We start from the raw sequence: 72,089 nt of genomic DNA, 5'->3' as shown, positions 1-72,089 counted from the left end.
TTAAGTTGTTTCACCATGTCACCTGATCACATTAAGTTGTTTCACCATGTCACCTGATCACATTAAGTTGTTTCACCATGTCACCTGATCACATTAAGTTGTTTCACCATGTCACCTGATCACATTAAGTTGTTTCACCATGTCACCTGATCACATTAAGTTGTTTCACCATGTCACCTGATCACATTAAGTTGTTTCACCATGTCACCTGATCACATTAAGTTGTTTCACCATGTCACCTGATCACATTAAGTTGTTTCACCATGTCACCTGATCACATTAAGTTGTTTTGAGACTGGCTGCCTGTTGGCTGGACTTCACTGTCTCTTCAAGTCCCCCTTCTGAGACTGGCTGCCTGTTGGCTGGACTTCGCTGTCTCTTCAAGTCCCCCTTCTGAGACTGGCTGCCTGTTGGCTGGACTTCACTGTCTCTTCAAGTCCCCCTTCTGAGACTGGCTGCCTGTTGGCTGGACTTCACTGTCTCTTCAAGTCCCCCTTCTGAGACTGGCTGCCTGTTGGCTGGACTTCACTGTCTCTTCAAGTCCCCCTTCTGAGACTGGCTGCCTGTTGGCTGGACTTCACTGTCTCTTCAAGTCCCCCTTCTGAGACTGGCTGCCTGTTGGCTGGACTTCACTGTCTCTTCAAGTTCCCCTTCTGAGACTGGCTGCCTGTTGAGAACAAGTGACAGGCTGAACCTCCCTCCCACACAGCACAGCCCGTCTGAGACTGGCTGCCTGTTGAGAACAAGTGACAGGCTGAACCTCCCTCCCACACAGCACAGCCCGTCTGAGACTGGCTGCCTGTTGAGAACAAGTGACAGGCTGAACCTCCCTCCCACACAGCACAGCCCTTCTGAGGCTGGCTGCCTGTTGAGAACAAGTGACAGGCTGAACCTCCCTCCCACACAGCACAGCCCTTCTGAGACTGGCTGCCTGTTGAGAACAAGTGGCAGGCTGAACCTCCCTCCCACACAGCACAGCCCTTCTGAGACTGGCTGCCTGTTGAGAACAAGTGACAGGCTGAACCTCCCTCCCACACAGCACAGCCCTTCTGAGACTGGCTGCCTGTTGAGAACAAGTGACAGGCTGAACCTCCCTCCCACACAGCACAGCCCTTCTGAGACTGGCTGCCTGTTGAGAACAAGTGACAGGCTGAACCTCCCTCCCACACAGCACAGCCCTTCTGAGACTGGCTGCCTGTTGAGAACAAGTGACAGGCTGAACCTCCCTCCCACACAGCACAGACCTTCTGAGACTGGCTGCCTGTTGAGAACAAGTGACAGGCTGAACCTCCCTCCCACACAGCACAGCCCGTCTGAGACTGGCTGCCTGTTGAGAACAAGTGACAGGCTGAACCTCCCTCCCACACAGCACAGACCTTCTGAGACTGGCTGCCTGTTGAGAACAAGTGACAGGCTGAACCTCCCTCCCACACAGCACAGACCTTCTGAGACTGGCTGCCTGTTGAGAATAAGTGACAGGCTGAACCTCCCTCCCACACAGGACAGACCTTCTGAGACTGGCTGCCTGTTGAGAACAAGTGACAGGCTGAACCTCCCTCCCACACAGGACAGACCTTCTGAGACTGGCTGCCTGTTGAGAATAAGTGACAGGCTGAACCTCCCTCCCACACAGGACAGACCTTCTGAGACTGGCTGCCTGTTGAGAACAAGTGACAGGCTGAACCTCCCTCCCACACAGCACAGACCTTCTGAGACTGGCTGCCTGTTGAGAATAAGTGACAGGCTGAACCTCCCTCCCACACAGGACAGACCTCTCTATTCCCACACCAGAATTCACTATTTCATTCTGATTACCATGTGAATGTAAAAAAAAAAAAAATATGGAAATTAAATGAATGACACAACTGTACCAAAAACAGTCAGTTTATGTATTAAAATGTGAAATATTGTCGGGTTGGTTTTCCACAGCTGTTTCACACACGGTTCATTGTGAGTTGTCCTTGGTTTTCCACAGCTGTTTCACACACGGTTCATTGTGAGTTGTCCTTGGTTTTCCACAGCTGTTTCACACACGGTTCATTGTGAGTTGTCCTTGGTTTTCCACAGCTGTTTCACACGGTTCATTATGAGTTGTCCTTGGTTTTCCACAGCTGTTTCACACACGGTTCATTGTGAGTTGTCCTTGGTTTTCCACAGCTGTTTCACACACGGTTCATTGTGAGTTGTCCTTGGTTTTCCACAGCTGTTTCACACACGGTTCATTGTGAGTTGTCCTTGGTTTTCCACAGCTGTTTCACACACGGTTCATTGTGAGTTGTCCTTGGTTTTCCACAGCTGTTTCACACACGGTTCATTGTGAGTTGTCCTTGGTTTTCCACAGCTGTTTCACACACGGTTCATTGTGAGTTGTCCTTGGTTTTCCACAGCTGTTTCACACACGGTTCATTGTGAGTTGTCCTTGGTTTTCCACAGCTGTTTCACACGGTTCATTGTGAGTTGTCCTTTGGTTTTCCACAGCTGTTTCACACACGGTTCATTGTGAGTTGTCCTTTGGTTTTCCACAGCTGTTTCACACACGGTTCATTGTGAGTTGTCCTTGGTTTTCCACAGCTGTTTCACACACGGTTCATTGTGAGTTGTCCTTGGTTTTCCACAGCTGTTTCACACACGGTTCATTGTGAGTTGTCCTTGGTTTTCCACAGCTGTTTCACACACGGTTCATTGTGAGTTGTCCTTGGTTTTCCACAGCTGTTTCACACGGTTCATTGTGAGTTGTCCTTGGTTTTCCACAGCTGTTTCACACGGTTCATTGTGAGTTGTCCTTGGTTTTCCACAGCTGTTTCACACGGTTCATTGTGAGTTGTCCTTGGTTTTCCACAGCTGTTTCACACACGGTTCATTGTGAGTTGTCCTTGGTTTTCCACAGCTGTTTCACACGGTTCATTGTGAGTTGTCCTTGGTTTTCCACAGCTGTTTCACACACGGTTCATTGTGAGTTGTCCTTGGTTTTCCACAGCTGTTTCACACACGGTTCATTGTGAGTTGTCCTTGGTTTTCCACAGCTGTTTCACACACGGTTCATTGTGAGTTGTCCTTGGTTTTCCACAGCTGTTTCACACACGGTTCATTGTGAGTTGTCCTTGGTTTTCCACAGCTGTTTCACACACGGTTCATTGTGAGTTGTCCTTGGTTTTCCACAGCTGTTTCACACACGGTTCATTGTGAGTTGTCCTTGGTTTTCCACAGCTGTTTCACACACGGTTCATTGTGAGTTGTCCTTGGTTTTCCACAGCTGTTTCACACACGGTTCATTGTGAGTTGTCCTTTGGTTTTCCACAGCTGTTTCACACGGTTCATTGTGAGTTGTCCTTGGTTTTCCACAGCTGTTTCACACACGGTTCATTGTGAGTTGTCCTTGGTTTTCCTTTGTTCCATATGTTCCATTGTTATAATCTAGGACCAACAACAGATACATATATATTCAACCACAGGGGGGCGCTACCGAGCTGCGTGAGAAAGGGGGCGCTACCGAGCTGCGTGAGAAAGGGGGCGCTACCGTGCTGCGTGAGAAAGGGGGCGCTACTAAGGGGGCGCTACCGAGCTGCGTGAGAAAGGGGGCGCTACTAAGGGGGCGCTACCGAGCTGCGTGAGAAAGGGGGCGCTACTAAGGGGGCGCTACCGAGCTGCGTGAGAAAGGGGGCGCTACTAAGGGGGCGCTACCGAGCTGCGTGAGAAAGGGGGCGCTACTAAGGGGGCGCTACCGAGCTGCGTGAGAAAGGGGGCGCTACTAAGGGGGCGCTACCGAGCTGCGTGAGAAAGGGGGCGCTACTAAGGGGGCGCTACCGAGCTGCGTGAGAAAGGGGGCGCTACTAAGGGGGCGCTACCGAGCTGCGTGAGAAAGGGGGCGCTACTAAGGGGGCGCTACCGAGCTGCGTGAGAAAGGGGGCGCTACTAAGGGGGCGCTACTAAGGGGGCGCTACCGAGCTGCGTGAGAAAGGGGGCGCTACTAAGGGGGCGCTACCGAGCTGCGTGAGAAAGGGGGCGCTACTAAGGGGGCGCTACCGAGCTGCGTGAGAAAGGGGGCGCTACTAAGGGGGCGCTACCGAGCTGCGTGAGAAAGGGGGCGCTACTAAGGGGGCGCTACCGAGCTGCGTGAGAAAGGGGGCGCTACTAAGGGGGCGCTACCGAGCTGCGTGAGAAAGGGGGCGCTACTAAGGGGGCGCTACCGAGCTGCGTGAGAAAGGGGGCGCTACTAAGGGGGCGCTACCGAGCTGCGTGAGAAAGGGGGCGCTACTAAGGGGGCGCTACTAAGGGGGCGCTACCGAGCTGCGTGAGAAAGGGGGCGCTACTAAGGGGGCGCTACCGAGCTGCGTGAGAAAGGGGGCGCTACTAAGGGGGCGCTACCGAGCTGCGTGAGAAAGGGGGCGCTACTAAGGGGGCGCTACCGAGCTGCGTGAGAAAGGGGGCGCTACTAAGGGGGCGCTACCGAGCTGCGTGAGAAAGGGGGCGCTACCGAGCTGCGTGAGAAAGGGGGCGCTACCGAGCTGCGTGAGAAAGGGGGCGCTACTAAGGGGGCGCTACCGAGCTGCGTGAGAAAGGGGGCGCTACCGAGCTGCGTGAGAAAGGGGGCGATACCGAGCTGCGTGAGAAAGGGGGCGCTACCGAGCTGCGTGAGAAAGGGGGCGCTACCGAGCTGCGTGAGAAAGGGGGCGCTACTAAGGGGGCGCTACCGAGCTGCGTGAGAAAGGGGGCGCTACTAAGGGGGCGCTACCGAGCTGCGTGAGAAAGGGGGCGCTACTAAGGGGGCGCTACTAAGGGGGCGCTACCGAGCTGCGTGAGAAAGGGGGCGCTACTAAGGGGGCGCTACCGAGCTGCGTGAGAAAGGGGGCGCTACTAAGGGGGCGCTACCGAGCTGCGTGAGAAAGGGGGCGCTACTAAGGGGGCGCTACCGAGCTGCGTGAGAAAGGGGGCGCTACTAAGGGGGCGCTACCGAGCTGCGTGAGAAAGGGGGCGCTACCGAGCTGCGTGAGAAAGGGGGCGCTACCGAGCTGCGTGAGAAAGGGGGCGCTACTAAGGGGGCGCTACCGAGCTGCGTGAGAAAGGGGGCGCTACCGAGCTGCGTGAGAAAGGGGGCGATACCGAGCTGCGTGAGAAAGGGGGCGCTACCGAGCTGCGTGAGAAAGGGGGCGATACCGAGCTGCGTGAGAAAGGGGGCGCTACCGAGCTGCGTGAGAAAGGGGGCGCTACCGAGCTGCGTGAGAAAGAACAACCATAATAGACGACTGAATTAATATATTATTTCCGTGTCGATGAGGGACGGGCAGGTTGACAATAAAAACATGACAGACAAGCCAGTGTATGAATCAAACGGATTTACATATGAATGGAGTGGAAATTAGCTGACTTCGTGATCTATGAGGTCAGTAACTAATGTGTCAAGCAGATGACGTGTTGTCTTGACCATTTCCTGAAACGTGGCAACGTTTAAGATTTAAACACGTTAACATGAATTCTGACTACTTTTTTGTTTTCATTTTATTAGCTAAACAGCACTTGTTTAAACAGAGAAATTGTCGCGGAAATCAGCCTCGTTTGCATAGCGATGATGAAAATAACATCATTTAGGCTGTAATGATCTCCAAAACTAATCGTTATGTCATCACACCGTTGATATAGCAACGGAGCTAATAGTTTATCGAATCCCATTGTGACGTAGAGCCTTATTATTATTCGACCATGCTGGTCATTTATGAACATTTGAACATCTTGGCCATGTTCTGTTATAATCTCCACCCGGCACAGCCAGAAGAGGACTGGCCATCCCACATATGCTCTCTCTAATTCTCTCTTTCTTTCTCTCTCTCGGAGGACCTGAGCCCTAGGACCATGCCCCAGGAATACCTGACATGATGACTCCTTGCTGTCCCCAGTCCACCTGACTGTGCTGCTGCTCCAGTTTCAACTGTTCTGCCTTATTATTATTCGACCATGCTGATCATTTATGAACATTTGAACATCTTGACCATGTTTTGTTATAATCTCCACCCGGCACAGCCAGAAGAGGACTGGCCACCCCACATAGCCTGGTTCCTCTCTAGGTTTCTTCCTAGGTTTTGGCCTTTCTAGGGAGTTTTTCCTAGCCACCGTGCCTCTACACCTGCATTGCTTGCTGTTTGGGGTTTTAGGCTGGGTTTCTGTACAGCACTTTGAGATATCAGCTGATGTACGAAGGGCTAAATAAATAAATTTGATTTGATTTGTAGAGGGGGACATTATTTGGCATGACGGGCCATAGGACTCTACATAGGGAACAGAGTGCCTATTTGGCATGAGGGGGCCATCGGACTCTACATAGGGAACAGAGTGCCTATTTGGCATGAGGGGGCCATAGGACTCTACATAGGGAACAGAGTGCCTATTTGGAACAAACATGACCCCTTATGAGCGATCAATGACCCTGATGTGTAGTCCCCACCACCTCTTATGAGGGTCAATGACCCTGATGTGTAGTCCCCACCACACCTCTTATGAGGGTCTATGACCCTGATGTGTAGTCCCCACCACACCTCTTATGAGGGTCAATGACCCTGATGTGTAGTCCCCACCACACCTCTTATGAGGGTCAATGACCCTGATGTGTAGTCCCCACCACACCTCTTATGAGGGTCGATGACCCTGTGTAGTCCCCACCACACCTCTTATGAGGGTCTATGACCCTGATGTGTAGTCCCCACCACACCTCTTATGAGGGTCAATGACCCTGATGTGTAGTCCCCACCACACCACTTATGAGGGTCGATGACCCCGATGTGTAGTCCCCACCACCACACCTCTTATAAGGGTCTATGACCCTGATGTGTAGTCACCACCACCACACCTCTTATGAGGGTCTATGACCCTGATGTGTAGTCACCACCTCTTATGAGGGTCTATGACCCCGATGTGTAGTCCCCACCACCACACCTCTTATGAGGGTCTATGACCCTGATGTGTAGTCCCCACCACCTCTTATGAGGGTCAATGACCCTGATGTGTAGTCCCCACCACCTCTTATGAGGGTCAATGACCCTGATGTGTAGTCCCCACCACCTCTTATGAGGGTCTATGACCCTGATGTGTAGTCCCCACCACCTCTTATGAGGGTCTATGACCCTGATGTGTAGTCCCCACCACACCTCTTATGAGGGTCTATGACCCTGATGTGTAGTCACCACCACACCTCTTATTAGGGTCAATGACCCTGATGTGTAGTCCCCACCACACCTCTTATGAGGGTCTATGGCCCTGATGTGTAGTCCCCACCACCTATGAGCGATCAATGACCCTGATGTGTAGTCCCCACCACACCTCTTATGAGGGTCTATGACCCTGATGTGTAGTCCCCACCACACCTCTCATGAGGGTCTATGACCCCGATGTGTAGTCCCCACCACGCCTCTTATGAGGGTCTATGACCCTGATGTGTAGTCCCCACCACACCTCTTATGAGGGTCTATGACCCCGATGTGTAGTCCCCACCACACCTCTTATGAGGGTCTATGACCCTGATGTGTAGTCCCCACCACACCTCTTATGAGGGTCTATGACCCTGATGTGTAGTCCCCACCACACCTCTTATAAGGGTCTATGACCCTGATGTGTAGTCCCCACCACACCTCTTATGACAGGACTGAGGAGCAGATGGGGTTTCTCCTGTATTCATCTCTGTGTGATCGCGCCCCAACAGATGGAGTTTCTCCTGTATTCATCTCTGTGTGATCGCGCTCCAACAGATGGGGTTTCTCCTGTATTCATCTCTGTGTGATCGCGCTCCAACAGATGGGGTTTCTCCTGTATTCATCTCTGTGTGATCGCGCTCCAACAGATGGGGTTTCTCCTGTATTCATCTCTGTGTGATCGCGCTCCAACAGATGGGGTTTCTCCTGTATTCATCTCTGTGTGATCACGCTCCAACAGATGGGGTTTCACCTGTATTCATCTCTGTGTGATCGCGCTCCAACAGATGGGGTTTCTCCTGTATTCATCTCTGTGTGATCGAGCTCCAACAGATGGGGTTTCTCCTGTATTCATCTCTGTGTGATCGCGCCCCAACAGATGGGGTTTCACCTGTATTCATCTCTGTGTGATCGCGCTCCAACAGATGGAGTTTCTCCAGTATTCATCTCTGTGTGATCACGCTCCAACAGATGGGGTTTCTCCTGTATTCATCTCTGTGTGATCGCGCTCCAACAGATGGGGTTTCTCCTGTATTCATCTCTGTGTGATCGCGCTCCAACAGATGGGGTTTCTCCTGTATTCATCTCTGTGTGATCGCGCTCCAACAGATGGGGTTTCTCCTGTATTCATCTCTGTGTGATCACGCTCCAACAGATGGGGTTTCACCTGTATTCATCTCTGTGTGATCGCGCTCCAACAGATGGGGTTTCTCCTGTATTCATCTCTGTGTGATCGAGCTCCAACAGATGGGGTTTCTCCTGTATTCATCTCTGTGTGATCGCGCCCCAACAGATGGGGTTTCACCTGTATTCATCTCTGTGTGATCGCGCTCCAACAGATGGAGTTTCTCCTGTATTCATCTCTGTGTGATCACGCTCCAACAGATGGGGTTTCTCCTGTATTCATCTCTGTGTGATCGCGCTCCAACAGATGGGGTTTCTCCTGTATTCATCTCTGTGTGATCGCGCTCCAACAGATGGGGTTTCTCCTGTATTCATCTCTGTGTGATCGCGCCCCAACAGATGGGGTTTCTCCTGTATTCATCTCTGTGTGATCGCGCCCCAACAGATGGAGTTTCTCCTGTATTCATCTCTGTGTGATCGCGCTCCAACAGATGGGGTTTCTCCTGTATTCATCTCTGTGTGATCGCGCCCCAACAGATGGAGTTTCTCCTGTATTCATCTCTGTGTGATCGCGCTCCAACAAATGGGGTTTCTCCTGTATTCATCTCTGTGTGATCGCGCTCCAACAGATGGGGTTTCTCCTGTATTCATCTCTGTGTGATCCCGCTCCAACAGATGGGGTTTCTCCTGTATTCATCTCTGTGTGATCGCGCTCCAACAGATGGGGTTTCTCCTGTATTCATCTCTATGTGATCGCGCTCCAACAGATGGGGTTTCTCCTGTATTCATCTCTGTGTGATCGCGCTCCAACAGATGGGGTTTCTCCTGTATTCTTCTCTGTGTGATCGCGCTCCAACAGATGGGGTTTCTCCTGTATTCATCTCTATGTGATCGCGCTCCAACAGATGGGGTTTCTCCTGTATTCATCTCTGTGTGATCGCGCTCCAACAGATGGGGTTTCTCCTGTATTCATCTCTGTGTGATCGCGCTCCAACGGATGGGGTTTCTCCTGTATTCATCTCTGTGTGATCGCGCTCCAACAGATGGAGTTTCTCCTGTATTCATCTCTGTGTGATCGCGCTCCAACAGATGGGGTTTCTCCTGTATTCATCTCTGTGTGATCGCGCTCCAACAGATGGGGTTTCTCCTGTATTCATCTCTATGTGATCGCGCTCCAACAGATGGGGTTTCTCCTGTATTCATCTCTGTGTGATCGCGCTCCAACAGATGGGGTTTCTCCTGTATTCTTCTCTGTGTGATCGCGCTCCAACAGATGGGGTTTCTCCTGTATTCATCTCTATGTGATCGCGCTCCAACAGATGGGGTTTCTCCTGTATTCATCTCTGTGTGATCGCGCTCCAACAGATGGGGTTTCTCCTGTATTCATCTCTGTGTGATCGCGCTCCAACGGATGGGGTTTCTCCTGTATTCATCTCTGTGTGATCGCGCTCCAACAGATGGGGTTTCACCTGTATTCATCTCTGTGTGATCGCGCTCCAACAGATGGGGTTTCTCCTGTATTCATCTCTGTGTGATCGCGCTCCAACAGATGGGGTTTCTCCTGTATTCATCTCTGTGTGATCGCGCTCCAACAGATGGGGTTTCACCTGTATTCATCTCTGTGTGATCGCGCTCCAACAGATGGGGTTTCTCCTGTATTCATCTCTGTGTGATCGCGCTCCAACAGATGGGGTTTCTCCTGTATTCATCTCTGTGTGATCACGCTCCAACAGATGGGGTTTCACCTGTATTCATCTCTGTGTGATCGCGCTCCAACAGATGGGGTTTCTCCTGTATTCATCTCTGTGTGATCGCGCTCCAACAGATGGGGTTTCTCCTGTATTCATCTCTGTGTGATCGCGCTCCAACAGATGGGGTTTCTCCTGTATTCATCTCTGTGTGATCGCGCTCCAACAGATGGGGTTTCTCCTGTATTCATCTCTGTGTGATCGCGCTCCAACAGATGGGGTTTCTCCTGTATTCATCTCTGTGTGATCGCGCTCCAACAGATGGGGTTTCTCCATCATTCACCTGTATTCATCTCTGTGTGATCGCGCTCCAACAGATGGGGTTTCTCCTGTATTCATCTCTATGTGATCGCGCTCCAACAGATGGGGTTTCTCTGAGCCTGTGAGCCAATCAGAGAGGAAACTCTGAACCTGTGAGCCAATCAGAGAGGAAACTCACTTCATTTGTTCAAACAAAAGACAGTAATCATTTTGGGTTATTTCAAATAAGAAATCATATTTACGGACAGTAGGATTTTATTTTAAAAGAGCAACAACTATAATCTGAGTCTGTGAGCCATTTTAATATTTATACCAGATGGGCAACAGAGATGAGGATGAATAAAACCCTGTTAACAAAACAGGAAGTAAAATAATACCCTGTTAACAAAACAGGAAGTTAAAAAGGTCTGCAGACTAAATGAAACTAAAGGCAACAACAGAGAGCGCATCCCAAATGACCCCCTATCCCCCTCATAGTGCACTACAGCAACACAGAGAGCGCATCCCAAATGACCCCCTATCCCCCTCATAGTGCACTACAGCAACACAGAGAGCGCATCCCAAATGACCCCCTATCCCCTTCATAGTGCACTACAGCAACACAGAGAGCGCATCCCAAATGACCCCCTATCCCCCTCATAGTGCACTACAGCAACACAGAGAGCGCATCCCAAATGACCCCCTATTCCCTTCATAGTGCACTACAGCAACACAGAGAGCGCATCCCAAATGACCCCCTATCCCCCTCATAGTGCACTACAGCAACACAGAGAGCACATCCCAAATGACCCCCTATTCCCTTCATAGTGCACTACAGCAACACAGAGGGCACATCCCAAATGACCCCCTATCCCCCTCATAGTGCACTACAGCAACACAGAGGGCACATCCCAAATGACCCCCTATCCCCCTCATAGTGCACTACAGCAACAAAGACAACACATCCCAAATGACCCCCTCTCCCCCTCTGGGCTCTGGTCAGAAGTAGTGCACCATGGGTAGAGCACGAGAAAGGAAATAGGGAGGCATTTTGGGACAGTGTAGAAGTAATAACTACTAACTGGTAATACAACGTTGATTCCTGAAGGACATTTCCCCTCTTTAGTCTCTAACAGAAGTTGCCAGCTTGGAGAAGAGGCCAGAAGAGAGATAACTCATTTATAATAATACACATTACAGACTCAGACTATTTACAGCATGAAACACACATGTATATACACAGGAATTATATACCACTGGCCAGATGAGGGAACATTCTCCTTTCTCTGCAGCGTCTAGACTGGTGGGGTAAGGTAGGGGTCAGGGGTCTAGACTGTAGACTGGTGGGGTCAGGTAGGGGTCAGCGGTCTAGACTGTAGACTGGTGGGGTCAGTTAGGGGTCAGGCGTCTAGACTGTAGACGGGTGGGGTCAGGTAGGGGTCAAGGGTCTAGTCTGTAGACTGGTGGGGTCAGGTAGGGGTCAGGGGTCTAGACTGTAGACTGGTGGGGTCAGTTAGGGGTCAGGGGTCTAGACTGTAGATGTGTGGGGTCAGGTAGGGGTCAGGGGTCTAGACTGTAGACTGGTGGGGTCAGGGGTCTAGACTGTAGACTGGTGGGGTCAGGTGTCTAGACTGTAGACTGGTGGGGTCAGGTAGGGGTCAGGTGTCTAGACTGTAGACTGGTGGGGTCAGGGGTCTAGACTGTAGACTGGTGGGGTCAGGGGTCTAGACTGTAGACTGGTGGGGTCAGGTAGGCGTCAGGGTCGAGATAGCGGATTGAGGTGGGGGATCAGGGTCTACATAGTGGATTGAGGTGGGGGTCAGGTAGGGGTCAGGGTCTAGATAGTGGATTGAGGTGGGGGTCAGGGTCTAGATAGTGGATTGAGGTGGGGGTCAGGTAGGGGTCAGGGTCTAGATAGTGGATTGAGGTGGGGGTCAGGTAGGGGTCAGGGTCTAGATAGTGGATTGAGGTGGGGGTCAGGGTCTAGATAGTGGATTGAGGTGGGGGGTCAGGGTCGAGATAGAGGATTGAGGTGGGGGGGTCAGGGTCGAGATAGCGGATTGAGGTGGGGGGTCAGGGTCGAGATAGCGGATTGAGGTGGGGGTCAGGGTCTAGATAGTGGATTGAGGTGGGGGTCAGGGTCTAGATAGTGGATTGAGGTGGGGGTCAGGGTTTAGATAGTGGATTGAGGTGGGGGTCAGGGTCTAGATAGTGGATTGAGGTGGGGGGGTCAGGGTCTAGATAGTGGATTGAGGTGGGGGTCAGGTAGGGGTCAGGGTCTAGATAGTGGATTGAGGTGGAGGTCAGGTAGGGGTCAGGGTCTAGATAGTGGATTGAGGTGGGGGTCAGGGTTTAGATAGTGGATTGAGGTGGGGGTCAGGTAGGGGTCAGGGTCTAGATCAGGGCTCTCCAACAGGTCGATCACCAGCTACCAGTAGCTATTTGTAGCTCGCAAAATATTCTGAAAGTATCAGAGACACCGCAAGCTCCCAGCTACTATCTAATCAAGGCAACATCGACATTATGCCACCCCTGGTTAGCCAAGTATCAGAGACACGGCAAGCTCCCAGATACTATCTAATCAAGGCAACATCGACATTATCCCACCCCTGGTTAGCCAAGTATCAGAGACACGGCAAGCTCCCAGATACTATCTAATCAAGGCAACATCGACATTATCCCACCCCTGGTTAGCCAAGTATCAGAGACACGGCAAGCTCCCAGCTACTATCTAATCAAGGCAACATTGACATTATCCCACCCCTGGTTAGCCAAGTATCAGAGACACGGCAAGCTCCCAGCTACTATCTAATCAAGGCAACATTGACATTATCCCATCCCTGGTTAGCCAAGTATCAGAGACACGGCAAGCTCCCAGCTACTATCTAATCAAGGCAACATTGACATTATCCCACCCCTGGTTAGCCAAGTATCAGAGACACGGCAAGCTCCCAGATACTATCTAATCAAGGCAACATCGACATTATCCCACCCCTGGTTAGCTAAGTATCAGAGACACGGCAAGCTCCCAGCTACTATCTAATCAAGGCAACATTGACATTATCCCACCCCTGGTTAGCCAAGTATCAGAGACACGGCAAGCTCCCAGATACTATCTAATCAAGGCAACATCGACATTATCCCACCCCTGGTTAGCTAAGTATCAGAGACACGGCAAGCTCCCAGATACTATCTAATCAAGGCAACATCGACATTATCCCACCCCTGGTTAGCTAAGTATCAGAGACACGGCAAGCTCCCAGCTACTATCTAATCAAGGCAACATTGACATTATCCCACCCCTGGTTAGCCAAGTATCAGAGACACGGCAAGCTCCCAGATACTATCTAATCAAGGCAACATCGACATTATCCCACCCCTGGTTAGCCAAGTATCAGAGACACGGCAAGCTCCCAGATACTATCTAATCAAGGCAACATCGACATTATCCCACCCCTGGTTAGCTAAGTATCAGAGACACGGCAAGCTCCCAGCTACTATCTAATCAAGGCAACATCGACATTATCCCACCCCTGGTTAGCCACTATTGGATTAAAAAGCCAAACCTAACACATTATCTGCCAATTCATTTTCAGCAATATGGCGTCCGTCCGTCCGGTGTTTGTCTGTCATTCAGTGTAACGCCAGTTGATGTGATTAACTGTCTTGTAGATTGACAGAAATACTTTCCCCCAAAACCATATTAAATGTTAACTGTAAAGTAGGCTTATCTAGAAGAAGTACATCATTTGTATCTACCGTTTGTTTGTTGGTAAACTATGCCATGAAATCAGCAGCAGCAGTACTGAACCACCACAGACCGGCACATTAAAACGGCACATTCCTGCACAATTAAAAGGGAATTGCACTCCAAAAATCTAAACGTGTTCGTTTTCTTCCAAACCTAAAAATAGTTTCTTCTGATGTGATTTAAACATTGACACGGACTCAGAACATGCCGTTTTGAGAGTAAAAACTAAATACATCAACTGAGAAAACAGAATATAGGAAAACAGAAAACAGAAGGATCTGGGAGAAAAAAATACATCAGATTTTATAGGGCCCCCTTTAATGTTTATTAACCATTGTTTTACCAGGTATATCGACAGAAAACATAGTGTCTCTTGTACACTAAGGACCCAGGGAAAACATAGTGTCTCTTGTACACTAAGGACCCAGGGAAAACATAGTGTCTCTTGTACACTAAGGACCCGGGGAAAACATAGTGTCTCTTGTACACTAAGGACCCGGGGAAGAGTTGCAGGGAGAGGAGAACAACGGGTCTATTTGAAGGTAGCTCTCATGCTTGAAAAGGTTGGAGACCCCTGGTCTAGAAAGTGGATTGAGGTGGGGATTTAGGGTGGGTGAGTCGAGGGGTGAGGGTTTAGGGTGGGTGAGAGTCGACGAGTGAGGGTTTAGGGTGGGTGAGAGTCGACGAGTGAGGGTTTAGGGTGGGTGAGAGTTGACGAGTGAGGGTTTAGGGTGGGTTGAGAGTCAGGGGGGAGGGTTTAGGGTGGGTATGGAGGTTGGGTGAAGGTGTAGGGTGGGTATGGAATTTGGGTGAAGGTGTAGGGTGGGTATGGAGGTTGGGTGAAGGTGTAGGGTGGGTATGGAGGTTGGGTGAAGGTGTAGGGTGGGTATGGAGGTTGGGTGAAGGTGTAGGGTGGGTAGGGAGGTTGGGTGAAGGTGTAGGGTGGGTATGGAATTTGGGTGAAGGTGTAGGGTGGGTATGGAGGTTGGGTGAAGGTGTAGGGTGGGTATGGAGGTTGGGTGAAGGTGTAGGGTGGGTATGGAGGTTGGGTGAAGGTGTAGGGTGAGTATGGAGGTTGGGTGAAGGTGTAGGGTGTAGCGAGGGGCCACATGGTCTCAGATACGGTCCACACTTCTCATTCCTCCATCCAATGTCAAAGAGCCAAACCTGGAAAACAGCAACATCAGACAATATTATATCAATAGATAGATCAGCTTCTATTTATGTCCATGCACTAACAGGAAGGACCAAACAGCTGATCTGATCTAACAGGAAGGACCAAACAGCTGATCTAACAGGAAGGACCAAACAGCTGATCTAACAGGAAGGACCAAACAGCTGATCTAACAGGAAGGACCAGACAGCTGATCTAACAGGAAGGACCAAACAGCTGATCTGACAGGAAGGACCAAACAGCTGATCTAACAGGAAGGACCAGACAGCTGATCTAACAGGAAGGACCAAACAGCTGATCTAACAGGAAGGACCAAACAGCTGATCTAACAGGAAGGACCAGACAGCTGATCTAACAGGAAGGACCAAACAGCTGATCTGACAGGAAGGAGGCCTTCATATGTCTTATCAGGGTTATTGACCATGTTTTGAATTGCTGGCCTCGGTCTGTTATAAAGTAAACATACGGCCATCACAGGGAGCTCTGTGTAGCCAGACAAGTCCTCACCTCTCCAGGAAGTGGTTGTTCTCCGCCAACTCCTTTACTACCCCCTCCATCTCTTCCTTCAGCTTCTTCATCCTGGAAATCACAGAAAGGATAGAGAGAGTTAACACTGGACACTGTCACTGAGATGGTAGAATATCGTCCTACTGGTTAACACTGGACACTGAGAAGGTGGAATATAGTCCTACTGGTTAACACTGGACACTGAGAAGGTGGAATATCGTCCTACTGGTTAACACTGGACACTGTCACTGAGATGGTAGAATATAGTCCTACTGGTTAACACTGGACACTGTCACTGAGATGCTAGAATATCGTCCTACTGGTTAACACTGGACACTGAGAAGGTGGAATATCGTCCTACTGGTTAACACTGGACACTGAGAAGGTGGAATATAGTCCTACTGGTTAACACTGGACACTGAGAAGGTGGAATATCGTCCTACTGGTTAACACTGGACACTGGACACTGAGATGGTAGAATATAGTCCTACTGGTTAACACTGGACACTGTCACTGAGATGGTAGAATATAGTCCTACTGGTTAACACTGGACACTGAGAAGGTGGAATATCGTCCTACTGGTTAACACTGGACACTGAGAAGGTGGAATATAGTCCTACTGGTTAACACTGGACACTGAGAAGGTGGAATATCATCCTACTGGTTAACACTGGACACTGAGAAGGTGGAATATCGTCCTACTGGTTAACACTGGACACTGAGATGGTGGAATATAGTCCTACTGGTTAACACTGGACACTGAGAAGGTGGAATATCATCCTACTGGTTAACACTGGACACTGAGAAGGTGGAATATCGTCCTACTGGTTAACACTGGACACTGAGATGGTGGAATATAGTCCTACTGGTTAACACTGGACACTGAGAAGGTGGAATATCGTCCCACTGGTTAACACTGGACACTGGACACTGAGATGGTAGAATATCATCCTACTGGTTAACACTGGACACTGAGAAGGTGGAATATAGTCCTACTGGTTAACACTGGACACTGAGAAGGTGGAATATCGTCCCACTGGTTAACACTGGACACTGGACACTGAGATGGTAGAATATCATCCTACTGGTTAACACTGGACACTGAGAAGGTGGAATATCGTCCTACTGGTTAACACTGGACACTGTCACTGAGATGGTAGAATATCGTCCTACTGGTTAACACTGGACACTGAGAAGGTAGAATATCGTCCTACTGGTTAACACTGGACACTGAGAAGGTGGAATATCATCCTACTGGTTCACACTGGACACTGAGAAGGTGGAATATTGTCCCACTGGTTAACACTGGACACTGGACACTGAGAAGGTAGAATATCGTCCTACTGGTTAACACTGGACACTGAGATGGTAGAATATCATCCCACTGGTTAACACTGGACACTGAGAAGGTGGAATATTGTCCCACTGGTTAACACTGGACACTGGACACTGAGAAGGTGGACTATCGTCCTACTGGTTATAGATCATCCCTCAAGTCAACAAACATGTCCTCAGATGTAACAACATGATAGTGAGACTTACCCAGGGGCATCTCTACCAGGGTGATCTGACTGATGTAGGGTCAGGGAGAGTAACTCACCCCAGGGTCATCTCTACCAGGGTGATCTGACTGATGTAGGGTCAGGGAGAGTAACTCACCTAGGGTAATCTCTACCAGGGTGATCTGGCTAAAGGTAAGGTCAGGGGTTAACGGTTAGGGGTCAGGGACAGTAGCTTACCCCAGGGTAATCTCTACCAGGGTGATCTGGCTGATGTAGGGTCAGGGACAGTAGCTTACCCCAGGGTCATCTCTACCAGGGTGATCTAACTGATGTAGGGTCAGGGAGAGTAACTCACCCCAGGGTCATCTCTACCAGGGTGATCTGACTGATGTAGGGTCAGGGAGAGTAACTCACCTAGGGTAATCTCTACCAGGGTGATCTGGCTGAGGTAAGGTCAGGGGTTAACGGTTAGGGGTCAGGGACAGTAGCTTACCCCAGGGTAATCTCTACCAGGGTGATCTGGCTGATGTAGGGTCAGGGACAGTAGCTTACCCCAGGGTCATCTCTACCAGGGTGATCTAACTGATGTAGGGTCAGGGAGAGTAACTCACCCCAGGGTCATCTCTACCAGGGTGATCTGACTGATGTAGGGTCAGGGAGAGTAACTCACCTAGGGTAATCTCTACCAGGGTGATCTGGCTGAGGTAAGGTCAGGGGTTAACGGTTAGGGGTCAGGGACAGTAACTCACCCCAGGGTCATCTCTACCAAGGTGCTCTGGCTGAGGTAAGGTCAGGGGTTAACGGTTAGGGACAGTAACTCACCCCAGGGTCATCTCTACCAAGATGCTCTGGCTGATGTAAGGTCAGGGGTTAAGGGTTAACGGTTAGTGGTCAGGAACAGTAACTCACCCCAGGGTCATCTCTAGCATGGCCCTCTGGCTGAGGTAAGGTCAGGGACAGTAACTCACCCCAGGGTCATCTCTACCAAGGTGCTCTGGCTGAGGTAAGGTCAGGGGTTAAGGGTTAACGGTTAGTGGTCAGGAACAGTAACTCACCCCAGGGTCATCTCTAGCATGGCCCTCTGGCTGAGGTAAGGTCAGGGGTTAAGGGTTAACGGTCAGGGACAGTAACTCACCCCAGGGTCATCTCTACCAAGGTACTCTGGCTGAGGTAAGGTCAGGGACAGTAACTCACCCCAGGGTCATCTCTACCAAGGTGCTCTGGCTGAGGTAAGGTCAGGGGTTAAGGGTTAACGGTTAGAGGTCAGGAACAGTAACTCACCCCAGGGTCATCTCTACCAAGGTGCTCTGGCTAAGGTAAGGTCAGGGGTTAATGGTTAGGGACAGTAACTCACCCCAGGGTCATCTCTACCAAGGTGCTCTGGCTGAGGTAAGGTCAGGGGTTAAGGGTTAACGGTTAGGGACAGTAACTCACCCCAGGGTCATCTCTACCAAGATGCTCTGGCTGAGGTAAGGTCAGGGGTTAAGGGTTAACGGTTAGTGGTCAGGAACAGTAACTCACCCCAGGGTCATCTCTAGCATGGCCCTCTGGCTGAGGTAAGGTCAGGGACAGTAACACACCCCAGGGTCATCTCTACCAAGGTGCTCTGGCTGAGGTAAGGTCAGGGGTTAAGGGTTAACGGTTAGTGGTCAGGAACAGTAACTCACCCCAGGGTCATCTCTAGCATGGCCCTCTGGCTGAGGTAAGGTCAGGGGTTAAGGGTTAACGGTCAGGGACAGTAACTCACCCCAGGGTCATCTCTACCAAGGTACTCTGGCTGAGGTAAGGTCAGGGACAGTAACTCACCTAGGGTAATCTCTACCAGGGTGATCTGGCTGAGGTAAGGTCAGGGGTTAACGGTTAGGGGTCAGGGACAGTAGCTTACCCCAGGGTAATCTCTACCAGGGTGATCTGGCTGATGTAGGGTCAGGGACAGTAGCTTACCCCAGGGTCATCTCTACCAGGGTGATCTAACTGATGTAGGGTCAGGGAGAGTAACTCACCCCAGGGTCATCTCTACCAGGGTGATCTGACTGATGTAGGGTCAGGGAGAGTAACTCACCTAGGGTAATCTCTACCAGGGTGATCTGGCTGAGGTAAGGTCAGGGGTTAACGGTTAGGGGTCAGGGACAGTAACTCACCCCAGGGTCATCTCTACCAAGGTGCTCTGGCTGAGGTAAGGTCAGGGGTTAACGGTTAGGGACAGTAACTCACCCCAGGGTCATCTCTACCAAGATGCTCTGGCTGATGTAAGGTCAGGGGTTAAGGGTTAACGGTTAGTGGTCAGGAACAGTAACTCACCCCAGGGTCATCTCTAGCATGGCCCTCTGGCTGAGGTAAGGTCAGGGACAGTAACTCACCCCAGGGTCATCTCTACCAAGGTGCTCTGGCTGAGGTAAGGTCAGGGGTTAAGGGTTAACGGTTAGTGGTCAGGAACAGTAACTCACCCCAGGGTCATCTCTAGCATGGCCCTCTGGCTGAGGTAAGGTCAGGGGTTAAGGGTTAACGGTCAGGGACAGTAACTCACCCCAGGGTCATCTCTACCAAGGTACTCTGGCTGAGGTAAGGTCAGGGACAGTAACTCACCCCAGGGTCATCTCTACCAAGGTGCTCTGGCTGAGGTAAGGTCAGGGGTTAAGGGTTAACGGTTAGAGGTCAGGAACAGTAACTCACCCCAGGGTCATCTCTACCAAGGTGCTCTGGCTAAGGTAAGGTCAGGGGTTAATGGTTAGGGACAGTAACTCACCCCAGGGTCATCTCTACCAAGGTGCTCTGGCTGAGGTAAGGTCAGGGGTTAAGGGTTAACGGTTAGGGACAGTAACTCACCCCAGGGTCATCTCTACCAAGATGCTCTGGCTGAGGTAAGGTCAGGGGTTAAGGGTTAACGGTTAGTGGTCAGGAACAGTAACTCACCCCAGGGTCATCTCTAGCATGGCCCTCTGGCTGAGGTAAGGTCAGGGACAGTAACACACCCCAGGGTCATCTCTACCAAGGTGCTCTGGCTGAGGTAAGGTCAGGGGTTAAGGGTTAACGGTTAGAGGTCAGGAACAGTAACTCACCCCAGGGTCATCTCTACCAAGGTGCTCTGGCTGAGGTAAGGTCAGGGGTTAATGGTTAGGGACAGTAACTCACCCCAGGGTCATCTCTACCAAGGTGCTCTGGCTGAAGTAAGGTCAGGGGTTAAGGGTTAACGGTTAGGGACAGTAACTCACCCCAGGGTCATCTCTACCAAGGTGCTCTGGCTGAGGTAAGGTCAGGGGTTAAGGGTTAACGGTTAGGGACAGTAACTCACCCCAGGGTCATCTCTACCAAGGTGCTCTGGCTGAGGTAGGCTTGAGGCTTCACCATACCACTGGATGCCAGAGGTAGCACCTTACCAGGTAACTGCTCCTGTAGCTACAACACACAAACATGGATATTAACAACTAAATTCATGCACCACAATGTCTACTCCTCCCATGCAGAGCGGTCATCAAGGCAAAACGTGGCTACTTTGAAGAATCTCAAATATATTTTGATTTGTTTAACACTTTTCTGGTTACTACATGAGATTCCATATGTGTTATTTAATAGTTTTGATGTCTTCACTATTATTGTACAATGTAGAACATAGTAAACAGAGAAAACCCCTTGAATGAGGAGGTGTGTCCAAACGTTGACTGGTACTCTATTTAGCTGCTTCTGTTACGCAGAACCGAGTTGTTGGTCCTGGTTTTATAACTCTGAATCCATGTTAGCATGGTCAGAAATGCTACTAAACGGTAGTTATTGGTCCTGGTTTTATAACTCTGAATCCATGTTAGCATGGTCAGAAATGCTACAAAACGGTAGTTGTTGGTCCTGGTTTTATAACTCTGAAACCATGTTAGTATGTCAGGGTCTGGGTGTTATCTCACTCCTGTTGTCTTGTTCTCCCACTCCTAGATATTGAGTTGGGTCAGGGTCTGATCCCACTCCTAGATATTGAGCTAGGTCAGGGTCTGAGTGTTATGCCACTCCTAGATATTGAGCTAGGTCAGGATCTCTGTTATCCCACTCCTAGATATAGAGCTAGGTCAGGGTCTGAGTGTTATCCCACTCCTAGATATTGAGCTAGGTCAGGGTCTCTGTTATCCCACTACTAGATATTGAGCTAGGTCAGGGTCTCTGTTATCCCACTCCTAGATATAGAGCTAGGTCAGGGTCTGAGTGTTATCCCACTCCTAGATATAGAGCTAGGTCAGGGTCTCTGTTATCCCACTCCTAGAAATAGAGCTAGGTCAGGGTCTGAGTGTTATCCCACTCCTAGATATAGAGCTAGGTCAGGGTCTCTGTTATCCCACTCCTAGATATAGAGCTAGGTCAGGGTCTCTGTTATCCCACTCCTAGATATTGAGCTAGGTCAGGGTCTCTGTTATCCCACTCCTAGATATAGAGCTAGGTCAGGGTCTGATCCCGCTCCTAGATATTGAGCTAGGTCAGGGTCTCTGTTATCCCACTCCTAGATATAGAGCTAGGTCAGGGTCTGATCCCACTCCTAGATATAGAGCTAGGTCAGGGTCTCTGTTATCCCACTCCTAGATATTGAGCTAGGTCAGGGTCTGAGTGTTATCCCACTCCTAGATATTGAGATAGGTCAGGGTCTGAGTGTTATCCCACTCCTAGATATAGAGCTAGGTCAGGGTCTGAGTGTTATCCCACTCCTAGATATAGAGCTAGGTCAGGGTCTCTGTTATCCCACTCCTAGATATAGAGCTAGGTCAGGGTCTGAGTGTTATCCCACTCCTAGATATAGAGCTAGGTCAGGGTCTCTGTTATCCCACTCCTAGATATAGAGCTAGGTCAGGGTCTCTGTTATCCCACTCCTAGATATTGAGCTAGGTCAGGGTCTCTGTTATCCCACTCCTAGATATAGAGCTAGGTCAGGGTCTGATCCCACTCCTAGATATTGAGCTAGGTCAGGGTCTCTGTTATCCCACTCCTAGATATTGAGCTAGGTCAGGGTTTCTGTTATCCCACTCCTAGATATTGAGCTAGGTCAGGGTCTGAGTGTTATCCCACTCCTAGATATAGAGCTAGGTCTGGGTCTCTGTTATCCCACTCCTAGATATAGAGCTAGATCAGGGTCTGGGTCTCTGTTATCCCACTCCTAGATATAGAGCTAGATCAGGGTCTGGGTCTCTGTTATCCCACTCCTAGATATAGAGCTAGATCAGGGTCTGGGTCTCTGTTATCCCACTCCTAGATATAGAGCTAGATCAGGGTCTGGGTCTCTGTTATCCCACTCCTAGATATAGAGCTAGATCAGGGTCTGGGTCTCTGTTATCCCACTCCTAGATATAGAGCTAGATCAGGGTCTGGGTCTCTGTTATCCCACTCCTAGATATTGAGCTAGGTCAGGGTCTGGGTGTTATCCCACTCCAAGATATTGAGCTAGGTCAGGGTCTCTGTTATCCCACTCCTAGATATTGAGCTAGGTCAGGGTCTCTGTTATCCCACTCCTAGATATTGAGCTAGGTCAGGGTCTCTGTTATCCCACTCCTAGATATTGAGCTAGATCAGGGCAAGAAATTGTATTTTTTTCCTAACGGTAACGTGATGTGGTTCTCGGGAACGAAGGGCAGGGAGTGTGTTGTGTACCTCCAAAGTTGAATCGACATTGGTGTCGTATTGGCATAAATATGATGGGAGATTTGAATTGATCTGCAATGAATCCGTACTATAGTCACACCAGTCTATAATTAAGGGAATCCAAACCTGCTCCCACAGACTAACATAAAACAACGGGCCATCTCTCCCTCATCCCCTCCTCTCTCTTCCCTCTCCCTCCCCCTGCACCATCCCTCAACTTAGTGGAGGAAACCTCCTGTTTACTTCAGTGTTTAGTAAGTGTGTGTGTGTGTGTGTGTTCAGACCTTAATAACTCTCTCCATCACCATGGAAACTTCTTTCTCCACGCTGTTGAATTGGCTGGTTAGACCAATCAGCTGCTTCCTCACGTGATGCACCTTCCTGTACAGGGGAGATAAACACACTATTGATACACCTTCCTGCATACCTTCCATACACACACACACACACACACACCTTCCTGCACACGTTCCATACATACACACACACACACACACACCTTCCTGCACACCTTCCTGCACACCTTCCATACACACACGCCTTCCTGCACACACACACACACACACACACACACACACCTTCCTAGACAGACTGACCTCATCTGATACCTTCCTTTACAAGACAGACTGACCTCATCTGATACCTTCCTTCATCTACAGAACACACTGACCTCATCTGATATCTTCCTTCATCTACAGAACACACTGACCTCATCTGATATCTTCCTTCATCTACAGAACACACTGCCCTCATCTGATATCATCCTTCATCTACAGAACACACTGACCTCATCTGATACCTTCCTTTACAAGACAGACTGACCTCATCTGATACCTTCCTTCATCTACAGAACACACTGACCTCATCTGATACCTTCCTTCATCTACAGGACACACTGTCCTCATCTGATATCATCCTTCATCTACAGAACACACTGACCTCATCTGATACCTTCCTTCATCTACAGGACACACTGACCTCACCTGATATCTTCCTTCATCTACAGAACACACCGACCTCATCTGATACCTTCCTTCATCTACAGAACACACTGACCTCATCTTATACCTTCCTTTACAAGACAGACTGACCTCATCTGATACCTTCCTTCATCTACAGAACACTGTCCTCATCTGATACCTTCCTTCATGTACAGAACACACTGACCTCATCTGATATCTTTCTTCATCTACAGAACACACCGACCTCATCTGATACCTTCCTTCATCTACAGAACACACTGACCTCATCTGATATCTTCCTTCATCTATAGAACACACTGCCCTCATCTGATATCATCCTTCATCTACAGAACACACTGACCTCATCTGATACCTTCCTTTACAAGACAGACTGACCTCATCTGATACCTTCCTTCATCTACAGAACACACTGACCTCATCTGATATCTTCCTTCATCTACAGAACACACTGCCCTCATCTGATATCATCCTTCATCTACAGAACACACTGACCTCATCTGATACCTTCCTTTACAAGACAGACTGACCTCATCTGATACCTTCCTTCATCTACAGAACACACTGACCTCATCTGATACCTTCCTTCATCTACAGGACACACTGTCCTCATCTGATATCATCCTTCATCTACAGAACACACTGACCTCATCTGATACCTTCCTTCATCTACAGGACACACTGACCTCACCTGATATCTTCCTTCATCTACAGAACACACCGACCTCATCTGATACCTTCCTTCATCTACAGAACACACTGACCTCATCTTATACCTTCCTTTACAAGACAGACTGACCTCATCTGATACCTTCCTTCATCTACAGAACACTGTCCTCATCTGATACCTTCCTTCATGTACAGAACACACTGACCTCATCTGATATCTTTCTTCATCTACAGAACACACCGACCTCATCTGATACCTTCCTTCATCTCCAGAACACACTGACCTCATCTGATATCTTCCTTTATCTATAGAACACACTGCCCTCATCTGATATCATCCTTCATCTACAGAACACACTGACCTCATCTGATACCTTCCTTCATCTACAGAACACACTGACCTCATCTGACACCTTCCTTTACAAGACAGACTGACCTCATCTGATACCTTCCTTCATCTACAGAACACACTGACCTCATCTGATACCTTCCTTCATCTACAGGACACACTGTCCTCATCTGATATCATCCTTCATCTACAGAACACACTGACCTCATCTGATACCTTCCTTCATCTACAGGACACACTGACCTCACCTGATATCTTCCTTCATCTACAGAACACACCGACCTCATCTGATACCTTCCTTCATCTACAGAACACACTGACCTCATCTGATAACTTCCTTTACAAGACAGACTGACCTCATCTGATACCTTCCTTTACAAGACAGACTGACCTCATCTGATACCTTCCTTCATCTACAGAACACTGTCCTCATCTGATACCTTCCTTCATGTACAGAACACACTGACCTCATCTGATATCTTCCTTCAGCTACAGAACACACTGACCTCATCTGATACCTTCCTTTACAAGACACACTGACCTCATCTGATACCTTCCTTCATCTACAGAACACACTGACCTCATCTGATACCTTCCTTCATCTACAGGACACACTGTCCTCATATGATACCTTCCTTCATCTACAGAACACACTGACCTCATCTGATACCTTCCTTCATCTACAGAACACACTGACCTCATCTGATATCATCCTTCATCTACAGAACACACTGACCTCATCTGATACCTTCCTTCATTTACAGAACACACTGACCTCATCTGATACCTTCCTTCATCTACAGAACACACTGACCTCATCTGATATCATCCTTCATCTACAGAACACACTGACCTCATCTGATACCTTCCTTCATCTACAGAACACACTGACCTCATCTGATATCACCCTTCAACTACAGAACACACTGGACTCATCTGATATCATCCTTCAACTACAGAACACACTGACCTCATCTGATACCTTCCTTAATTTACAGACCACAGTGACCTCATCTGACACCTTCATCTACAGAACACACTGACCTCATCTGATACCTTCCTTTACAAGACAGACTGACATCATCTGATACCTTCCTTCATCTACAGAACACACTGACCTCATCTGATACCTTCCTTCAGCTACAGAACACACTGAACTCATCTGATTCCTTCATCTACAGAACACACTGACCTCATCTGATGCCTTCCTTCATTTACAGAACACACTGACCTCATCTGATACCTTCCTTCATCTACAGAACACACTGACCTCATCTGACACCTTCATCTACAGGACACACTGACCTCATCTGACACCTTCATCTACAGAACACACTGACCTCATCTGACACCTTCCTCTACAGAACACACTGACCTCATCTGATATCATCCTTCAACTACAGAACACACTGACCTCATCTGATATCATCCTTCAATTTCGGGACACTTACCTCATCCACTCCTCGCTCTTAGAGATGAAGAGGCGGTACTTCATGGCACACTCCTCTGTAAACAGAGACCTGGCCTTGGTGGCATGGAACACCAGCTTCTGTCTGTTAGAGGAGCATTATATTATCACTATACTGTAACCAGAATATATACACTGTCTGTGGAATTGGGGAATTGAGGATAGAGGAGGACTAATGTTGGGGTTGAGGAGCAGATCTGTCATCCTGGATAGAGGAGGACTAATGTTGGGGTTGAGGAGCAGATCTGTCATCATGGATAGAGGACTGATGTTGAGGTTGAGGAGCAGATCTGTCATCATGGATAGAGGAGGACTAATGTTGGGGTTGAGGAGCAGATCTGTCATCATGGATAGAGGAGGACTGATGTTGGGGTTGAGGAGCAGATCTGTCATCATGGATAGAGGACTGATGTTGGGGTTGAGGAGCAGATCTGTCATCATGGATAGAGGAGGACTAATGTTGGGGTTGAGGAGCAGATCTGTCATCATGGATAGAGGAGGACTAATGTTGGGGTTGAGGAACAGATCTGTCATCATGGATAGAGGAGGACTAATGTTGGGGTTGAGGAGCAGATCTGTCATCATGGATAGAGGAGGACTAATGTTGGGGTTGAGGAGCAGATCTGTCATCATGGATAGAGGACTGATGTTGGGGTTGAGGAGCAGATCTGTCATCATGGATAGAGGAGGACTGATGTTGGGGTTGAGGAGCAGATCTGTCATCATGGATAGAGGAGGACTAATGTTGGGGTTGAGGAGCAGATCTGTCATCATGGATAGAGGAGGACTAATGTTGGGGTTGAGGAGCAGATCTGTCATCATGGATAGAGGAGGACTAATGTTGGGGTTGAGGAGCAGATCTGTCATCATGGATAGAGGAGGACTAATGTTGGGGTTGAGGAGCAGATCTGTCATCATGGATAGAGGACTAATGTTGGGGTTGAGGAGCAGATCTGTCATCATGGATAGAGGAGGACTGATGTTGGGGTTGAGGAGCAGATCTGTCATCATGGATAGAGGAGGACTAATGTTGGGGTTGAGGAGCAGATCTGTCATCATGGATAGAGGAGGACTAATGTTGGGGTTGAGGAGCAGATCTGTCATCATGGATAGAGGAGGACTAATGTTGAGGTTGAGGAGCAGATCTGTCATCATGGATAGAGGACTGATGTTGGGGTTGAGGAGCAGATCTGTCATCATGGATAGAGGAGGACTAATGTTGGGGTTGAGGAGCAGATCTGTCATCATGGATAGAGGAGGACTAATGTTGGGGTTGAGGAGCAGATCTGTCATCATGGATAGAGGAGGACTAATGTTGGGGTTGAGGAGCAGATCTGTCATCATGGATAGAGGAGGACTAATGTTGGGGTTGAGGAGCAGATCTGTCATCATGGATAGAGGAGGACTAATGTTGGGGTTGAGGAGCAGATCTGTCATCATGGATAGAGGAGGACTAATGTTGGGGTTGAGGAGCAGATCTGTCATCATGGATAGAGGAGGACTAATGTTGGGGTTGAGGAGCAGATCTGTCATCATGGATAGAGGAGGACTAATGTTGAGGTTGAGGAGCAGATCTGTCATCATGGATAGAGGAGGACTAATGTTGGGGTTGAGGAACAGATCTGTCATCATGGATAGAGGACTGATGTTGGGGTTGAGGAGCAGATCTGTCATCATGGATAGAGGAGGACTGATGTTGGGGTTGAGGAGCAGATCTGTCATCATGGATAGAGGAGGACTAATGTTGGGGTTGAGGAGCAGATCTGTCATCATGGATAGTGGACTAATGTTGGGGTTGAGGAGCAGATCTGTCATCATGGATAGAGGAGGACTAATGTTGGGGTTGAGGAGCAGATCTGTCACCATGGTTGAGGAGCAGATCTGTCATCATGGATAGAGAAGGACTAATGTTGGGGTTGAGGAGCAGATCTGTCATCATGGATAGAGGAGGACTAATGTTGGGGTTGAGGAACAAATCTGTCATCATGGATAGAGGACTGATGTTGGGGTTGAGGAGCAGATCTGTCATCATGGATAGAGGAGGACTGAGCACTCCAAGTTGACTTCCATGTGATGGTTGTTATATCACTGTGCATCTCCACCACCCTTATACCATGAGGTTAGCACTCCAAGTTGACTTCCATGTGATTGTTGTTATATCCATATTTGGGCATGAAAGGGTTTCCTCTGCCATTTCTCCCATCGTTCATTTTACAGACACAAAAAAGATCCCACCTTGCCGAGCGTATTTAGTTAAAAAAAAAAAGGCAAAATGAGCTGTTTCCATCAGGCCTGTCAGGACATGTTTCCATCAGGCCTGTCAGGACATGTTTCCATCAGGCCTGTCAGGACATGTTTCCATCAGGCCTGTCAGGACATGTTTCCATCAGGCCTGTCAGGACATGTTTCCATCAGGCCTGTCAGGACATGTTTCCATCAGGCCTGTCAGGACATGTTTCCATCAGGCCTGTCAGGACATGTTTCCATCAGGCCTGTCAGGACATGTTTCCATCAGGCCTGTCAGGACATGTTTCCATCAGGCCTGTCAGGACATGTTTCCATCAGGCCTGTCAGGACATGTTTCCATCAGGCCTGTCAGAACATGTTCCCATCAGGCCTGTCAGGACATGTTTCCATCAGGCCTGTCAGGACATGTTTCCATCAGGCCTGTCAGGACATGTTTCCATCAGGCCTGTCAGGACATGTTTCCATCAGGCCTGTCAGGACATGTTTCCATCAGGCCTGTCAGAACATGTTTCCATCAGGCCTGTCAGGACATGTTTCCATCAGGCCTGTCAGGACATGTTTCCATCAGGCCTGTCAGAACATGTTCCCATCAGGCCTGTCAGGACATGTTTCCATCAGGCCTGTCAGGACATGTTTCCATCAGGCCTGTCAGGACATGTTTCCATCAGGCCTGTCAGGACATGTTTCCATCAGGCCTGTCAGGACATGTTTCCATCAGGCCTGTCAGGACATGTTTCCATCAGGCCTGTCAGGACATGTTTCCGTCAGGACATGTTTCCATCAGGCCTGTCAGGACATGTTTCCATCAGGCCTGTCAGGACATGTTTCCATCAGGCCTGTCAGGACATGTTTCCATCAGGCCTGTCAGGACATGTTTCCATCAGGCCTGTCAGGACATGTTTCCATCAGGCCTGTCAGGACATGTTTCCATCAGGCCTGTCAGGACATGTTTCCGTCAGGACATGTTTCCATCAGGCCTGTCAGGACATGTTTCCATCAGGCCTGTCAGAACATGTTTCCATCAGGCCTGTCAGGACATGTTTCCATCAGGCCTGTCAGGACATGTTTCCATCAGGCCTGTCAGGACATGTTTCCATCAGGCCTGTCAGAACATGTTTCCATCAGGCCTGTCAGGACATGTTTCCATCAGGCCTGTCAGGACATGTTTCCATCAGGCCTGTCAGGACATGTTTCCATCAGGCCTGTCAGGACATGTTTCCATCAGGCCTGTCAGGACATGTTTCCATCAGGCCTGTCAGGACATGTTTCCATCAGGCCTGTCAGGACATGTTTCCATCAGGCCTGTCAGGACATGTTTCCATCAGGCCTGTCAGGACATGTTTCCATCAGGCCTGTCAGGACATGTTTCCATCAGGCCTGTCAGGACATGTTTCCATCAGGCCTGTCAGGACATGTTTCCATCAGGCCTGTCAGAACATGTTTCCATCAGGCCTGTCAGAACATGTTTCCATCAGGCCTGTCAGGACATGTTTCCATCAGGCCTGTCAGGACATGTTTCCATCAGGCCTGTCAGAACATGTTTCCATCAGGCCTGTCAGGACATGTTTCCATCAGGCCTGTCAGAACATGTTTCCATCAGGCCTGTCAGGACATGTTTCCATCAGGCCTGTCAGGACATGTTTCCATCAGGCCTGTCAGGACATGTTTCCATCAGGCCTGTCAGAACATGTTTCCATCAGGCCTGTCAGGACATGTTTCCATCAGGCCTGTCAGGACATGTTTCCATCAGGCCTGTCAGGACATGTTTCCATCAGGCCTGTCAGGACATGTTTCCATCAGGCCTGTCAGAACATGTTTCCATCAGGCCTGTCAGAACATGTTTCCATCAGGCCTGTCAGGACGGATGGAAACCTGGTCAGCGGGACAGAAAAGACGGACCTACTTGTCAAATTTGTGTATTTGTTCCTCGTTGTACGGCAGACGTCTCTCAGCCTTGTCCTTCTTAAACTGGTGGTAGATGGCTGTAATGGAGTCCAGGAGAACCTTGATCCTCTCAACACTGAGACAGAGAGAGAAAACCATGAGTGTTAGATGGCTGAAAGGAGCTGTGGAACTCACGTGTGGCTTGAGGAGCAACATCAGTCCACAGATATTGGATATTACTCTCAGATCTGGGAAGTATACTGTAACCTGGTAACATTTAGTATCTCTCCAGGTTACGATATGTAAACATCATGGATGAAAGGTGTGTTTCATTGAAACATTAATAAAGTACAGTATTTCTCATACTAACATATTATTATCCAACATTAGACTGGGTATCAGTCAAGACCTGATGAGAAGTTTGATGATATGTGCTCTAGGCCTGCCACACAATGGCACTGTGGATGTATTAACCCTGGCTGACACAGACATCTTAAGCAGCTAAATTCTGGAGAAATTGGTTTTCAAACAGCTAAATAATTTTTTTAAAGTGCCAACTGTATTTTTGAAAAATTCTAATCTGGTTTTGGTGCCCACCACAGCACAGAGGCAGAGCCTTATTAAGGCTTAGAGCCAACAGAGATGCCAAACAGCTCTCTGTCCTGTTGGATTTCAGTGCTGCGTTCAACACTGTTGACCATGATGTCCTTCTGGACAGACTAGAGAGGTGGGTTGGCCTCCCCGGTCCTAGAGAGGTGGCATTAGGAAGGTGAACAAAATAGCTTTCTACCACCTGAGGAACATTGCTAATGTGTGGCTGTTTTTCTCTCAGGCTGATACAGAGAGACTCAGCTTTGACTACAAACAGGCTGGACGACTGTGATGCTCTCCTGTCTGGTCTACCCAAGGAAGACATTGGTCAACTGCAAAACATACAGAATGCTGCAGCGTGGGTACTGGCCATGATCATGTTGATCGATTTTGTGCGTTTCTGTCAGTGTAAAACTATCAAGCTCACAACTAAAACTTTTGTCGCTTTCGCCTCCCGCCACTAGCACGCCACTAGCACGTCACTAGCACGCCACTAGCACGTCACTAGCACGCCACTAGCACGCCACTAGCACGCCACTAGCACGTCACTAGCACGCCACTAGCACGTCACTAGCACGCCACTAGCACGTCACTAGCACGCCACTAGCACGTCACTAGCACGCCACTAGCACGCCACTAGCACGCCACTAGCACGCGCTAGCACGCCACTAGCACATCACTAGCACATCACTAGCACGCCACTAGCACGTCACTAGCAAGCCACTAGCACGTTACTAGCACGCCACTAGCACGCCACTAGCACGCCACTAGCACGCGCTAGCGTCGCGTGAATGTTCCCGGAAATAGAAACACAATTGCAGCTAACTCGCGGCGATCCCAGTGGCGTCCCAGAATAAGGCGACAATATTAAAATGACCAAAAGAGTTCGGTCGGCTTTGTGTTTTCATTTTTGCAACGGAATTATTATTTTTTGGATACTTGTATCGTCACAGCCCTAAAACACACTCGTTACTTACTTCCTGTCTTCAGGGTGTGTTCCAGCTTGAGTCCAGCTGTCCGTCAGAACACCACCTGACAGGAACTTACTCTTGATGTCCTGAACCGTCTGTTCCATGGGGACTAAGGAGTTAGAGATCTGCACAGAGAGACAACCAATCAACCACAGCCCTGGGGGAGGCTGAGAGACAACCAATCAACAGCAGCTCCAGAGATGGGAGGCTGACTGAGAAGATAATAGCCAGAGGCGGGGCCAGAGGGAACAGAGGCTGAGTGATAGGTTAAGGGGCGGGGCCAGAGGGAACAGAGGCTGAGTGATGGGTTAAGGGGCGGGGCCAGAGGGAACAGAGGCTGAGCGATAGGTTAAGGGGCGGGGCCAGAGGGAACAGCAGGTACTTACAAGGACTATTTTCTTCCTCATGTCTGAGATCTCATCGTATTCTGACGACGACAACATATTGGCCTGCATTAACACCTCGTACCTGGGAGAGGAGACAACAACATATTGGCCTGTATTAACACCTCGTACCTGGGAGAGGAGACAACATATTGGCCTGCATTAACACCTCGTACCTGGGAGAGGAGACAACAACATATTGGCCTGTATTAACACCTCGTACCTGGGAGAGGAGACAACAACATATTGGCCTGCATTAACACCTCGTACCTGGGAGAGGAGACAACAACATATTGGCCTGCATTAACACCTCGTACCTGGGAGAGGAGACAACATATTGGCCTGCATTAACACCTCGTACCTGGGAGAGGAGACAACAACATATTGGCCTGCATTAACACCTCGTACCTGGGAGAGGAGACAACAACATATTGGCCTGCATTAACACCTCGTACCTGGGAGAGGAGACAACAACATATTGGCCTGCAGTAACACCTCGTACCTGGGAGAGGAGACAACAACATATTGGCCTGCATTAACACCTCGTACCTGGGAGAGGAGACAACAACATATTGGCCTGCATTAACACCTCGTACCTGGGAGAGGAGACAACATATTGGCCTGCATTAACACCTCGTACCTGGGAGAGGAGACAACAACATATTGGCCTGCATTAACACCTCGTACCTGGGAGAGGCCACAACAACATATTGGCCTGCATTAACACCTCGTACCTGGGAGAGGAGACAACAACATATTGGCCTGCATTAACACCTCGTACCTGGGAGAGGAGACAACAACATATTGGCCTGCATTAACACCTCGTACCTGGGAGAGGAGACAACATATTGGCCTGCATTAACACCTCGTACCTGGGAGAGGAGACAACAACATATTGGCCTGCATTAACACCTCGTACCTGGGAGAGGAGACAACAACATATTGGCCTGTATTAACACCTCGTACCTGGGAGAGGAAACAACATATTGGCCTGCATTAACACCTCGTACCTGGGAGAGGAGACAACAACATATTGGCCTGCATTAACACCTCGTACCTGGGAGAGGAGACAACAACATATTGGCCTGCATTAACACCTCGTACCTGGGAGAGGAGACAACAACATATTGGCCTGCATTAGCACCTCGTACCTGGGAGAGGAGACAACATATTGGCCTGCATTAACACCTCGTACCTGGGAGAGGAGACAACAACATATTGACCTGCATTAACACCTCGTACCTGGGAGAGGAGACAACAACATATTGGCCTGCATTAACACCTCGTACCTGGGAGAGGAGACAACAACATATTGGCCTGCATTAACACCTCGTACCTGGGAGAGGAGACAACAACTTATTGACCTGCATTAACACCTCGTACCTGGGAGAGGAGAAAATAACATATTGGCCTGTATTAACACCTCGTGCCTGGGAAAAGAGACAACAACAACAACAACAACAACAACAACAACAACAACACCTCCTGCTGGTTCAACAACAACAACACCTACTAGTGGTTCTATCCTCTGAGGAGCTGGAGGGGTAAAGTGCCTCAACAAATCAAAGTGTGTACTCACAGCTGCTCTGTCCTCTCCAGGATCTGAGAGCAGTAGTGACAGACGTGGATGACCTCTGACTTCTTATGTACCATCTCGCTGTAGTCCTCCTTCATCAACTCACTGAGACAGAGAGACAGACAGAGACACATGGACATTATGTACCATCTCACTGTAGTCCTCCTTCATCAACTCACTGAGACAGAGAGACAGACAGACAGACAGTGTACCAGTTGAGGGGTATACCAGGTGAACAGTGTACCAGTTGAGGGGTATACCAGGTGAATGTGCTGGTTGTCTGGTGCATTGTAAGGTTTGAGTTATCAGGACTTACATCAGTCCCCTGACTCCCTTCCTGACCAGCTCCTGACAAACCAACAGGGAGTCTGAGGTCTTCCACAGGTGGCCCACGTCTCCTGCAAACGTCTGGACAACGGAGGAAGACATTTTAGGATATTAGTTAGAGGCACCACACACTCCATCCTCCCCCTGCAGTGTGGTTAAGGTTAGGATTCAGCTAGTGACCATGCTGCAGAGCTGCCTCCAGAACATGAGTCATCTCAATAAATGGCAACCTGCCCATGTTGAGCTACATGTTGTTTTGTGGCTTTACTCAGGGTGAGAGTCTGACGGACATCTAGCGGATCTCGGTTACCTTGGTTACCTTGGCATCGCTGGCATAACCTATACACTGCCTTCAAAGTATTCAGACCCCTTGAATGTTTCCCCATTTTGTTACATTACAGCCTTATTCTATAATGGATTCAAATGTTTTTTTACACACAATAATAATACACCCCATAATGACATCACTACCCCATAATGACATCACAATGCGCCATAATGACATCACAATAACCCATAATGACATCACAATGCGCCATAATGACAACTCAGAAAGAGTTTCTGTTAAAATAAAAAAAAAACGGAAATATCACATTTACATAAGTGTTCAGACCCTTTACTCAGTACTTTGTTGAAGCACCTTTGGTAGTGATTACAGCCTCTAGTCTTCGTATGACGCTACAAGCTTGGCACACCTGTATTTGGGGGAGTTTCTCCCATTCTTCTCTGCAGATCCTCTCCAGCTCGGTCAGGTTGAATGGGGAGCATCGCTGCACAGCTATTTTCAGGTCTCTCCAGAGATGTTTGATTGGGTTAAATTCCCGGGCTCTGCTTGGGCCACTCGACATCCAGAGACTTGTCCCGAAGCCACTCCTGGGTTGTCTTGGTTGTGTGCTTAGGGTCGTTGTCCTGTTGGAAGGTGAACCATCACCATTCAAGTTGTAGAAACATCTCAAGTATGATCAATGGAAACAGGATGCACCTGAGCTCAATTTCGACTCATAGCAAAGGGTCTGAATACTTTTGTTAATAAGGTATTGTTTTTTATTTTATTTTTATAAATTTTCAAAAATGTCTAAAAACCAGTTTTCGCTTTGGTATTGTGATGTCATTATGGGGTATTGTGATGTCATTATGGGGTATTGTGATGTCATTATGGGGTATTGTGTGTAGATTGAAGAGGATTTTTATTTATTTAATAATTTTAGAATAAGTAACTGTAACGTAACAAAATGTGGAAAAGGGGAAGGGGTCTGAATATTTTCTGAATGCCCTGCAGCATTAACATTTAGTTACCTTGGCATAGCTGGCATAATATATAGTTACCTTGGCATAGCTGGCATCCAGGTCCAGATCGTAGCGAGGCTGGACTTTAGGAGGACTCGCTGTGGAGATCAATAGAGAGACTGAGGTTAACAGACAGACAGACAGATAGATAGAGACTGAGGTCTGTTAACCTCAGTCTCCGTCTGCCCGCCCGCTAACCTCGGTCTCCGTCTGCCCGCCCGCTAACCTCGGTCTCCGTCTGCCCGCCCGCTGACCTCGGTCTCCGTCTGCCCGCCCGCTAACCTCGGTCTCCGTCTGTCCGCCCGCTAACCTCGGTCTCCGTCTGTCCGCCCGCTAACCTCGGTCTCCGTCTGCCCGCCCGCTAACCTCGGTCTCCGTCTGTCCGCCCGCTAACCTCGGTCTCCGTCTGTCCGCCCGTTAACCTCGGTCTCCGCCTGCCCGTTAACCTCGGTCTCCGCCTGCCCGTTAACCTCGGTCTCCGTCTGTCTGTCGTTAACCTCGGTCTCCGTCTGTCTGTCGTTAACCTCGGTCTCCGTCTGTCTGTCGTTAACCTCGGTCTCCGTCTGTCTGTCGTTAACCTCGGTCTCCGTCTGTCTGTCGTTAACCTCGGTCTCCGTCTGTCTGTCGTTAAATGGTGTGACCACCATTTGCCTCATGCAACGTGACACGTCTCCTTCGCATTGAGTTGATCAGGCTGTTGATTGTGGCCTGTGGAATGTTGTCCCACTCCTCTTCAATGGCTGTGTGGAGTTGCTGGATATTGTCAGGAACTGGAACACACTGTCGTACACGTCGATCCAGGACATCCCAAACATGCTCAATGGGGTGGCATGTTTAATGAGTATGCAGGCCATGGAAGAACTGGGACTATGCAGGCCATGGAAGAACTGGGATTTTCAGCTTCCTGGAATTGTGCACTCTGTTCACAACGCCGTCTGCCCCGGTACAGTTTAAACCGGGATTCGTCCGTGAAGAGCTTTAACCCCATCATGAGGCACTCTGTTCACAACGCCGTCTGCCCCGGTAGTTTAAACCGGGATTCGTCCGTGAAGAGCTTTAACCCCATCATGGGGCACTCTGTTCACAACGCCGTCTGCCCCGGTAGTTTAAACCGGGATTCGTCCGTGAAGAGCTTTAACCCCATCATGGGGCACTCTGTTCACAACGCCGTCTGCCCCGGTAGTTTAAACCGGGATTTGTCCGTGAAGAGCTTTAACCCCATCATGAGGCACTCTGTTCACAACGCCGTCTGCCCCGGTAGTTTAAACCGGGATTCGTCCGTGAAGAGCTTTAACCCCATCATGGGGCACTCTGTTCACAACGCCGTCTGCCCCGGTAGTTTAAACCGGGATTCGTCCGTGAAGAGCTTTAACCCCATCATGGGGCACTCTGTTCACAACGCTGTCTGCCCCGGTAGTTTAAACCGGGATTCGTCCGTGAAGAGCTTTAACCCCATCATGGGGCACTCTGTTCACAACGCCGTCTGCCCCGGTAGTTTAAACCGGGATTCGTCCGTGAAGAGCTTTAACCCCATCATGGGGCACTCTGTTCACAACGCCGTCTGCCCCGGTAGTTTAAACCGGGATTCGTCCGTGAAGAGCTTTAACCCCATCATGGGGCACTCTGTTCACAACGCCGTCTGCCCCGGTAGTTTAAACCGGGATTCGTCCGTGAAGAGCTTTAACCCCATCATGAGGCACTCTGTTCACAACGCCGTCTGCCCCGGTAGTTTAAACCGGGATTCGTCCGTGAAGAGCTTTAACCCCATCATGGGGCACTCTGTTCACAACGCCGTCTGCCCCGGTAGTTTAAACCGGGATTCGTCCGTGAAGAGCTTTAACCCCATCATGAGGCACTCTGTTCACAACGCCGTCTGCCCCGGTAGTTTAAACCGGGATTCGTCCGTGAAGAGCTTTAACCCCATCATGAGGCACTCTGTTCACAACGCCGTCTGCCCCGGTAGTTTAAACCGGGATTCGTCCGTGAAGAGCTTCTCCAGCGTGTCAGTGGACATCGAAGGGAAGCGTTTTCCCAACGAAGTCGATTACGACCCCGAACTGCAGTCAGGTCAATTATCTTGTCAAAGGAGAAATGCTACGTAACGGGGATGTAAAACAAATTCGTGCCCAAAACGTGAGAGAAATCATCTTTCTGTGCGTACGGAACATTTCCGGGATCTTTCATTTCAGCTGATGAAAACATGGCACCAACACTTCACATGTTGTCTGTATTTGTGTTCAGTGTAAATCCCATTTCCACATCGATGCTAATAATAAAGACTCTTACGGTCCTCGAAGATGAGCCCCACTGTAGCTACGGACTCTCTGCTGAGCAGCATGATGGGGTTGTCTCTGGAGGTCCGCGGGAAGGTCTGGGCTTGGCGGTTGGGCTCAAGCTGTAGGCGTCGCCCCTCGTACAGGAGCTCCTGGTTGTGGACCGGGATACTGCACCGACGAGACAACAGCTCCTGGAAGAGAGTCGCCCTGGGGAGAGAGGTCAGAGGTTAAGGGTCAGCCTCTATCTCTCGGAGCAGTTTACAGAGAAAAGTAATCATTCTGTGTGTATGGTCAGTGTTTTTTTTGGTCCTATTTGTCCTATCCGACATCCTCGGAGAGGAGGATCACAACCAGAGTCTGTCATTATCAACGGTGACCCTAAAGTTTGGCACACCTGTATTTGGGGAGGATCTCCCATTCTTCTCTGCAGATACTGTCAGGCTCTGTCAGGTTGGGTGAGGAGCGTCGCTGCACAGCTATTTTCAGGTATTTTCCGGGCTCTGGCTGGGCCACTCAAGGACATTCAAAGATTTGTCCCGAAGCCACTCCAGCGTTGTCTTGGATGTGTAATTAGGGTCGTTGTCCTGTTGGACGGTGAACCTTCGCCCCAGTCTGAGGTCCTGAGTGCTCTGGAGCAGGTTTTCATCAAGGATCTCTGTACTTTGCTACGCCAGTCCCTGCCGCTGAAAAACATCCCCCAGCATGATGCCGCCACCATGCTTCACTGTAGGGATGGTGCCGCCACCACAATGCTTCACCGTAGGGATGCCGCCGCCACCATGCTTCACTGTAGGGATGCTGCCGCCACCACCATGCTTCACCGTAGGGATGCCGCCGCCAACATGCTTCACCGTAGGGATGCCGCCGCCACCATGCTTCACTGTAGGGATGCTGCCGCCACCATGCTTCACTGTAGGGATGGTGCCGCCACCACCATGCTTCACTGTAGGGATGGTGCCGCCACCACCATGCTTCATGGTAGGGATCATGCCAGGTTTCCTCCAGACGTGACGTTTGGCATTCAGGCCAAGAGTACAAACTTGGTTTCATCACACCAGAGAATCTTGTTTCTCCTGGTCTGAGAGTCTTTAGGTGCCTTTTGTCAAACTCCAAGTGGGCTGTCATGTGCCTCTTACTGAAGAGTGGCTTCTGTCGGGCCACTCTACCATAAAGACCTGATTGGTGGAGTGCTGCAGAGACTGTTGTCTTTCTGGAATGTGCTATAATAACTAAAAACACATTTTTGCTTTGTCATTATGGGGTATTGTGATGTCATTATGGTGTATTGTGATGTCATTATGGGGTATTGTGTGTAGATTGATGAGGCGAAAAAAATATTTTATACATTTTAGAATAAGGCTGTAACGTATTGTACTGGTGGATGTAGATGTAGTGGAGACTCACGTATTGTACTGGTGGATGTAGATGTAGTAGAGACTCACGTATTGTACTGGTGTAGAGACTCACATATTGTACTGGTGGAGAGACTCACGTATTGTACTGGTGTAGAGACTCACATATTGTACTGGTGGAGAGACTCACGTATTGTACTGGTGTAGAGACTCACATATTGTACTGGTGGATGTAGATGTAGCAGAGACTCACGTATTGTACTGGTGTAGAGACTCACATATTGTACTGGTGGAAAGACTCACGTATTGTACTGGTGTAGAGACTCACATATTGTACTGGTGGAGAGACTCACGTATTGTACTGGTGTAGAGACTCACATATTGTACTGGTGGATGTAGATGTAGCAGAGACTCACGTATTGTACTGGTGGAGAGACTCACGTATTGTACTGGTGGATGTAGATGTAGTAGAGACTCACGTATTGTACTGGTGGATGTAGATGTAGTAGAGACTCACGTATTGTACTGGTGGATGTAGATGTAGTAGAGACTCACGTATTGTACTGGTGGAGAGACTCACGTATTGTACTGGTGGATGTAGATGTAGTGGAGACTCACGTATTGTACTGGTGGAGAGACTCACGTATTGTACTGGTGGATGTAGATGTAGTAGAGACTCACGTATTGTACTGGTGGATGTAGATGTAGTAGAGACTCACGTATTGTACTGGTGGAGAGACTCACGTATTGTACTGGTGGATGTAGATGTAGTGGAGACTCACGTATTGTACTGGTGGAGAGACTCACGTATTGTACTGGTGGAGAGACTCACGTATTGTACTGGTGGATGTAGATGTAGTGGAGACTCACGTATTGTACTGGTGGAGAGACTCACGTATTGTACTGGTGGAGAGACTCACGTATTGTACTGGTGGAGAGACTCACGTATTGTACTGGTGGATGTAGATGTAGTGGAGACTCACGTATTGTACTGGTGGATGTAGATGTAGTGGAGACTCACGTATTGTACTGGTGGGGAGACTCACGTATTGTACTGGTGGATGTAGATGTAGTGGAGACTCACGTATTGTACTGGTGGATGTAGATGTAGTAGAGACTCACGTATTGTACTGGTGGATGTAGATGTAGTAGAGACTCACGTATTGTACTGGTGGATGTAGATGTAGTGGAGACTCACGTATTGTACTGGTGGAGAGACTCACGTATTGTACTGGTGGATGTAGATGTAGTGGAGACTCACGTATTGTACTGGTGGATGTAGATGTAGTGGAGACTCACTTATTGTACTGGTGGAGAGACTCACGTATTGTACTGGTAGATGTAGTGGAGACTCACGTATTGTACTGGTGGATGTAGATGTAGTGGAGAGTAGCCTGCTGTAGACTGAAGACCAACACCACGGTACGATGCAGGATATCACTGGTCTCAGCAAAGAACTGGTCAAAGCCCCAACATTTCTCCTGGTCAGCCTCCAAGATGTTAGCTAGGACTGGGGTCAGCAAGCTCTGGAGGCCCCTGGAGGAGAGAGAGAGGTCAGAGGTTAGAGGTCAGCCTCCAAGATGTTGGCTAGGACTGGGGTCAGCAAGCTCTGGAGGCCCCTGGAGGAGAGAGAGAGGTCAGAGGTTAGAGGTCAGCCTCCAAGATGTTGGCTAGGACTGGGGTCAGCAAGCTCTGGAGGCCCCTGGAGGAGAGAGAGGTCAGAGGTTAGAGGTCAGCCTCCAAGATGTTGGCTAGGACTGGGGTCAGCAAGCTCTGGAGGCCCCTGGAGGAGAGAGAGGTCAGAGGTTAGAGGTCAGCCTCCAAGATGTTGGCTAGGACTGGGGTCAGCAAGCTCTGGAGGCCCCTGGAGGAGAGAGAGAGGTCAGAGGTTAGAGGTCAGCCTCCAAGATGTTGGCTAGGACTGGGGTCAGCAAGCTCTGGAGGCCCCTGGAGGAGAGAGAGAGGTCAGAGGTTAAAGGTCAGCCTCCAAAATGTTGGCTAGGACTGGAGTCAGCAAGCTCTGGAGGCCCATGGAGGAGAGAGAGGTCAGGGGTTAGAGGTCAGGTAATTTACTAGTTTTAATGAACCAGAGGACCTACTTGGAGGAGCTGCAGTAGACAGGGATAGTGGTCAGGGGGTAGAGGTCAGGGGGTAGTGGTCAGGGGGTAGAGGTCAGGGGGTAGAGGTCAGGGAGTGGAGGTCAGGGGTAGACTAAAGTACGTACTTGGACAGGTTGCAGGAGACAGGCATCTCTGTGCTCCACTCAATCTTCCCGTTCTCAAACTTCTGCTGCCCAGAGACGGTTCCTGATGGCTTCTCTGTGATGATTTTATACCTGATGGGAGACAGGACAACAACGTCACTATACAAAACCTTCAGTCACCGAGACAAACATCTCATCTCATTTTACAAATGCTGTCACACCTATCCACCTGTCCAACGGACTTCAAGGAGCCACTCCTCTCCTATTTGTGCTTTATTGGACATGACACGGGCCCAGAGGAAAGAGACAGGTCCTGAAACAGGACACGGGCCCAGAGGAAAGAGACAGGTCCTGAAACAGGACACGGGCCCAGAGGAAAGAGACAGGTCCTGAAACAGGACACGGGCCCAGAGGAAAGAGACAGGTCCTGAAACAGGACACGGGCCCAGAGGAAAGAGACAGGTCCTGAAACAGGACACGGGCCCAGAGGAAAGAGACAGGTCCTGAAACAGGACACGGGCCCAGAGGAAAGAGACAGGTCCTGAAACAGGACACGGGCCCAGAGGAAAGAGACAGGTCCTGAAACAGGACACGGGCCCAGAGGAAAGAGACAGGTCCTGAAACAGGACACGGGCCCAGAGGAAAGAGACAGGTCCTGAAACAGGACACGGGCCCAGAGGACAGAGACAGGTCCTGAAACAGGACACGGGCCCAGAGGACAGAGACAGGTCCTGAAACAGGACACGGGCCCAGAGGACAGAGACACGTCCTGAAACAGGACACGGGCCCAGAGGACAGAGACAGGTCCTGAAACAGGACACGGGCCCAGAGGAAAGAGACAGGTCCTGAAACAGGACACGGGCCCAGAGGAAAGAGACAGGTCCTGAAACAGGACACAGGCCCAGAGGACAGAGACAGGTCCTGAAACAGGACACGGGCCCAGAGGAAAGAGACAGGTCCTGAAACAGGACCCGGGCCCAGAGGAAAGAGACAGGTCCTGAAACAGGACCCGGGCCCAGAGGAAAGAGACAGGTCCTGAAACAGGACACGGGCCCAGAGGAAAGAGACAGGTCCTGAAACAGGACACGGGCCCAGAGGAAAGAGACAGGTTCTGAAACAGGACACGGGCCCAGAGGAAAGAGACAGGTCCTGAAACAGGACACGGGCCCAGAGGAAAGAGACAGGTCCTGAAACAGGACACGGGCCCAGAGGAAAGAGACAGGTTCTGAAACAGGACACGGGCCCAGAGGAAAGAGACAGGTCCTGAAACAGGACACAGGCCCAGAGGACAGAGACAGATCCTGAAACAGCAGTGGGCTGATCTGAGCCCCTGCTGCAGCGGTAGCTATATACAGTAAAATCAGAAACTATTCCGACCTCTTGACTTCTTCCACATTTTGTTACGTTACAGCCTAATTCTAAAATGGATTAAATCGTTTTTTTCCCTCATCAATCTACACACAATACGCCATAATGACATCACAATAGCTCATAATGACATCACAATACCCCATAATGACATCACAATAGCTCATAATGACAAAGCAAACACAGGTTTTTTGTTTTTGTTGTTGTAAATATTCAGAGCCTTTACTCAGTACTTTGTTGAAGCACCTTTGGTAGTGATTACAGCCTCAAGTCTTCTTGGGCATGACGCTACAAGCTTGGCACACCTGTATTTGGGGAGTTTCTACCATTCTTCTCTGCAGTTCCTCTCAAGCTCTGTCAGGTTGGATGGGGAGCGTCGCTGCACAGCTATTTTCAGGTCTCTCCAGAGATGTTCGATCGGGTTCAAGTCCGGGCTCTGGCTGGGCCACTCAAGGACATTCAGAGACTTGTCTCGAAGCAACTCCTGCATTGTATTGTGGCTCTGTGCTTAGGGTCGTTGTCCTGTTGGAAGGTGAACCTTCGCCCCAGTCTGAGGTCCTGAGGTTTCTGGAGCAGGTTTTCATCAAGGATCTCTCTGTACTTTACTCTGTTCATCTTTCCCTCGATCCTGACTAGTCTCCCAGTCCCTGCCTCTGAAAAACACCCCCACAGCATGATGCTGCCACCACCATGCTTCACCGAAGGGATGGAGCCAGGTTTCCTCCAGATGTGACGCCTGGCATTCAGGCTAAAGAGTTCAATCTTGGTTTCATCAAACCAGAGAATCTTGTTTCTCTTGGTCTGAGAGTCTTTAGGTGCCTTTTGGCAAACTCCAAGAGGGCTGTCATGTGCCTTTTACTGAGGAGTGGCTTCCGTCTGGCCACTCTACTATAAAGGCTTGATTGGTGGTGTACTTCAGAGATGCTTGTCCTTCTGGAAGGTTCTCCAATTGCCACAGAGGAACTCTGGAGCTCTGTCAGAGTGACCATTGGGTTCTCAGTCACCTCCCTGACCAAGGCCCTTCTCCCGATTGCTAAGTTTGGCCGGGCAGCCAGCTCTAGAAAGAGTCTTGGTGGTTCCATACTTCTTCCATTTAAGAATGATGGAGGCCACTGTGTTCTTGGAGACATTCAACACTGCAGAAATGTTTTGGTACCCTTCCCCAGATCTGTGCCTCGACACAATCCTGTCTCTGAGCTCTATGGACAATCCCTTCGACCTCATGGCTTGGTTTTTGCTCTGACATGCACTGTCAACTGTGGGACCTTATATAGACAGGTGTGTGCCTTTCCAAATCATGTCCAATCAGTTGAATTTAACACAGGTGGACTCCAATCAAGTTATAGAAACATCTCAAGGATGATCAATGGAAACAGGATTTACCTGAGCTCAATTTCGAGTATCACAGCAAAGGGTCAACACCACCCTAGGTCAACAAGATGTAGCTCTTAGACCACCCTAGGTCAACAGGATGTAGTTCTTAGACCACCCTAGGTCAACAGGATGTAGTTCTTAGACCACCCTAGGTCAACAGAATGTAGTTCTTAGACCACACTAGGTCAACAGGATGTAGTTCTTAGACCACCCTAGGTCAACCGGATGTAGTTCTTAGACCACCCTAGGTCAGCAGGATGTAGTTCTTAGACCACACTAGGTCAACAGGATGTAGTTCTTAGACCACCCTAGGTCAACCGGATGTAGTTCTTAGACCACCCTAGGTCAACAGAATGTAGTTCTTAGACCACACTAGGTCAACAGGATGTAGTTCTTAGACCACACTAGGTCAACAGGATGTAGTTCTTAGACCACCCTAGGTCAACCGGATGTAGTTCTTAGACCACCCTAGGTCAGCAGGATGTAGTTCTTAGACCACTAGACCACCATAGGTCAACAGGATGTAGTTCTTAGACCACCTTAGGTCAACATAATGTAGTTCTTAGACCACCCTAGGTCAACAGGATATAGTTCTTAGACCACTAGACCACCCTAGGTCAAGAGGATGTAGTTCTTAGACCACCCTAGGTCAACAGGATGTGGTTCTTAGACCACCCTAGGTCAACAGAATGTAGTTCTTAGACCACCCTAGGTCAACAGGATATAGTTCTTAGACCACTAGACCACCATAGGTCAACAGGATGTAGTTCTTAGACCACCCTAGGTCAACATAATGTAGTTCTTAGACCACCCTAGGTCAACAGGATATAGTTCTTAGACCACTAGACCACCCAAGGTCAAGAGGATGTAGTTCTTAGACCACCCTAGGTCACCAGGATGCAGTTCGTAGACCACTAGACCACCAGTATATAGTTCTTAGACCACTAGACCACCCTAGGTCAACAGGATATAGTTCTTAGACCACCAGGATGCAGTTCTTACATGACTTCCTTGTTCCTGCGTGGTCCTTCGAAGGGTCTGAAGGGGAGTGACCCGGTGGCAGCGTGGAAGAAGGTGACTCCGATGCTCCACAGGTCAACCGTCGCTCCATACTTCTTCTGGTGCTCTTTCCTCAGCACTGCACGCTCATACATGTCAGGGTGCTGTTGGAGACACACAGAGATATACAGAGAGACACAGAGAGAGAGAGACACACAGAGAGACACCGAGAGAGAGACAGAGAGAGAGACACACAGAGAGACACAGAGAGAGAGACAGAGAGAGAGACACACAGAGAGACACACAGAGAGAGACACACAGAGAGAGACACAGAGAGAGAGATACACACAGAGAAACACAGAGAGACACAGAGAGAGAGAGACACAGAGAGAGATACAGAGAGAGATACAGAGAGAGACACACAGAGAGAGACACACAGAGAGAGACACACAGAGAAACACAGAGAGACACACAGAGAGACACAGAGACACACACAGAGAAACACAGAGAGACACACAGAGAAACACAGAGAGAGACACACACAGAGAGAGACACACACAGAGACACAGAGAGAGAGACACACACAGAGAGAGAGACACACACAGAGAGAGAGACACACACACAGAGAGAGACACACACAGAGAGAGAGACACACACAGAGAGAGAGACACACACAGAGAGAGAGACACACACAGAGAGAGAGACACACACAGAGAGAGAGACACACACAGAGAGACACACAGAGAGAGACACACACAGAGAGACACAAACAGAGAGACACACACAGAGAGACACACACAGAGAGACACACAGAGAGAGACACACAGAGAGAGACACACAGAGAGAGACACACAGAGAGACACACAGAGAGAGACACACAGAGAGAGACACACAGAGAGAGACACACAGAGAGACACACAGAGAGAGACACACACAGAGAGAGACACACAGAGAGAGACACACACAGAGAGAGACACACAGAGAGAGACACACAGAGAGAGACACAGAGAGATACACACAGAGAGACAGAGAGAGACACACAGAGAGACACACACAGAGAGACACAAACAGAGAGACACACACAGAGAGACACACACAGAGAGACACACACAGAGAGACACACACAGAGAGACACACACAGAGAGACACACAGAGAGACACACACGTCATGTTGAGCTGAAGTCTATAGCAGATTATTCCTTTAGATGAGTAAAGTGTCCTATTGTAGGTGAGAGGTCCAAACGGCAGGTAGAAGTCGGAGGTCAGGAGACTCACCAGATATTCCTCAGTGCCGTAAAGAGAGACAAACTGCTCATCGTCATCTAGTTCTCTGGCTGCTCCGAAATCAGTCAGTTTATAGACGGACCTCCCGTCCTCGCCGATGACACGCATGATGTTGCCTGGTTTGATGTCACGGTGCACGATGCCGTACTCTCTGAGATGGTTCATACCGGCTACTGTTAATATACAGGACAGGGTTATTACAGTCACATTACCACAGAGCAGCGTTACCACCTCAACACACACAGCAGCGTTAGTCATTACCACCTCAACACACAGGGCAGCATTATGGTCATTACCACCTCAACACACAGAGCAGCGTAAGTCATTACCACCTCAACACAGAGAAGCGTTACCACCTCAACACACAGAGCAGCGTTAGTCATTACCACCTCAACCCACAGAGCACCGTTACAGTCATTACCACCTCAACCCACAGAGCAGCGTTAGTCATTACCACCTCAACACACAGAGCAGCATTAGTCATTACCACCTCAACACACAGAGCACCGTTACCACCTCAACACACAGAGCAGCGTTAGTCATTATCACCTCAACACAGAGCTGCGTTAGTCAATACCACCTCAACACACAGAGCAGCGTAAGTCATTACCACCTCAACACACAGAACAGCGTTACAGTCATTACCACCTCAACACACAAAGCACTGTTACGGTCATTACCAACTCAACCCACAGAGCACCGTTACGGTCATTACCACCTCAACCCACAGAGCAGCGTTAGTCATTATCACCTCAACACACAGAGCAGCATTAGTCATTACCACCTCAACACACAGAGCAGCGTTAGTCATTACCACCTCAACACACAGAGCAGCGTTAGTCATTACCACCTCAACACAGAGCACCGTTTCCACCTCAACACACAGAGCAGCGTTAGTCATTACCACCTCAACACAGAGCAGCGTTAGTCATTACCACCTCAACACACAGAGCAGCGTAAGTCATTACCACCTCAACCCACAAAGCACCGTTACGGTCATTACCACCTCAACCCACAGAGCACCGTTACGGTCATTACCACCTCAACCCACAGAGCAGTGTTAGTCATTACCACCTCAACACACAGAACAGCATTAGTCATTACCACCTCAACACACAGAGCAGCATTACCACCTCAACACACAGAGCAGCGTTAGTCATTACCACCTCAACACACAGAACAGCGTTACAGTCATTACCACCTCAACACACAGAGCAGCATTAGTCATTACCTCAACACACAGAGCAGCGTTAGTCATTACCACCTCAACACACAGAGCAGTGTTAGTCATTACCACCTCAACCCACAGAGCACCGTTACGGTCATTACCACCTCAACCCACAGAGCAGTGTTACAGTCATTACCACCTAACCACAGAGCAGCGTTACCACCTCACCACAGAGCAGCGTTACCACCTCAACACAGAGCAGTGTTACAGTCATTACCACCTCAACACAGAGCAGCGTTACCACCTAAACACACAGAGCAGCATTACCACCTCAACACACAGAGCAGCGTTACAGTCATTACCACCTCAACACACAGAGCAGCGTAAGTCATTACCACCGTTGATGGTGAGGTGATAATGGGTAGTTGATGGTGAGGTGATAATGGGTAGTTGATGGCGGGGTGATAATGGGTAGTTGATGGTGAGGTGATAATGGGTAGTTGATGGTGAGGTGATAATGGGTAGTTGATGGTGAGGTGATAATGGGTGGTTGATGGTGAGGTGATAATGGGTGGTTGATGGTGAGGTGATAATGGGTAGTTGATGGTGAGATGAGGTGATAATGGGTAGATGATGCTGAGATGAGGTGATAATGGGTAGTTGATGGTGATGTGATTATGGGTAGTTGATGGTGAGGTGAGGTGATAATGGGTAGTTGATGGTGAGGTGATAATAGGTAGTTGATGGTGAAGTGATAATGGGTGGTTGATGGTGAGGTGATAATGGGTATTTGATGGTGATATGATAATGGGTGGTTGATGGTGAGGTGATAATGGGTGGTTGATGGTGAGGTGATAATGTGTGGTTGATGGTGAGGTGATCATGGGTGGTTGATGGTGAGGTGATAATGGGTAGTTGATGGTGATGTGATCATGGGTGGTTGATGGTGAGGTGATAATGGGTAGTTGATGGTGATGTGATCATGGGTGGTTGATGGTGAGGTGATAATGGGTAGTTGATGGTGATGTGATAATGGGTGGTTGATGGTGAGGTGATAATGGGTAGTTGATGGTGAGGTGATAATGGGTAGTTGATGGTGATGTGATCATGGGTGGTTGATGGTGAGGTGATAATGGGTAGTTGATGGTGATGTGATAATGGGTGGTTGATGGTGAGGTGATAATGGGTGGTTGATGGTGAGGTGATCATGGGTGGTTGATGGTGAGGTGATCATGGGTGGTTGATGGTGATGTGATAATGGGTGGTTGATGGTGAGGTGATAATGGGTAGTTGATGGTGAGGTGATAATGGGTGGTTGATGGTGAGGTGATAATGGGTGGTTGATGGTGAGGTGATAATGGGTAGTTGATGGTGAGGTGATAATGGGTAGTTGATGGTGAGGTGATAATGGGTAGTTGATGGTGAGGTGATAATGGGTGGTTGATGGTGAGGTGATAATGGGTAGTTGATGGTGAGGTGATAATGGGTAGTTGATGGTGAGGTGATAATGGTTGGTTGATGGTGAGGTGATAATGGGTAGTTGATGGTGAGGTGATAATGGGTAGTTGATGGTGAGGTGAGGTGATAATGGGTGGTTGATGGTGAGGTGATAATGGGTGGTTGATGGTGAGGTGATCATGGGTGGTTGATGGTGAGGTGATAATGGGTGGTTGATGGTGAGGTGATAATGGGTAGTTGATGGTGAGGTGATAATGGGTGGTTGATGGTGAGGTGATAATGGGTGGTTGATGGTGAGGTGATAATGGGTAGTTGATGGTGAGGTGATAATGGGTAGTTGATGGTGAGGTGATAATGGGTAGTTGATGGTGAGGTGATAATGGGTGGTTGATGGTGAGGTGATAATGGGTAGTTGATGGTGAGGTGATAATGGGTAGTTGATGGTGAGGTGATAATGGTTGGTTGATGGTGAGGTGATAATAGGTAGTTGATGGTGAGATGAGGTGATAAGGTGTCTGTGTGTCTGTAAGAGGTGTGTTTGTGTGTGTGTGTGTGTGGTGTGTGTGTGTGTGTTTGGTGTGTGGTGTGTGGTGTGTGGTGTGGTGTGTGGTGTGTGGTGTGTGTGTCCAGTCCTTCTTACCCACGTCCTGTAGCACGATGAGGAACTCATCCTCGGGGAGTGTGTGTGGTGTGTGTGTGTGTGTCCAGTCCTTCTTACCCACGTCCTGTAGCACGATGAGGAACTCATCCTCGGGGAGTGTGTGTGGTGTGTGGTGTGTGTGTGGTGTGGTGTGTGTGTGTGTGTCCAGTCCTTCTTACCCACGTCCTGTAGCACGATAAGGAACTCATCCTCGGGGAGTGTGTGTGGTGTGTGGTGTGTGTGTGTGGTGTGTGTGGCGTGTGTGTGTCCAGTCCTTCTTACCCACGTCCTGTAGCACGATAAGGAACTCATCCTCGGGGAGTGTGTGTGGTGTGTGGTGTGTGTGTGGTGTGTGTGGCGTGTGTGTGTCCAGTCCTTCTTACCCACGTCCTGTAGCACGATGAGGAACTCATCCTCTGGGAGTGTGTGTGGTGTGTGGTGTGTGTGTGTGTGTCCAGTCCTTCTTACCCACGTCCTGTAGCACGATGAGGAACTCATCCTCTGGGAGTGTGTGTGGTGTGTGGTGTGTGTGTGGTGTGGTGTGTGTGTGTGTGTGTCCAGTCCTTCTTACCCACGTCCTGTAGCACGATGAGGAACTCATCCTCGGGGAGTGTGTGTGGTGTGTGTGTGTCCAGTCCTTCTTACCCACGTCCTGTAGCACGATGAGGAACTCATCCTCTGGGAGTGTGTGTGGTGTGTGGTGTGTGTGTGGTGTGGTGTGGTGTGTGTGTGTCCAGTCCTTACCCACGTCCTGTAGCACGATGAGGAACTCATCCTCTGGGAGTGTGTGTGGTGTGTGGTGTGGTGTGGTGTGTGTGTCCAGTCCTTCTTACCCACGTCCTGTAGCACGATGAGGAACTCATCCTCGGGGAGTGTGTGTGGTGTGTGTGTGTGTGTGTGGTGTGTGGTGTGTGTGTGTCCAGTCCTTACCCACGTCCTGTAGCACGATGAGGAACTCATCCTCTGGGAGTGTGTGTGGTGTGTGGTGTGTGTGTGGTGTGGTGTGTGTGTGTGTGTCCAGTCCTTCTTACCCACGTCCTGTAGCACGATGAGGAACTCATCCTCGGGGAGTGTGTGTGGTGTGTGTGTGTGTGTCCAGTCCTTCTTACCCACGTCCTGTAGCACGATGAGGAACTCATCCTCGGGGAGTCCGTAGGCGTTTGAAGACTCCTCCAGCACCGTATACAGACTCCCACAGGGACAATACTCCATCACCAACACCTTGTGACGGGTGTTGGACTGGGACAGGAAATAACATGTTAGTCAGCACGACTGACACCTCACTGAGACAAACACACACGTGGTCAAATCAACGGTTCCGCTTTCTGTTTCAGAGATACCTCCACTAGGGGGTGTTATTCTACAGATAGTATATACAGATACCTCCACTAGGGGGTGTTATTCTACTGATAGAGATACCTCCACTAGGTAGTGTTATTCTACAGATAGAGATACCTCCTCTAGGTAGTGTTATTCTACAGATAGAGATACCTCCACTAGGTAGTGTTATTCTACAGATAGAGATACCTCCTCTAGGTAGTGTTATTCTACAGATAGTATATACCGATAGAGATACCTCCACTAGGTAGCGTTATTCTACAGATAGAGATACCTCCTCTAGGTAGTGTTATTCTACAGATAGTATATACTGATAGAGATACCTCCACTAGGTAGTGTTATTCTACAGATAGAGATACCTCCTCTAGGTAGTGTTATTCTACAGATAGTATATACTGATAGAGATACCTCCACTAGGTAGTGTTATTCTACAGATAGAGATACCTCCTCTAGGTAGTGTTATTCTACAGATAGAGATACCTCCACTAGGTAGTGTTATTCTACAGATAGAGAAACCTCCTCTAGGTAGTGTTATTCTACAGATAGTATATACCGATAGAGATACCTCCACTAGGTAGTGTTATTCTACAGATAGAGATACCTCCTCTAGGTAGTGTTATTCTACAGATAGAGAAACCTCCACTAGGTAGTGTTATTCTACTGATAGAGAAACCTCCACTAGGTGGTGTTATTCTACTGATAGAGAAACCTCCACTAGGTGGTGTTATTCTACTGATAGAGAAACCTCCACTAGGTGGTGTTATTCTACTGATAGAGAAACCTCCACTAGGTAGTGTTATTCTACAGATAGTATATACCGATAGAGATACCTCCACTAGGTAGCGTTATTCTACAGATAGAGATACCTCCACTAGGTGGTGTTATTCTACTGATATAGATACCTCCAGTAGGTAGTGTTATTCTACAGATAGTATATACCGATAGAGATACCTCCACTAGGTAGCGTTATTCTACTGATAGAGATACCTCCACTAGGTGGTGTTATTCTACTGATATAGATACCTCCAGTAGGTAGTGTTATTCTACAGATAGTATATACCGATAGAGATACCTCCACTAGGTAGCGTTATTCTACAGATAGAGATACCTCCACTAGGTGGTGTTATTCTACTGATATAGATACCTCCAGTAGGTAGTGTTATTCTACAGATAGTATATACCGATAGAGATACCTCCACTAGGTAGCGTTATTCTACAGATAGAGATACCTCCACTAGGTGGTGTTATTCTACAGATAGTATATACCGATAGAGATACCTCCACTAGGTGGTGTTATTCTACTGATAGAGATACCTCCACTAGGTGGTGTTATTCTACAGATAGTATATACCGATAGAGATACCTCCTCTAGGTAGTGTTATTCTACAGATAGTATATACTGATAGAGATACCGCCACTAGATAGTGTTATTCTACAGATAGTATATACCGATAGAGATACCTCCTCTAGGTAGTGTTATTCTACAGATAGAGATACCTCCACTAGGTAGTGTTATTCTACAGATAGTATATACTGACAGAGATACCTCCACTAGGTAGTGTTATTCTACAGATAGTATATACTGATAGAGATACCTCCTCTAGGTAGTGTTATTCTACAGATAGTATATACTGATAGAGATACCTCCACTAGGTAGTGTTATTCTACAGATAGAGATACCTCCACTAGGTGGTGTTATTCTACTGATAGAGAAACCTCCACTAGGTAGTGTTATTCTACAGATAGAGAAACCTCCTCTAGGTAGTGTTATTCTACAGATAGTATATACTGATAGAGATACCTCCTCTAGGTAGTGTTATTTTACAGATAGAGATACCGATAGAGATACCTCCTCTAGGTAGTGTTATTCTACAGATAGTATATAGTGATAGAGATACCTCCACTAGGTAGTGTTATTCTACAGATAGTATATACTGATAGAGATACCTCCTCTAGGTAGTGTTATTCTACAGATAGTATATACTGATAGAGATACCTCCACTAGGTAGTGTTATTCTACAGATAGAGATACCTCCACTAGGTAGTGTTATTCTACAGATAGAGATACCTCCACTAGGTGGTGTTATTCTACAGATAGTATATACTGATAGAGATACCTCCACTAGGTAGTGTTATTCTACAGATAGAGATACCTCCACTAGGTAGTGTTATTCTACAGATAGAGATACCTCCACTAGGTGGTGTTATTCTACAGATAGTATATACTGATAGAGATACCTCCACTAGGTGGTGTTATTCTACAGATAGAGATACCTCCACTAGGTAGTGTTATTCTACAGATAGTATATACTGATAGAGATACCTCCACTAGGTAGTGTTATTCTACAGATAGTATATACTGATAGAGATACCTCCACTAGGTAGTGTTATTCTACAGATAGTATATACTGATAGAGATACCTCCACTAGGTGGTGTTATTCTACAGATAGAGATACCTCCACTAGGTGGTGTTATTCTACAGATAGTATATACTGATAGAGAAACCTCCACTAGGTAGTGTTATTCTACAGATAGTATATACTGATAGAGATACCTCCACTAGGTAGTGTTATTCTACAGATAGTATATACTGATAGAGATACCTCCACTAGGTAGTGTTATTCTACAGATAGTATATACTGATAGAGATACCTCCACTAGGTAGTGTTATTCTACAGATAGTATATACTGATAGAGATACCTCCACTAGGTAGTGTTATTCTACAGATAGTATATACTGATAGAGATACCTCCACTAGGTAGTGTTATTCTACAGATAGTATATACTGATAGAGATACCTCCACTAGGTAGTGTTATTCTACAGATAGTATATACTGATAGAGATACCTCCACTAGGTAGTGTTATTCTACAGATAGTATATACTGATAGAGATACCTCCACTAGGTAGTGTTATTCTACAGATAGTATATACTGATAGAGATACCTCCACTAGGTAGTGTTATTCTACAGATAGTATATACTGATAGAGATACCTCCACTAGGTAGTGTTATTCTACAGATAGTATATACTGATAGTATATACTGATAGAGGTACCTCCTCTAGGTAGTGTTATTCTACAGATAGAGATACCTCCACTAGGTAGTGTTATTCTACAGATAGTATATACTGATAGAGATACCTCCACTAGGTAGTGTTATTCTACAGATAGTATATACTGATAGTATATACTGATAGAGGTACCTCCTCTAGGTAGTGTTATTCTATAAATTACAGGGTATATAACTGACCTCCTCTAGGTAGTGTTATTCTACAGATAGTATATACTGATAGTATATACTGATAGAGGTACCTCCTCTAGGTAGTGTTATTCTACAGATAGAGATACCTCCACTAGGTAGTGTTATTCTACAGATAGTATATACTGATAGAGATACCTCCACTAGGTAGTGTTATTCTACAGATAGTATATACTGATAGAGATACCTCCACTAGGGGGTGTTATTCTACTGATAGAGATACCTCCACTAGGTAGTGTTATTCTACTGATAGAGATACCTCCACTAGGTAGTGTTATTCTACTGATAGTATATACTGATAGAGAAACCTCCACTAGGTGGTGTTATTCTACAGATAGTATATACTGATAGAGATACCTCCACTAGGTAGTGTTATTCTATAGACAGAGATACCTCCACTAGGTAGTGTTATTCTACTGATAGAGATACCTCCACTAGGTAGTGTTATTCTACTGATAGAGAAACCTCCACTAGGTAGTGTTATTCTACAGATAGTATATACTGATAGAGATACCTCCACTAGGTAGTGTTATTCTACAGATAGTATATACTGATAGAGATACCTCCACTAGGTAGTGTTATTCTACAGATAGAGATACCTCCTCTAGGTAGTGTTATTCTACAGATAGTATATACTGATAGAGATACCTCCACTAGGTAGTGTTATTCTACAGATAGTATATACTGATAGAGGTACCTCCTCTAGGTAGTGTTATTCTATAAATTACAGGGTATATAACTGACCTCCTCTAGGTAGTGTTATTCTACAGATAGTATATACTGATAGAGATACCTCCTCTAGGTAGTGTTATTCTATAAATTACAGGGTATATAACTGACCTCCTCGAGGTAGTGTTATTCTATAAATTACAGGGTATATAACTGACCTCCTCTAGGTAGTGTTATTCTATAAATTACAGGGTATATAACTGACCTCCTCTAGGTAGTGTTATTCTACAGATAGTATATACTGATAGAGATACCTCCACTAGGTAGTGTTATTCTACAGATAGAGATACCTCCACTAGGTAGTGTTATTCTACAGATTGTCAGTATATACTGAGATACCTCCTCTAGGTAGTGTTATTCTACAGATAGTATATAGTGACAGAGATACCTCCACTAGGTAGTGTTATTCTATAAATTACAGGGTATATAACTGACCTCCTCCTCCACAGCGAACAGCTTGACGATGTTCTTATGGTTGAGTTTCTTCAGGACCTCAAACTCTCTCATTTGGACGTCGAGTGGTCGCAGGAAACTGAGGTTGTTGAACACCTTCACCGCATATAGGTCCCCCGTTTTCTGGTGTTACAGAACACAGTGTTATATACAGGTGTGTTTTCAGGTGTTACAGAACACAGTGTTATATACAGGTGTGTTTTCTGGTGTTACAGAACACAGTGTTATATACAGGTGTGTTTTCAGGTGTTACAGAACACATAGTGTTATATACAGGTGTGTTACAGAACACATTGTGTTATATACAGGTGTGTTACAGAACACATAGTGTTATATACAGGTGTGTTACAGAACACATAGTGTTATATACAGGTGTGTTACAGAACACATAGTGTTATATACAGGTGTGTTACAGAACACAAAGTGTTATATACAGGTGTGTTTTCTGGTGTTACAGAACACATAGTGTTATATACAGGTGTGTTTTCAGGTGTTACAGAACACACAGTGTTATATACAGGTGTGTTTTCAGGTGTTACAGAACACATAGTGTTATATACAGGTGTGTTACAGAACACAGTGTTATATACAGGTGTGTTACAGAACACATAGTGTTATATACAGGTGTGTTACAGAACACATAGTGTTATATACAGGTGTGTTACAGAACACATAGTGTTATATACAGGTGTGTTACAGAACACAGTGTTATATACAGGTGTGTTTTCAGGTGTTACAGAACACAGTGTTATATACAGGTGTGTTTTCAGGTGTTACAGAACACATAGTGTTATATACAGGTGTGTTTTCTGGTGTTACAGAACACATAGTGTTATATACAGGTGTGTTACAGAACACATTGTGTTATATACAGGTGTGTTACAGAACACATAGTGTTATATACAGGTGTGTTTTCAGGTGTTACAGAACACATAGTGTTATATACAGGTGTGTTTTCTGGTGTTACAGAACACATAGTGTTATATACAGGTGTGTTTTCAGGTGTTACAGAACACATAGTGTTATATACAGGTGTGTTTTCTGGTGTTACAGAACACATAGTGTTATATACAGGTGTGTTACAGAACACATTGTGTTATATACAGGTGTGTTACAGAACACATAGTGTTATATACAGGTGTGTTTTCAGGTGTTACAGAACACATAGTGTTATATACAGGTGTGTTACAGAACACATAGTGTTATATACAGGTGTGTTACAGAACACAGTGTTATATACAGGTGTGTTACAGAACACAGTGTTATATACAGGTGTGTTTTCAGGTGTTACAGAACACAGTGTTATATACAGGTGTGTTTTCAGGTGTTACAGAACACATAGTGTTATATACAGGTGTGTTACAGAACACATTGTGTTATATACAGGTGTGTTACAGAACACATAGTGTTATATACAGGTGTGTTTTCAGGTGTTACAGAACACATAGTGTTATATACAGGTGTGTTACAGAACACATAGTGTTATATACAGGTGTGTTTTCAGGTGTTACAGAACACAGTGTTATATACAGGTGTGTTTTCAGGTGTTACAGAACACAGTGTTATATACAGGTGTGTTTTCTGGTGTTACAGAACACAGTGTTATATACAGGTGTGTTTTCAGGTGTTACAGAACACAGTGTTATATACAGGTGTGTTTTCAGGTGTTACAGAACACATAGTGTTATATACAGGTGTGTTTTCAGGTGTTACAGAACACAGTGTTATATACAGGTGTGTTTTCAGGTGTTACAGAACACAGTGTTATATACAGGTGTGTTTTCTGGTGTTACAGAACACAGTGTTATATACAGGTGTGTTTTCAGGTGTTACAGAACACAGTGTTATATACAGGTGTGTTTTCAGGTGTTACAGAACACAGTGTTATATACAGGTGTGTTTTCTGGTGTTACAGAACACAGTGTTATATACAGGTGTGTTTTCAGGTGTTACAGAACACAGTGTTATATACAGGTGTGTTTTCAGGTGTTACAGAACACAGTGTTATATACAGGTGTGTTTTCAGGTGTTACAGAACACAGTGTTATATACAGGTGTGTTACAGAACACAGTGTTATATACAGGTGTGTTTTCAGGTGTTACAGAACACAGTGTTATATACAGGTGTGTTTTCTGGTGTTACAGAACACAGTGTTATATACAGGTGTGTTTTCAGGTGTTACAGAACACAGTGTTATATACAGGTGTGTTTTCAGGTGTTACAGAACACAGTGTTATATACAGGTGTGTTTTCAGGTGTTACAGAACACATAGTGTTATATACAGGTGTGTTTTCAGGTGTTACAGAACACAGTGTTATATACAGGTGTGTTTTCTGGTGTTACAGAACACAGTGTTATATACAGGTGTGTTTTCTGGTGTTACAGAACACAGTGTTATATACAGGTGTGTTTTCAGGTGTTACAGAACACATAGTGTTATATACAGGTGTGTTTTCTGGTGTTACAGAACACAGTGTTATATACAGGTGTGTTTTCAGGTGTTACAGAACACATAGTGTTATATACAGGTGTGTTACAGAACACATTGTGTTATATACAGGTGTGTTACAGAACACATTGTGTTATATACAGGTGTGTTTTCTGGTGTTACAGAACAAAGTGTTATATACAGGTGTGTTTTCAGGTGTTACAGAACACATAGTGTTATATACAGGTGTGTTACAGAACACATTGTGTTATATACAGGTGTGTTTTCTGGTGTTACAGAACACATAGTGTTATATACAGGTGTGTTACAGAACACATAGTGTTATATACAGGTGTGTTTTCAGGTGTTACAGAACACATAGTGTTATATACAGGTGTGTTTTCAGGTGTTACAGAACACATAGTGTTATATACAGGTGTGTTTTCTGGTGTTACAGAACACAGTGTTATATACAGGTGTGTTACAGAACACATTGTGTTATATACAGGTGTGTTTTCTGGTGTTACAGAACACATAGTGTTATATACAGGTGTGTTACAGAACACATAGTGTTATATACAGGTGTGTTTTCAGGTGTTACAGAACACATAGTGTTATATACAGGTGTGTTTTCAGGTGTTACAGAACACACAGTGTTATATACAGGTGTGTTACAGAACACATAGTGTTATATACAGGTGTGTTACAGAACACATAGTGTTATATACAGGTGTGTTTTCAGGTGTTACAGAACACATAGTGTTATATACAGGTGTGTTTTCAGGTGTTACAGAACACATAGTGTTATATACAGGTGTGTTTTCAGGTGTTACAGAACACATAGTGTTATATACAGGTGTGTTTTCTGGTGTTACAGAACTCAGGTCCACCATTATCTTTAACAGAAAAATATTATGTGTTTAAACTTTAGGTAGAAGACGATATACAGGTCCCCTGTTTTCTGATGTTAGAGAACAAAACATTATTAAACCTTAAATAGCAAACCACTAATTGCCTGCGTGCACTGAGTAGTGAAATCTACACTACATGACCAAAAGTATGTGGACACATGTTCAGCCATCATCTCATTCCAAATGAGACACAGCCCTAGTGAGACAGTCTATCAGGGACACAGCCCTAGTGAGACAGTCCATCAGGGACACAGCCCTAGTGAGACAGTCCATCAGGGACACAGCCCTAGTGAGACAGTCCATCAGGTCCCATCAGGGACACAGCCCTAGTGAGACTGTCCATCAGGGACACAGCCCTAGTGAGACAGTCCATCAAGGACACAGCCCTAGTGAGACAGTTCATCAGGTCCCATCAGGGACACAGTCCTAGTGAGACAGTCCATCAGGGACACAGCCCTAGTGAGACAGTCCATCAGGGACACAGCCCTAGTGAGACAGTCCATCAGGTCCCATCAGGGACACAGCCCTAGTGAGACAGTCCATCAGGGACACAGCCCTAGTGAGACAGTCCATCAGGGACACAGCCCTAGTGAGACAGTTCATTAGGTCCCATCAGGGACACAGCCCTAGTGAGACAGTCCATCAGGGACACAGCCCTAGTGAGACAGTCCATCAGGGACACAGCCCTAGTGAGACAGTCCATCAGGGACACAGCCCTAGTGAGACAGTCCATCAGGGACACAGCCCTAGTGAGACAGTCCATCAGGTCCCATCAGGGACACAGCCCTACTGAGACAGTCCATCAGGGACACAGCCCTAGTGAGACAGTCCATCAGGGACACAGCCCTAGTGAGACAGTCCATCAGGTCCCATCAGGGACACAGCCCTAGTGAGACAGTCCATCAGGTCCCATCAGGAACACAGCCCTAGTGAGACAGTCCATCAGGGACACAGCCCAGGTGAGACAGTCCATCAGGGACACAGCCCTAGTGAGACAGTCCATCAGGGACACAGCCCTAGTGAGACAGTCCATCAGGGACACAGCCCTAGTGAGACAGTCCATCAGGGACACAGCCCTAGTGAGACAGTCCATCAGGTCCCATCAGGGACACAGCCCTAGTGAGACAGTCCAGCTGGGACACAGCCCTAGTGAGACAGACCATCTGGGACACAGCCCTAGTGAGACAGTCCATTAAGTGCCATAGATGTTAATTCTGTCAGAATCAAACAGACAGAACCAAACACAAAGACATGTCCAGACCCATCCTAATATGTGTTGGCATCCTCCCTCTAGTCTAGAGAGACCTGGGAAAGCCCCTGTGGAGACAGAAGGGAAAGCCCCTGTGGAGACAGAAGGGTTAGCACGCTAGCTTAGACTGATATGGCTGAGCAGACAACCATAACCCTCTGTGACATGAACAGTCGGTGAAACGTCTCAAAATGGCGAGTTAGTGAGACAACAGACAGTGAACAACAGTACTATATTAGACTTCCTGTTAGGCCAACATGTCAACAACTAAAACAACACTACACTTCTGCTCTTGCATCCACGCAGGTGAGAGACTGCCAAGATGCTTGGTGGAGAGACTGCCAAGATGTCCCCCTCAGTTACAGTCCCCCCCAGTTACAGTCCCCACCCTCCCCTCAGTAACAGTGCCCCCCGCACTCGTTACCGTTCCCCCCACCCCCCAGTTACAGTCCCCCCCTCCCTCAGTGCTGCCCATAGATACAGTTGAAGTCGGAAGTTTACATACACTTAGGTTGGAGTCATTAAAACTAGTTTTTCAAACACTCCACACATTTCTTGTTAACAAACTATAGTTTTGGCAAGTGGGTTAGGACATCTACTTTGTGCATGACACAAGTCATTTTTCCAAAAATTGCTTACAGACAGATCATTTCACTTATAATTCACTGTATTACAATTCCAGTGGGTCAGAAGTTTACATACACTAAGTTGACTGTGCCTTTAAACAGATTGGAAAATTCTCTGACCAGCCCTGTACCTTGTGTCTGCCACGGTAGATGTTAGCCCTGTACCTTGTGTCTGCCACGGTAGATGTTAGCCCTGTACCTTGTCTGCTACGGTAGATGTTAGCCCTGTACCTTGTCTGCTACGGTAGATGTTAGCCCTGTACCTTGCGTCTGCCACGGTAGATGTTAGTGTGTTAGCCCTGTACCTTGTCTGCTACGGTAGATGTTAGCCCTGTACCTTGTGTCTGCCACGGTAGATGTTAGCCCTGTACCTTGCGTCTGCCACGGTAGATGTTAGTGTTAGCCCTGTACCTTGTGTCTGCCACGGTAGATGTTAGTGTGTTAGCCCTGTACCTTGTGTCTGCCACGGTAGATGTTAGTGTTAGCCCTGTACCTTGTGTCTGCCACGGTAGATGTTAGTGTGTTAGCCCTGTACCTTGCGTCTGCCACGGTAGATGTTAGTGTGTTAGCCCTGTACCTTGTGTCTGCCACGGTAGATGTTAGTGTGTTAGCCCTGTACCTTGTGTCTGCCACGGTAGATGTTAGTGTGTTAGCCCTGTACCTTGTGTCTGCCACGGTAGATGTTAGTGTTAGCCCTGTACCTTGTGTCTGCCACGGTAGATGTTAGTGTTAGCCCTGTACCTTGTGTCTGCCACGGTAGATGTTAGTGTTAGCCCTGTACCTTGTGTCTGCCACGGTAGATGTTAGTGTTAGCCCTGTACCTTGTGTCTGCCACGGTAGATGTTAGCCCTGTACCTTGTGTCTGCCACGGTAGATGTTAGCCCTGTACCTTGTGTCTGCCACGGTAGATGTTAGTGTTAGCCCTGTACCTTGTGTCTGCCACGGTAGATGTTAGTGTTAGCCCTGTACCTTGTGTCTGCCACGGTAGATGTTAGTGTTAGCCCTGTACCTTGCGTCTGCCACGGTAGATGTTAGTGTTAGCCCTGTACCTTGTCTGCCACGGTAGATGTTAGCCCTGTACCTTGTCTGCCACGGTAGATGTTAGTGTGTTAGCCCTGTACCTTGCGTCTGCCACGGTAGATGTTAGTGTTAGCCCTGTACCTTGTGTCTGCCACGGTAGATGTTAGTGTGTTAGCCCTGTACCTTGTGTCTGCCACGGTAGATGTTAGTGTGTTAGCCCTGTACCTTGTGTCTGCCACGGTAGATGTTAGTGTGTTAGCCCTGTACCTTGTGTCTGCCACGGTAGATGTTAGTGTGTTAGCCCTGTACCTTGTGTCTGCCACGGTAGATGTTAGTGTGTTAGCCCTGTACCTTGTGTCTGCCACGGTAGATGTTAGTGTGTTAGCCCTGTACCTTGCGTCTGCCACGGTAGATGTTAGTGTTAGCCCTGTACCTTGTGTCTGCCACGGTAGATGTTAGTGTGTTAGCCCTGTACCTTGTGTCTGCCACGGTAGATGTTAGTGTGTTAGCCCTGTACCTTGCGTCTGCCACGGTAGATGTTAGTGTGTTAGCCCTGTACCTTGTGTCTGCCACAGTAGATGTTAGCCCTGTACCTTGTGTCTGCCACAGTAGATGTTAGCCCTGTACCTTGTGTCTGCCACGGTAGATGTTAGCCCTGTACCTTGTGTCTGCCATGGTAGATGTTAGCCCTGTACCTTGTGTCTGCCACGGTAGATGTTAGCCCTGTACCTTGTGTCTGCCACAGTAGATGTTAGTGTGTTAGCCCTGTACCTTGTGTCTGCCACGGTAGATGTTAGTGTGTTAGCCCTGTACCTTGTGTCTGCCACGGTAGATGTTAGTGTGTTAGCCCTGTACCTTGCGTCTGCCACGGTAGATGTTAGTGTTAGCCCTGTACCTTGTGTCTGCCACGGTAGATGTTAGTGTGTTAGCCCTGTACCTTGTGTCTGCCATGGTAGATGTTAGTGTGTTAGCCCTGTACCTTGTGTCTGCCACGGTAGATGTTAGTGTGTTAGCCCTGTACCTTGTGTCTGCCACGGTAGATGTTAGTGTGTTAGCCCTGTACCTTGTGTCTGCCACGGTAGATGTTAGTGTGTTAGCCCTGTACCTTGTGTCTGCCACGGTAGATGTTAGTGTTAGCCCTGTACCTTGTGTCTGCCACGGTAGATGTTAGTGTGTTAGCCCTGTACCTTGTGTCTGCCACGGTAGATGTTAGTGTGTTAGCCCTGTACCTTGCGTCTGCCACGGTAGATGTTAGTGTGTTAGCCCTGTACCTTGTGTCTGCCATGGTAGATGTTAGTGTTAGCCCTGTACCTTGTGTCTGCCACGGTAGATGTTAGCCCTGTACCTTGTGTCTGCCACGGTAGATGCTAGTGTTAGCCCTGTACCTTGTGTCTGCCATGGTAGATGTTAGTGTTAGCCCTGTACCTTGTGTCTGCCATGGTAGATGTTAGCCCTGTACCTTGTGTCTGCCATGGTAGATGTTAGTGTTAGCCCTGTACCTTGTGTCTGCCACGGTAGATGTTAGTGTTAGCCCTGTACCTTGTGTCTGCCACGGTAGATGTTAGCCCTGTACCTTGTGTCTGCCATGGTAGATGTTAGCCCTGTACCTTGTGTCTGCCACGGTAGATGTTAGTGTGTTAGCCCTGTACCTTGTGTCTGCCACGGTAGATGTTAGTGTGTTAGCCCTGTACCTTGCGTCTGCCACGGTAGATGTTAGTGTTAGCCCTGTACCTTGTGTCTGCCACGGTAGATGTTAGCCCTGTACCTTGTGTCTGCCACGGTAGATGCTAGTGTTAGCCCTGTACCTTGTGTCTGCCACGGTAGATGCTAGTGTTAGCCCTGTACCTTGTGTCTGCTACGGTAGATGTTAGTGTTAGCCCTGTACCTTGTGTCTGCCACGGTAGATGCTAGTGTTAGCCCTGTACCTTGTGTCTGCCACGGTAGACGTTAGCTGTAGCTCCCTGGCCCAGCAGGTCTGAGATGAGCCACAGGTAGTTGGCTGTGCTCTGCATGATGATGGCTTCAGGTTCACCTGTAGTGGAGAACAAACCAACACATTCAGACAGCACACTAAGGGGAATGACATATTGAACAACTAGCTCTGGTCCAGGGTGTTAGTGAGGCTTCTTCCTGAAGGCTCAACGTTAGCTAGCCGCACTAACGCCCAGGACCAGAGCTAACAGTGGTCCTGGGTCACTCATATAGTAGATAAAGAGAGCAACATTAGGTTATAGCTACCCCTGAAACAGTAACTGTCAATTAGTATCATGACTGTTGTAGCTATGGTCATAATAACACGCATTCTGTGTACTTCAAATATCAATAATTTCTGGTAAATATTGAATAGATATTTCACTAGCTAGGTTTCCAATCGAAATTGTTGGCAGATTTTAAAGTGCATATTCTGAATTCTGCAAAACTTCATCCCAAGATGGCATAGCAGTTCAGACGTATTTTTGTCCTCGTCCTGTCGTGTATATAAATATATTTACAACTTTTTTTTCACATACATTTTTAATTTTCCAAAAACTCATGTTCAGAACACTCTCCTGCAATCCGCTTCACCAATTTATATTTATATAAAAAAGTATTATTTACCTCAGATCTGTGATCCTCCGAGAGGCTAGCCAGAAATTAGCCAGAAGCTAGCCAGGAGCTAGCCAGAAGCTGGTCCAGAAGCTACTCTGAAGCTGGTTCAGAAGCTAGTTAGCTTATTTACTGGCTAATCGTTAGTACTCAGCTAACCACGGTTTGTGATCATCGGCTGTCCTTTGGCTCGAGAATCTATCGCCAGTTTTGTACGGCGCGGTGCAGCGCAGCGCGGCTCGGAACGGAACATACCGGATTTCAGCCGCTGGCTCTGGACATCCATACCTGGATCTCACAGCTAGCTAGCTGCTATCCGTGTGACTATCGGCTTTCGTCGATTCCGGAGCTAATATCAATTGTTCCGGAGCTAGCCAGCTGAAGAGTTCCATCAATCACTCCTGGGCTGCAGTCACCTATCCGGACCCGTTTTGCCTGGGCGCCCATCTGCGGCCTGCTAGCCGTTGGCTATCTTATCGGCTGCTATCTGAATAGACAATCGGACTATTTTTATTTTATTTTATTTTTATTTATTCATTTATTTTTCTTCTTGGGCCTCTATAACTATATCTATTGTTTTTATTTTTGTTGTTGTTGTGTGATTTGGATTAATCCCCTCTACCACACGGAAACCCACTAATCTACTGACGGAACGCAAGAGTTGGCTAATAACAGACCTCCATTCTATGCTAGCTTGCTCCTATGCTAGCTTGCTACCGAATTAGCTGTCTAAATCGCCGTGACCCCCAACCAACCTCTCCACTCACTGGACCCTTTTGATCACTCGACTGAGCATGCCTCTCCTTAATGTCAATATGCCTTGTCCATTGCTGTTCTGGTTAGTGTTTATTTGCTTATTTCACTGTAGAGCCTCTAGTCCTGCTCATTATACCTTATCCAACCTATTAGTTCCACCACCCACACATGCAATGACATCTCCTGGTTTCAATGATGTTTCTAGAGACAATATCTCTCTCTTCATCACTCAATACCTAGGTTTACCTCCACTGTATTCACATCCTACCTTACCTTTGTCTGTACATTATACCTTGATGCTATTTTATCGCCCCCAGAAACCTCCTTTTACTCTCTGTTCCAGACGTTCTAAACGATCAATTCTTATTGCTTTTAGCCGCACCCTTATTCTACTCCTACTCTGTTCCTCTGGCGATGTAGAGGTGAATCCAGGCCCTGCAGTGCCTAGCTCCACTCCTATTCCCCAGGCGCTCTCTTTTGACGACTTCTGTAACCGTAATAGCCTTGGTTTCATGCATGTTAACATTAGAAACCTCCTCCCTAAGTTTGTTCTATTCACTGCTTTAGCACACTCTGCCAACCCGGATGTTCTAGCTGTGTCTGAATCCTGGCTTAGGAAGACCACCAAAAATTCAGACATTTTAATTCCAAACTACAACATTTTCAGACAAGATAGAACTGCCAAAGGGGGCGGTGTTGCAATCTACTGCAAAGATAGCCTGCAGAGTTCTGTCCTACTATCCAGGTCTGTACCCAAACAATTTGAACTTCTACTTTTAAAAATCCACCTTTCTAAAAACAAGTCTCTCACCGTTGCCGCCTGCTATAGACCACCCTCTGCCCCCAGCTGTGCTCTGGACACCATATGTGAACTGATTGCCCCCCATCTATCTTCAGAGCTTGTGCTGCTAGGCGACCTAAACTGGAACATGCTTAACACCCCAGCCATCCTACAATCTAAACTTGATGCCCTCAACCTCACACAAATTATCAATGAACCTACCAGGTACCTCCCCAAAGCCTTAAACATGGGCACCCTCATAAATATCATCCTAACCAACTTGCCCTCTAAATACACCTCTGCTGTTTTCAACCAAGATCTCAGCGATCACTGCCTCATTGCCTGCATCCGTAATGGGTCAGCGGTCAAACGACCTCCACTCATCACTGTAAAACGCTCCCTGAAACACTTCAGCGAACAGGCCTTTCTAATCGACCTAGCCGGGGTATCCTGGAAGGATATTGATCTCATCCCGTCAGTAGAGGATGCCTGGATATTTTTTTTTAATGCCTTCCTAACCATCTTAAATAAGCATGCCCCATTCAAGAAATTTAGAACCAGGAACAGATATAGCCCTTGGTTCTCCCCAGACCTGACTGCCCTTAACCAACACAAAAACATCCTATGGCGTTCTGCATTAGCATCGAACAGCCCCCGTGATATGCAGCTGTTCAGGGAAGCTAGAAACCATTATACACAGGCAGTTAGAAAAGCCAAGGCTAGCTTTTTCAAGCAGAAATTTGCTTCCTGCAACACTAACTCAAAAAAGTTCTGGGACACTGTAAAGTCCATGGAGAATAAGAACACCTCCTCCCAGCTGCCCACTGCACTGAAGATAGGAAACACTGTCACCACTGATAAATCCACCATAATTGAGAATTTCAATAAGCATTTTTCTACGGCTGGCCATGCTTTCCACCTGGCTACTCCTACCCCGGTCAACAGCACTGCACCCCCCACAACAACTCACCCAAGCCTTCCCCATTTCTCCTTCTCCCAAATCTGCTCAGCTGATGTTCTGAATGAGCTGCAAAATCTGGACCCCTACAAATCAGCCGGGCTAGACAATCTGGACCCTTTCTTTCTAAAATTATCTGCCAAAATTGTTGCCACCCCTATTACTAGCCTGTTCAACCTCTCTTTCGTGACGTCTGAGATTCCCAAAGATTGGAAAGCAGCTGCGGTCATCCCCCTCTTCAAAGGGGGAGACACCCTAGACCCAAACTGCTACAGACCTATATCTATCCTACCATGCCTTTCTAAGGTCTTCGAAAGCCAAGTCAACAAACAGATTACCGACCATTTAGAATCTCACCATACCTTCTCTGCTATGCAATCTGGTTTCAGAGCTGGTCATGGGTGCACCTCAGCCACGCTCAAGGTCCTAAATGATATCTTAACCGCCATCGATAAGAAACATTACTGTGCAGCCGTACTCATTGATCTGGCCAAGGCTTTCGACTCTGTCAATCACCACATCCTCATCGGCAGACTCAACAGCCTTGGTTTCTCAAATGATTGCCTCGCCTGGTTCACCAACTACTTCTCTGATAGAGTTCAGTGTGTCAAATCGGAGGGTCTGCTGTCCGGACCTCTGGCAGTCTCTATGGGGGTGCCACAGGGTTCAATTCTTGGACCGACTCTCTTCTCTGCATACATCAATGAGGTCGCTCTTGCTGCTGGTGAGTCTCTGATCCACCTCTACGCAGACGACACCATTCTGTATACTTCTGGCCCTTCTTTGGACACTGTGTTAACAACCCTCCAGGCAAGCTTCAATGCCATACAACTCTCCTTCCGTGGCCTCCAATTGCTCTTAAATACAAGTAAAACTAAATGCATGCTCTTCAACCGATCGCTACATGTACCTGCCCGCCTGTCCAACATTACTACTCTGGACGGCTCTGACTTAGAATACGTGGACAACTACAAATACTTAGGTGTCTGGTTAGACTGTAAACTCTCCTTCCAGACCCATATCAAACATCTCCAATCCAAAGTTAAATCTAGAATTGGCTTCCTATTTCGCAACAAAGCATCCTTCACTCATGCTGCCATACATACCCTTGTAAAACTGACCATCCTACCAATCGTCGACTTTGGCGATGTCATTTACAAAATAGCCTCCAATACCCTACTCAACAAATTGGATGCAGTCTATCACAGTGCAATCCGTTTTGTCACCAAAGCCCCATATACTACCCACCATTGCGACCTGTACGCTCTCGTTGGCTGGCCCTCGCTTCATACTCGTCGCCAAATCCACTGGCTCCATGTCATCTACAAGACCCTGCTAGGTAAAGTCCCCCCTTATCTCAGCTCGCTGGTCACCATTGCATCTCCCACCTGTAGCACACGCTCCAGCAGGTATATCTCTCTAGTCACCCCCAAAACCAATTATTTCTTTGGCCGCCTCTCCTTCCAGTTCTCTGCTGCCAATGACTGGAACGAACTACAAAAATCTCTGAAACTGGAAACACTTATCTCCCTCACTAGCTTTAAGCACCAACTGTCAGAGCAGCTCACAGATTACTGCACCTGTACATAGCCCACCTATAATTTAGCCCAAACAACTACCTCTTTCCCTACTCTATTTTATTTATTTATTTATTTTGCTCCTTTGCACCCCATTATTTTTATTTCTACTTTGCACATTCTCCCATTGCAAATCTACCATTCCAGTGTTTTACTTGCTATATTGTATTTACTTTGCCACCATGGCCTTTTTTGCCTTTACCTCCCTTATCTCACCTCATTTGCTCACATCGTATATAGACTTGTTTATACTGTATTATTGACTGTATGTTTGTTTTACTCCATGTGTAACTCTGTGTCGTTGTATGTGTCAAACTGCTTTGCTTTATCTTGGCCAGGTCGCAATTGTAAATGAGAACTTGTTCTCAACTTGCCTACCTGGTAAAATAAAGGTGTTCTCAACTTGCCTACCTGGTTAAATAAAGGTGTTCTCAACTTGCCTACCTGGTTAAATAAAGGTGAAATAAAAATAAAAATAAATAAAGAAATAAAGAAAATACAGTGCCTTGCGAAAGTATTCGGCCCCCTTGAACTTTGCAACCTTTTGCCACATTTCAGGCTTCAAACATAAAGATATAAAACTGTATTTTTTTGTGAAGAATCAACAACAAGTGGGACACAATCATGAAGTGGAACGACTTTAACAAATCAAAAACTGAAAAATTGGGCGTGCCTGACGGACCTCTGAGACTATCACAGTGCAGGTGCATTTATACGGAGACTTGATTACACACAGTTGGATTGTATTTATCATCATTAGTCATTTAGGTCAACATTGGATCATTCAGAGATCCTCACTGAACTTCTGGAGAGAGTTTGCTGCACTGAAAGTAAAGGGGCTGAATAATTTTGCACGCCCAATTTTTCAGTTTTTGATTTGTTAAAAAAGTCGTTCCACTTCATGATTGTGTCCCACTTGTTGTTGATTCTTCACAAAAAAATACAGTTTTATATCTTTATGTTTGAAGCCTGAAATGTGGCAAAAGGTCGCAAAGTTCAAGGAGGCCGAATACTTTCGCAAGGCACTGTATGTGCACTAGGGCCAGAGGTCCCAGATATGTGCACTTTCCCACCAAACTGTCGTGTTGCTGATAAATAAATCAACTGTAGTTGCAGGTTCAGGAACGGCTAAAGAACCACAGCATTTACCTGGAGTTCACTCTGCAAACCGCACTACTGGCTGATTTAAAAAGTCATGGTCAATCAATCAATAATACTCTTAGCAACAAACAACAACAACCTTGAATTTATCATCTGTAGAAGTTTACTGCAGTTAGGGGAGGGGTGGGTAGGGTTAGTGGGGGGTAAATGTGCCTAGTCTGGTTTTGGCAGGTGTGTGTGTTCTAGCCACCAGTGCGGGTACACTGTCTACATGATGAGATTATTATGGATAAAAGTGAGAATATTTGGATTTGTCAAACGGCATCAAGAGCCTCACCATGACTTTCACCACCCTGTGAAGTTCATCATATAATTCATTTCACCTGTAGCCTGATAAACTGCACCGTTTCCTGAATCGTAGTGGGAGAGACCATATCATCCCTAGGGTTATAAATCGGGTTATAAATTGGTTATAAATATTTGCGCATAAAGAGGTCTCAAACCGCCATTTCGCACATAATTAAATGTACCTACATAAAAAAATCCCACCATGATGAACTATTATCTAAGGGCATTCATAAAATTTTACCAAAACTTCCTGTTTCCATCACAGCTGTCGTGCTAAAAATACCGACTTTTACTGGCATAAAAACTGTCGATGCGTTTAGTAAAATCCACTTCCTGACTCAGCAGTGTCACAGCCAATCGGAGGCCTCGCTGATCCACTGAGAAGTTAGAGAAAAATCAAACCCACCGCATTAAATCTAGACTAGAGGGATAATCCATTATACTGTATTAGCTGGATCTCAAGCAGTGTAAATGTGTGTGAAACTGACGTACCGGCGCCGATCACTTTATTACACCGTGACGCCATGGGAAACCCCCCTCCGGCCCAACGCGTTCACAATGACGACAAAATATAGACAGCTCTCTAGCCATGACAATGTCCTAGCTACATGTCAAAGTCTAACGTTATAGTAATGGTCAGAAACGTCATTTGACTATGACAAAATGCCGTAGTAACGTATCTAGGTAGCTAAAGTTGTGTGACCTAACTACGCATCAGGATATTCACCCAAGCAATGGCTCATGTTACCTTTTAATAATGTCTTCTTAACTAGCTAACTGCACCAAATAACGCCGAAGGAGGAGGAACATGTATTTAGATAAACGTTTTATTCTTGTCTAGTCAGTCGGTCTGATTCACAGTGAAAAACAACAACAAAGATGACAGTTCCCACCTCCACAAAACGATATACACCGACATTACACAAGTACAACTGGGAAGGTCGACACCGGGGAAGGACGACACCGTGTGCAGTTAAAACACGTTGTAGTCATACAATATAACTTTATATTTTTACATTTTGTCAGGTAAAAATCACAAGTATAATTAGGTTGTGTTTATTTCCTTACCTCCGGAAAAACCAGAATCCTTTCACTTCTGGATCACGTGATGAGAATAACCCAATCAGAAAGCAGTATGGAAAAGGGGGTGTGGTTCCTCTTTACCGTACTTCCTGGAAAAAAAGAGACTATAAATATATAGAAAGCTATAAGAAAGCTACCGAGTGTCGTTTTGATTTCAGGTGCATCCGCCCAGTTGTCTTTTCATAGAGCCTGGATGGGGAAAACGAAAGCACCGACACCGAGTTTATAAAAACACAGAGGCGCAACATCTTAAGACTTCCGGGAACGCTTTCGAAGCAGATCAGAACGGAGTTTGAGAAGTGAGCAATTATTCTTTAGATGTACGTTTTCTCGAAATCTAAAGGCACAACCAGCCAATGTCTTTAGTAGTTGAACATTTTACTACTCCAACCTCGTGAAAATAAACGGATACCTTTTTAAAATGCTCGTCAAAAACAACTTTAAATCGAAGGAGCGCCTTATTAGAGATGACGGTTGGCACATGCGCAGTTCGGCGCGAGTTGAGTTAGCCCCGAAAACGTGTTAATGCGCATGAGTTTAGCTATCCGACGTCGCCTACAAGCGTGAGCTGGGATTTCTATCTTCATACTGTACTGTCTTTGGCAACAGTCACGCTCAATAATCATATGGATTTATCCTATATTAGTTCATGGTTGTGGTGAATTAGAGCGGGACAGCACGGTACCTGTTAAAGATAATGTTAAAGATGTTGGTTGCTGCTCTTTGCATACATAACACACTGGAAGATAGACAAAAGGACATATACAGACATTACAGTAGAAAAGTGCAATTCATGAGCATTCAATGATTCATCTGCACATAAAATTCTAATAGTCACATGTGCCGAATACAACAGGTAACCTTACAGTGAAATGCTTACTTACAATGCAGTTAAAAAAATATGAAATAAAAGTAACAACTAGTTAAAGAGCAGCAGTAAAATATCAATAGCGAAAGGTGGCTCAGTGGTCTAAGGATTCTGGGTTCGAGTCCAGGCTCTGTCTCAGTGGTCTAAGGATTCTGGGTTCGAGTCCAGGCTCTGTCTCAGTGGTCTAAGGATTCTGGGTTCGAGTCCAGGCTCTGTCTCAGTGGTCTAAGGATTCTGGGTTCGAGTCCAGGCTCTGTCTCAGTGGTCTAAGGATTCTGGGTTCGAGTCCAGGCTCTGTCTCAGTGGTCTAAGGATTCTGGGTTCGAGT

At 47.4% G+C, this 72,089-nt stretch overlaps 1 protein-coding gene across 3 annotated transcripts; it reads right to left on the bottom strand.

Moving 5' to 3' along the window:
• Positions 1-11,448: 11,448 nt before the first annotated feature.
• Positions 11,449-70,995, bottom strand: LOC118936349 (serine/threonine-protein kinase TBK1-like). Of its 3 annotated transcripts, none has more exons than XM_036956767.1 (20): positions 70,879-70,995; positions 63,629-63,735; positions 55,450-55,590; positions 50,796-50,925; positions 46,412-46,593; positions 45,140-45,300; positions 41,417-41,527; positions 40,549-40,728; positions 37,851-38,047; positions 35,604-35,662; positions 34,267-34,358; positions 33,954-34,055; positions 32,378-32,459; positions 31,998-32,116; positions 30,449-30,565; positions 26,282-26,383; positions 23,117-23,213; positions 20,515-20,618; positions 15,721-15,792; positions 11,449-15,206 (listed from the first exon to the last, which is right to left on the bottom strand). In XM_036956767.1, exons 2-20 carry the CDS (start codon positions 63,713-63,715, stop codon positions 15,155-15,157), a joined length of 2,187 nt encoding a protein of 728 aa, XP_036812662.1. In that variant the 5' UTR covers positions 63,716-63,735; positions 70,879-70,995; the 3' UTR covers positions 11,449-15,154. The 3 variants fall into 3 exon arrangements, with proteins under 3 accessions (XP_036812662.1, XP_036812663.1, XP_036812664.1); XM_036956768.1 differs by lacking the exon at positions 70,879-70,995 and adding an exon at positions 70,704-70,840; XM_036956769.1 differs by lacking the exons at positions 50,796-50,925; positions 55,450-55,590; positions 63,629-63,735; positions 70,879-70,995 and adding an exon at positions 49,866-50,764.
• Between the last annotated feature and the right edge of the window lie 1,094 nt (positions 70,996-72,089).

Source organism: Oncorhynchus mykiss, chromosome 21 (genome assembly GCF_013265735.2).
Source record: "Oncorhynchus mykiss isolate Arlee chromosome 21, USDA_OmykA_1.1, whole genome shotgun sequence".
Classification (NCBI taxonomy): Eukaryota; Metazoa; Chordata; class Actinopteri; order Salmoniformes; family Salmonidae; genus Oncorhynchus; species Oncorhynchus mykiss.
This window is presented reverse-complemented; position numbering and strand designations above follow the sequence as displayed.

Bases quoted from the DNA above. Each gene is read 5' to 3' on its own strand.
- LOC118936349 (XM_036956767.1), bottom strand. From the start codon at position 63,715: ATGCAGAGCACAGCCAACTACCTGTGGCTCATCTCAGACCTGCTGGGC. The intron at 34,359-35,603 runs GTAACTATATAT...TCCGTTGTCCAG, and splicing joins TGGATGCCAGCTATGCCAAG to ACGTTTGCAGGAGACGTGGG. The intron at 32,117-32,377 runs GTAAGTACCTGC...CTCTCTGTGCAG, and splicing joins TGAGGAAGAAAATAGTCCTT to ATCTCTAACTCCTTAGTCCC.